General features: G+C 43.6%; 1 protein-coding gene across 1 annotated transcript; it reads right to left on the reverse strand.

The window, feature by feature from the left end:
• Window positions 1–14,347: 14,347 nt before the first annotated feature.
• On the reverse strand, window positions 14,348–59,040 carry HSD17B3 (hydroxysteroid 17-beta dehydrogenase 3). The gene is made up of 11 exons (XM_036991103.2): window positions 58,810–59,040; window positions 56,067–56,113; window positions 30,810–30,885; window positions 29,010–29,117; window positions 27,893–27,960; window positions 26,616–26,651; window positions 23,993–24,027; window positions 22,852–22,933; window positions 22,188–22,253; window positions 19,214–19,363; window positions 14,348–15,829 (listed from the first exon to the last, which is right to left on the reverse strand). The coding sequence occupies exons 1-11, from the start codon at window positions 58,961–58,963 to the stop codon at window positions 15,659–15,661; spliced, it is 993 nt and encodes a 330-aa protein (XP_036846998.1). The 5' UTR covers window positions 58,964–59,040; the 3' UTR covers window positions 14,348–15,658.
• Between the last annotated feature and the right edge of the window lie 13,049 nt (window positions 59,041–72,089).

Consider the following 72,089-nt stretch of genomic DNA (forward strand, 5'->3'; position numbering starts at 1 on the left):
ATCGAGGTGTCGGCAAGTCCGGTCTGTCCTGAGGCCTCTCTCTGTGGTTTGCGAGTGGCCGCCTTCTCTCGGTGCCCTCACATGGGCTCTTCCTCTGTGGGAGATCCTTGATGACTCTGTGTGTATTCAAATTTCCTCTTCATAGAGGACACCAGTAAGACTGGATTAGGACCCACCCTAACCACCCTATATTAATTTAATCATCTCTTTAGCGATCTTAGCTTCAAAAACGATCATGTTCTGAAGTCCTGGGGTTGGAACTTGTAGACATGAAGCGTGAGGAGACACTGCCCAGCCTGTAGCACCAGGGAGGCTCAGCAGGAGAGATGAGCATTCTCCCCACAAGGTGGGCTCTGGGGCCTGGGCTCTCCACTGGAGATGGATGGAGTGTGGGTCCACATGCCAGGGGCAAGCCTCCAGCCCCTGTTGCCCTCTGCTATATGAAAGCCCAAGAGGAACCAGACCAGCAAAGTCATGTGCAAGCCATTTGGGCACCAGTCCGGATTTGGGTGTCAGCAGTTGAAGAGAATTATCTGTTAAAGCCACCTGAGCAACACATAGGGACCTTGGGAAGTCATAGCTCTCCCAGCTGGTGTCAGGGAAGACACCGAGGATGGTGTGGGAGAGTGAGCCCCACGTAGCATCTCCTGCCAGCAGAGGTAAGAGAGGTCATCATCCAGGCAAAGCAGAGTGAAATCCCAGGATCATTTCAAACACTTCTGCAGTTTGTTCCCGGCAGAAGAGGAGGGTACAAGACCATGGGGACCCTTCACCTTTCTTTAATCTCCCCTAATCCTATCGTCTGTGCAGAACAGACTCACTGCTAGCATTGCAACTGTCCTTCTTCTTACAGAAGGATATCCTCTAGACGTAACTGAAATAAAATAAATTAGAATGAAAATAAATAAAGTGTAAATAAATCACTAAAACCTCTAACCTAATAGTCCATGCTTTAAGTAACTATCCAACAAGCAGGGAAGAATCAAATTTAAAAAATTAAAGATATGTCAATGAGTCAATAGCTAAGGAATAAGCTGACTGTATTAACTAAGAACTGTTTCAAAAAATATGATGGTCCAGATAAGCTTAGAGGCAAACTCTTCCAAATCTCCAAGGAATTGAAAATGTCTTTGTTTTTTAAACTGTTCTGTAAGATAAAAACAGATGAAAAACTTCAAAGTTCATTTTGCTAAACTAATACAATCCTGATGCCATGGCCAGTGGGAGAATAAATTCACAGATGTGTTCTGGAGCAGTCAGTGAGGTAGAAGGAAACTAAGGCATGGTGGCATGAAGCCACATAAAGAAAGTGTTCCAAGAACAGTCACTGGGTGACAATCAAAATAAGAACCAAAAAGTGGCCACTGGATGGCCACAGAGGGACCACTGCTGACTCTGAGAAGCATAGTCTCAGTGGTGAGATAAGAATAGAGGCTGGAGAGAGGATGTGAGAGCATACAGATTGGAAAACTGTCCTCATTTGCATTCTGTCTATGTAGAAAATCCCAAGGAATCTATTTTTTAAAATACTTAGTACTAATAAGAGACTTTAGCAAAGTCCCAGCGTACAGGTCAGTACACAAAAATTAATTGTATTTCTATATACCAGCAACAGACACTTGGAAACTGAGATTAAAAATAAATACACAGTCATTTGTAATTGCTGGAGGAAAAAGAGAAAGAAAAAACAAAATGTTAGGATAAATCTAACAAAATATTTAAGAGGATCTGCATGCTGAAAATTACAAGACTTTAAAGAAAGAAATCAAAGAATATTTAAATAAATGGAGAGACATACCATATTCACAGATAGTAAGATTTTGAAGATTCAACATAGTAAAGATGTTGGTTCTCCTCAAACTGATCTAAAGGTTTAACACAATTCCTGTGATAAACATAGGATTATTTGAACTGACAAGCCAAATCTAAAATTTTTATGGAAAGGTGAATTAGATCACTAATAGGATTTTTTAAAGCATTATCTGATTTTAAGCCTTATTATAACTACAGCAATAAAGACAATGTAGTGTTGACAGAGATACAGACAATAAATCATTGAAACAGAATAGAAGGTTCAGAAATATATCCACATGAGGATGGCAAACTGGTATTTGACAAAGATGCCATAGCACCTCAGTGGAAAAGGATAGGCCTCTCAACAAACATTTTTTTAAACAACTGGACAAAAGGCAAAAACATTAACTTAAGCCTAAACCTTATACATTATACAAAAATGAACTAAAAATGGGTCATAGATCTAAATGTAAAACTATAAAACTTTTAGAGAAAATGTTTGTGACCTAAGATTAGGCACAAAATTTTTAGATATAACAACAAGGGCACAATCCATCGAAGGATCGGACTTCCACAAAATTTAAAAGGTTTGCTCTGCAAAAGACCCTGCTAAGAGGATCAAAAGATGAGCCACAGACTTGGGGAGAGAGAAAAGGGGATTGCAAATCATAGCTGTAAAAATTAAATGACTCGTCTGCAGAAGATAGAGAAAAAATCTCAAGACTCTACAATAAGAAAACAGAAAAATCCAATTAGAAAATGGGTGAAAGACTAGAACAGACATTTCGCCGAGGAAGATATATGGATGGCAAAAGAGTCCATAAAATGAAGTTCAATAACATCTATTTATAATGCGTAGTAGTAACTCTATACTAGGGGGGAAAGTGCATTTTCTACAAATTCACTGGGACACTCGGTATCAAAGCCCTGGCTTTCCAGGTAAGAAGATCTCTGCACCATGAGGAAGCCCATTGAGAGGCTTCAACTGAAAGCCAGCAGAGGTCCCAGCCAAAAGCTCACCTCAAGTGCTACATATGTACATGGAGATACCTCTAGATGATTCCAGGCCCCAGCCATTGTCGCCTCTAGCCATCAAGCCTTCCCAGCTGAAGCAGATATCTTGAAACAAGTCTTTTCCACAATATCCTGCGAAATTCATAACCTGCAGAACCCATGAGCTTAATACAATAGTTGCTTTAAGCTGCTAAGTTTGGAGTATTCATTACCTGCAATAGTCACCAGAGCGAATTGGCACTCTGTCCACTCTGCGAAACATACTGATTCAAATTATGAATTATTATATGCTTATCAAACATCTACTATTAAGTATAAAGCACCTGTCTGTTATGTACCCTTTCATTTCTTCCTATCCATTGGGTTCTGTGCTTATGACGAGGCATTGTGTTATTCCCAGACCTGTTTATGTTAATCGTGTTTATTATTATAATCACACAATTGAATTTAAAGTATATAAACCAATAAAATTTTGACATGAAAAGAATGATCAGCAAGTGAGGGTTTTCATTGTGAAAACTAAAGTGAATGCCTTGGAAAGACTCAATAAGGGTGAATCAGTGAAAATTATTACAGTAGAATTAGATGTGGACAAGATAACTATGTAAGACAGATAGGGGATTTTGAAAATCCAAAAGGATTCTGCATTTAGATTGCTTTTAAATGTCTTTAAGTTCTCATTCTCCTTTAGAGAAATGAAAACTGTATCTTGTAGTCGAGGCATTATATGGGTATGATTTGTGTAAGGAAGACAGGCTGCAATTCCACCCAGTGGACCCAGACTCAAAAGAAAGGACTTGGCCCTACATCAAAAGATTGGCAAAGAAATATGCTTTAATATGTTTTAACTTAAAATAAAATGTTTAATACACTAACCCTTTGACCCAGTAAATTCGCTCCTGGGTATAAGCCTAAGAGAAATGAAAACATATGTCCACAAAAATACTTAGGCAAATATGTTCATAGCAGTGTTTGTCATGAAACCCAAACTGGAAAGACAAATGCCCATCAAGCAAAGAATGGGTAACCAAGTTGTGTGATACATCCCACACGAAGTAATTAATACTCAACAGTAAAAATGAATGAAAGCAAGTACCAAAATGAAGTATAGGTGAATCTCACAGGCGTGATACCAAGTAAAAGAAACCAGACACAAAAAACCCCAAACTGCACGATTTGATTCAAACAAAATTCTAGCAGAAGCAAAAACTAATCTATAGTGATTGCACTCAGGACACTTTCTGGGGCAATTTAAATGTTGGATATCTCAATAGGATTGTGGGTCAGACACCCGTGTCCATTTGTCAAAATTGTAGTTAGGATTTATGTATGTTTATGTCTGTAAATTTTACCTAAAGAAAATAGAATTTCAAAATAAAGTAGGGGATAAGGAGAAGAGGGAGTCATAGACCAAGCAAGAATGGCAAAATACTGATCTCTGTTGAATAGTATAATAAGGGCACATTTTACAGTTCTGATTGTTTTGTGTATGTTTGGAATGTTCCACAATTTTTTCAGTTAAAATGGTTAAGGTATGTGTTTTCCTCTAGTTTCCAGATTTAATCAACCATTTGATGAGCTGCCCCACTCCCTGCCCCAGTCAGGGCCGTCTGTCACATGATGCCTGCGTGCTGTCCCACACATGAGCTTTTAAAGCCACAGCCAGGACTGGGAAGTCTGTGCTATCTGCCACATAGTAAAACACTTTTTAAAAATCTGCCTTGTTCACAGCTACATGTAGGAGAATGAAACTGGACCATTGCCTAACCCCATATATGAAAGTAAACTCAAAATGGATCAAAGACCTGAATGTAAGTCATGAAACCATTAAACTCATAGAAAAAAACATAGGCAAAAACCTCTTAGACATAAACATGAGTGACCTCTTCTTGAACATATCTCCCTGGGCAAGGAAAACAACAGCAAAAATGAACAAGTGGGACTATATTAAGCTGAAAAGCTTCTGTACAGCAAAAGACACCATCAATAGAACAAAAAGGTACCCTACAGTATGGGAGAATATATTTGAAAATGACAGATCTGATAAAGGCTTGACATCCAGAATATATAAAGAGCTCACATGCCTCAAAAAACAAAAAACGAATAACCCAATTAAAAAATGGGCAGAGGAACTGAACAGACAGTTCTCCAAAAAAGAAATACAGATGGCCAACAGGCACATGAAAAGATGCCCCACATCGCTAATTATCAGAGAAATGCAAATTAAAACTACAATGAGGTATCACCTCACACCAGTAAGGATGGCTGCCATCCAAAAGACAAACAACAAATGTTGATGAGGCTGTGGAGAAAGGGGAACCCTCCTACACTGCTGGTGGGAATGTAAATTAGTTCAACCATTGTGGAAAGCAGTATGGAGGTACATCAAAATGCTCAAAACAGACTTACCATTTGACCCAGGAATTCCACTCTTAGGAATTTACCCTAAGAATGCAGCAACCAAGTTTGAGAAAGACAGATGCACCCCTATGTTTATCACAGCACTATTTACAATAGCCAAGAATTGGAAGCAACCTAAATGTCCATCGATAGATGAATGGATAAAGAAGATGTGGTACATATACACAATGGAATACTACCCAGCCATAAGAAAAGGGCAAATCCTACCATTTGCAGCAACATGGATGGAGCTGGAGGGTATTATACTCAGTGAAATAAGCCAAGTGGAGAAAGAGAAATACCAAATGATTTCACTCATCTGTGGAGTATAAGAACAAAGGAAAAACTGAAGGAACAAAACAGCAGCAGAATCACAGAACTCAAGAATGGACTAACAGGTACCAAAGGGAAAGGGACTGGGGAGGATGGGTGGGTAGGGAGGGACAAGGGGGGTGGGGAGAAGAAGGTGGGAATTAAGATTAGCATGCATGGGGGGCGTGGGAGAAAGGGGAGGGCTGTACAACACAGAGAAGACAAGTAGTGACTACAACATTTTGCTATGCTGATGGACAGTGACTGTAAAGGGGTTTATAGGGGGGACCTGGTATAGGGGAGAGCCTAGTAAACATAATATTCATCATGTAAGTGTAGATTAATGATAACAAAAAAAAAAAAAGCAGTTCCTGTGTGGTGACCTCCAATGAGTTCTATACAGTGGTATAAAGGACACATAAAAGGGTAGGCAAAGGATTTGTTTGTGCTTATACAGAGGATCAAAGCCTAATTTGGCTACCCCGAAAATGAACTAAGATACAATATGAAAAAGAACTTCCAACATCAGCACTCTCTGGAAGACTCATGCCAGAAGATGATCATCAAAAAACCCCAACAAAGGTCCACGCACTGCTACAGGTGTAGATGCACTCATCCCACAGGTTCCTGGACTTGCCATGGGAATGAAGAAGGAGATATCTAAGCTGGCCTGTGCATACAGTAAAACAACAAATTTGACTGGATCTACACTGTTGGAACTCAACCAAGAATTAGGAGAAGTGCAAATTGTAGCGCTCCAAAATCTTACAACTACAGACTATTTACTGTTAAAAGAACATATGGAATGTGAACAGTCCCAAGGAATGGGTTGTTTTAAATTGTCTGATTTCTCTCAGACTGTTCAAGTTCAGTTGGACAATACCCACCATATCATAGATAAGTTTTCACAAATGCCTAAGGTGCCTAACTGGTTTTCTTGGTTTCACTGGAGATGGCTGGTAATTATAGGTATGCTTTGGTTATGTAACTGTATTCCTATTATGTTAATGTGTGTGCGCAATTTAATTAGTAGTTTAAAACCTATACATGCTGAAGTTACTCTACAAGAAGATATGTCAAAGAAATAATCAATCTTCCCATGTTTTCTTCCGCCTGCAACTTCTATAGCTTTTCTTCTTCCTTCCTAATTACAACCCCTAAATAGAATTCGTGCCTCATATCGAAATTACCGTGTATCACAATTCTTCCAAGTGGTAAAGATACCTCAAGACAAATGCTGGGCATAGAAGCCACAGGGCATAAATATGCAAAGAGGTAAAAAACTAACCCTTTCAAACAATAAGGCTTCTCTCTCACTTACCAACTTTACATTTCCCTGTATGGCCCCGGAAGATGACCGGTTAGCCAGAGACGGGTAAGATTCCTCAAGGGAGGAACAACCTAAGACAGGACAGTCGCAGGGGGGCCATCAGGTGAGAAATTGGGGATCAACAGAGGTGAGACTTAGAACCTCCCCCCGCCGTTCTGAGAGAAATGTTCTGCATCCGTGGATGTTTTATTGCCCCTGTCTAGCTTGGATTAACACATAGTCTACAGGCACACATCTGATCGTCTACATTTGCTCTTTTACAACACTAAACTATGTTTTCTACCTTTATCTTGCATCTACCTACCACTTCAGCATTTTATTAAAAATAATAATAATAAAGAGAGAAATGTGGTATCCACATATAAATCAAGTATAAAAATCAAACAAATATTCATATTTGAACTGACTGTTTATAGTTTATAATGCATGATCAAAACCGAAAGTTTCTGTGATGACTGCCCTTGTACTATTCACCATGTAACTTATTCACTATGTAAGAATTTGTTCTCCATGTAAGAACTTGTTCGTTATGCTTCAGAAGATTGGAGACTGACGAAAATTAGGCCTGGGGTGGATTAATGATTATACATTGAACATTTAGTCCCCTATACAGAATTTTATTGTTGTTCACAACCATTTGATCAATAAATAGGAGAGATGCCCTCACAGAAAAAAAAAAAAAAAAAGTAAACACTTCCAATTATAAAATAAATAAGTAACCGGGATGTAATGTATAGCATAAGGAATATAGTCAAAATATTGTAACAACTTGGTATGGTGATAGCTGGTACCTAGAATTATCATGTATATAAATGTTGAATCACTGTGTTGTACACCTGAAACTAATGTAATACTGTGTGTCAACTACCCTTCAATAAAAAATAATTATCTAAAAAAAAAAATCTGCCTTGTTTGATAATTGATTCATGTCTTTGCACCTTATCAAAACTTTGAAAGGTGATGTGATACAACAGAGGAAAAAACAGGAATTTTGTTATCAGAAAGAGTAGGCTCAAATCTCAGGTCTGGCACATTTAATCTATTCAACTTATGACAGTTGAATGTCCCTGAGCTTCCAGGTCTTTATCTGTCAAAGGAGGGCAAAACCTGTGTGGACTGCTGCTGTCACCCCACATCTGTCACCTTTCTTTCCACAGTATAAGAAGGTTTGACACGTGTGTGTGATGTCACCAAACGCTGGGTTTGGCTACACTGACAGGCAGCAAAGTGTGGCTGGATGACTAAGTGCTGCCAGTGAGGAATAAAATAGTTTATGCGTCATAGTTTCTGGAATCTTCCTTAACACAAAACTGGCATACACTTTCTGCTCCTTTTTGTCATCCCTTTCTTCCATCGTGTTACTGGGATGTGGATGGGATGGCTGGGGATCCAGCCCCCAGCTTGGGCACCCTAGAAATAAGAGTAGTGGTAAGCTGGCAGCAACCTGGAGACTTCTAAACTTCACTCAGCAGAGCTGCAATTTGTGCTCCGGACTGGCTAGCAACAGTTTTATGCAAGATAGAAATAAATGTTTTCCCTTTTTAAGCCATTGTTGGAGTCTCTGTTACAAAATATAAGTTCACAAGTAAACTTAAACCTAATACAAAACCTGCCTCAGAGTGTGCTGTAATGAAAAAAAAATGTGTGTGTCTGTAACACCAATTAGGTAGCAAAAATAATAGTGAATTGTTGTGGGGGGCCCGGCCTACGGCCAAGGCTGAGCCCCACTCTAGCTGGACAATGCCCTAAAGATGGCGCCTGCTTACTAGACACCACCCTTCCTGGCCCTACAGCTCAGTGCATAAGGAAGTCTCCATGATTGGCTTGTCCCCATTTCCGTGCTCGTGCTCATTTCACATGCTTCCAATAAGACTGAACCTGGCGCGTGATCAGTCAGCTGATTGGTTGGGATATGCTATATAAGCTGCTGCCCTGGAGGAAGTGGTGGTTGTTTTTTGCTTTTGCCTTTCGCTAGATGGATGCTCGGACACCCATAATAAAGATTCCTAACGAACCAGGCCTTCGGTGATCGTTCTCCTGCCGTCGCCCTAGATAGCGGGACGCGATAAATTGTTGTTAGCTTTTGAATTAATGTCTTCTTGGTTTTCTGTAAGCTCCTCTGGGTCTAGCAATAAATAACATGCAGTAGCTCTCAACAGATACTTGTGGAAGTGAATATATCACACTTGAGTTTGTATTGAGGGAAGACATACTGATCCACAAGGGAATAATTAAAAAGTATAATAGTTAATCATTTGACCAGGCAGGATTTAAAATAATTCTAAAACCAAGAATTGGTGGATGAAATCAGTGATATATTGAGACAGACACCCTCATAAACCAAAGATCAAAGTTTCTCAGTATCAGCACTTATCAACATTTGGAGCCAGATAACTTTGTCTTGGGTGGAGAAAGGGTGGTGCTATGTATTGTAAGATGTTAGAGGCATCCCTGGCCTCTGCCCACAAGAGATGCCAGTAGCATCCTCCTTCCCTGAGTTGGGATAACCAAAAATGTCTCCAGACATTGCAGAATGTCCCCTGGAGAACAAAAATCACACCCCTGGTTAAGAACCACCACTAAAGATGGAGGTATAAATTTATAAGACTTTTCTAGAAACAACTTGGTAATAACTATTAGGAACTTAAAAATATTTGGACATTTTCCTCCAGAAATCCCACTTCAAGAAAATAATCAGTAATGTAAGATGCATATACATCAATAAAAAAGGCAACCTTATTTAAAAATGGGCATAGGATCTAAGTATACATTTCTCTGAAGAAGATATAGAAATGGCCAATAAACATGTGAAAAGAAGCTCAACATCATCAGCCAACAGGAAAGCAAAAGCAAAATCACAGTGCGATATCACTTCATATTCTCTAGAGTGGCTATAATAAAAAAGACAGACAATAACAAGTGTTGGTGAGGATGTGGAGACATTGGAACCTTCCTATGCTACTGACGGGAATATAGAAGTGGTACACGCACTTGGAAAAACAGTCTGGCAGTTCCTCAAAAGGTTACACAATGGGCTGAGGGATGAGGAGTGACTGTGGATGCATATGGGGTTCCCATGTTCTAAATGGACTATGGTGCTCATTGCACACTGTGTGAACACACTAGAAACAATTGATGTGTGCACTTTAAATGGGTGACTCATACAGCATGTGAATTAATAAAGCCGTTCTAAAAATACTCAAAACATCAACATCACCCCCAACAAAAGGATGCACATACAAAAATGTACATTGTTATAAGTTATTGATAAGATTTTTTAAATTGGAAAACACCTAAATGCAAAGCAAAAAGGGATGGCAAAATAAATTCTGTTCAGTCATATGAATAAACATTAAGTAACCACTGTAAATCGTCTTTTGACCACTTACTAACACAAGGAAACCTCATGCTGTGATCTTAAGGGAGAAGGCAGAATGTAAAATTTGCACTTAGACACACACGCACAGACACACAGAGAAAGTTTATAAAAGAAAATCCACAGTCAATAAAGAATGGTTAACATTAGGTGGTGGGATAAATGGTGATTTTTATTTTTTTCTCTTTCTTTGATAGTTTCTATATTTCCTAAACCATATATATGTCTGCAATCAGGAAAATTACTTTTTAAAGATTGAGAGAGTTTATTTCCAAAACTTACTTGAGATGTCTAGACCATAAGTGCTAAATAGAAAATCATGGATCATATAGTCAAACCTTCTAATTTTACTGAGGAGGCAACCAGAGCCCAGAGAGGCTGAGTTCCTCGGGCGCTCGTCAGCTATCCTCCCAGTATGTGAAAACAGTACAGCTCCTTCCTCTTCTCTCCTACTTTCCATTCTCTCTTGCTGACCTTCCTAAACACACACACAAAAGCAGCTCAAGAAGAAATTGAGGGATGGACCATTAATATTAATAATTGAGGGCATGATGATAAGACAAATAAGTCAGACAAAGACAAATATCGTATGATTTCACTTATATGTGGAATCTCAAAACTTTTAATTTTAATTTAAAAAATGAATTCATAGATACAGAGAACAGATTGACGGTTACCAGAGGCAAGAGATGGGCAAAAAGGGTGAAGAGGATCAAAAGGTACAGACATCCAGCTATAAAATAAAGGAGGCCTGGGACGTGCTGTACATCATGGCGATTATGGGTAGCAATACTGTATTGTGCACATGAACGTTGCTAAGGGAGTACATCTTAAAAGCTCTCATCACTAGAAAAAAAGATTGCATGTGGTGCGTGTGTGGTGGTGAATGTTCAGCAGACTTACTGTGGTGATCATTTTGTAATATATACATATATGGAATCATTCACCTGAAACTAATACAGTGTTGTATGTCAATTATACCTCAATTTTTTTTTAAGAAATGAAACATCTTTGAGAGACATCTTCCCCAAATTGGATTATGTTCTAAAATTCCTACAAGATTAGGTAGAAAGACCCAACAGCCTCTCTCGTAGACCATCAGAGGGCAGTATAGCAAGTCAAGCCAGGCTGAGGCCGAAGCACAGTGCCTAAATCACAGTGGGAATAATCGTCCTTCCTGGCTTCAGAAGCAGACAAACAGGACTAAAACCATGCTGGCCCTGAGAAGACCATCTTCAGTATTCTCTGGCAAGCAGCCAAAGGAGTCTTTTTGAAGGGGGGTATTCAGGTTCCCATCCAACAAGAGCAAGAAATAGATGACATCCCAGGGAACTGCCCCCACCAACACCTCCCAAATTTTTTTGAAGCAGCAGAATCTTAAAAGATTCACTTCATTTTCCTGCTCCAAGTGGTGTCAGAGGGATTCTCCAGCCTCTGGGAGGTGGCACCAATGGAAGGCCGGAGGCCCACAGACGGGACACTTCTCTCAAAGTGTCCAGCTGCCAGCGCTGCTCCTTGGGGTCCCCAGTCTTCCAATCAGGTAAGAAACAAGAGTCCAGTACTCCTCAGCAGAAACAAAAGTTCAGTGAGATTTGGCAAACCTCCCTGTTCTCAAATGATTCCCAGACGATGGTAAATTTGAAAGTGGTCAGTGTTGACAGTGAGACACATGGACTTGGTTGCAAAGCCTGCTTTCTCCCCTCTCTCCACAACATGTGAAAATGAAAAACACAGAGTTGGGAGAAATAGTGTTCACGTCCACTGAAGGAAGCTTCTCCATACAGGTAGGGCTTGACTGGAGGGCTTTAGCCTACTTATGCCGGAAGACAGCCCTCCATCAATACCAGCTCTACCACTCATTGGTCTGGTGAACCTGTGCACATTGCTCAGCTTCTCTGTGCCTAGTTTCTTCATCTATAAAATGAAGGTAACCGGGGTAATAGTTCTCCTTTCCTAATTTGTGAGGATTTACATAGTCCCTGACACACTATTAGTACTCAAGAAATATAAGCTATTACCTAGTGCTAGGGGTGATGGGGATAAAGATCCTGAAATAGCTTTTCTACCCTCATTGCTTAGGCGAGTCCAACATCCTGGGGCTTTTACTGTGAGGAAATTCTCTCTTAAAGACGTTCAAAAATCTTGTTTGACAATCAGTGTTCAGTCAATCAGCCAGCATTAATACTCTGGAAAAACCCTATATCACCCAACTAAAAATTATCTCTAAAATCTGCCTTGGTTGTATAAGCTGAAGTACATTCTTTTTCACCCTAAGCTGCTGGTTGTCAAAGTTCTTCCCCAAAAGTAAATTTACCATGGTTTGATGTGAAGGCTTAGAAACACAATGTCTACACTTCTATAAATTGTTTCATCAATAGTTGAAGTGTCAAGTAATTAACCATAACTGATATATGCTAGGAAAAACACAGTAAGATTAATTAATGCGGCTCATTGTATTTTCCAAGGATGGCCACAGCAGTATTTCCTAGTACACGTGATTCTTCTCTTATCGAGAGGTGGGGTTTGTGCTCCTTCCCACTGAATCTGGGAGCAAATGATGCTGTGTGTCTTCCAAGGCTGTCATACAAGACAGTTTGGCTTCCTCCTGGGGATGCTCATTCTTGGAACCCAGCCACCACACCTCAGCACTTGGAGAGGCCATGATGGGTTTCCATTCAGCAGCTGGGGCAACACCTCCCATCATGTAACTGAGCAAACCTGCAGATGATTTCGGTTCCCGAGTCTGAATCATTTCCAGCCTTTGGGTTCTGCCAGCTAAGCCCCTGGACGCTACGGGGCAAAACAAACCATCCCCCTGTACCCAATTGACCCACAAAATCTATGAGCACAAGAAAATTTGTCATCATTTTATGCCACTAAGGTATGGGAATCACTTGTTATGCAGCAACAATAATTAGAAAGCTAACAATTGTCGTTGCCTCACATTTAGACCGTTTAGACTCGACTGCCTGTAAAAATACCCCCCACTTTGCTGAAATCTTAAATTTCACAATGAGATACTTATTCTTTCTGCTTAAAATTTTATCCCTTTTGAAATATAGAGTCAGAGGTCTAGAGTCCCAATTCAGGAGCTACCAACTATTAGTAGTCACTTAATATGTGGGTCTTATGTTGCTTCCTTCCAAATCCACTCTCTACCTTTCTCCCTTCACCCCAACCTCCAAACTGGTGTCTTAGGAGATTAACTTTATGAATTAAATCAGCAAGCTTCCAATAGTATGTGACCAACGGGAGGCACCAGCAAAAGACCCAGAGGCCAGCAGGAGAAGGGAGTTTGGGTATTCACTCTGTAAAGTAAAACACCTTCCCATTTCTCCTCTCAAGTTTCTACTTCCCACAATTCTGGTGGCCAAATGTGTGGGGAGGTTTTCCCACACCAAGCAATTCTCAGACACCAGCTGGGTGTCCTCCAACTTCACTCAATGCTAACATTATGTATCTAAATATAGCATCAGATCCCACAGGATAAGGGCTCAGTCCCATAAACTGCCCCCACTGCAGATGCCAACTGCAAGTCCAGTTGTCACCTGGGCTTCTGATCAACTGGCTGAAAATCAGAGGTTCTCACAACCTTTCCTCAGGTTCCATCCTTTGCTAGATGGCTCCAAGAACTCAGGAAACCAGTTTATTCATTAGATTACAAGTTTATTATTAAGAGATACAACTCAGCACCAGCCAGATGGGAGAGATGCAGAGGACACAGTGTGTGGGAAGGGGCGGTGGAGTTTCCGGGCCCCCTCCAGGACCACCACTCTCCTGGCACATCCACACGGTCATCAGCCTGGAAGCTCCCTGAACACCAGAGCTCAGAGTTCATAGCTTGCGGGGGCTTCATCACTTAGGCATGGCTGCTTGGACCTTGGCCACTGGCGACTGAACTCAGGCTCCGTCCCCTCTCCCCTCTCTAGAGGCTGAGGAGTGGGGCTAGAAGTTCCAACCCTCTAAGCACATAGCTGGATCCCCTGGAAATCCCATCTTTAGGAGATTTCCAAAAGCCACCCCATTAATCTAAATTCAAGTGTGGTTGAAAGGGTCTTGTTATGAATAATAAATGACACATCTACCACTCTTATCACCCAGGAAATTCCAGGGAATCTGGATGAAGATGAAGTGTATATGATTTATTACAAATCACAATTATCACAATTCCCCTCTCCCTCTCTTTGGGGTTGTGACATCTCTCAGCCAAAGGTCACAGCTCCTCTGAGCCGTGCTTCTTACACATCTAGTTCACTCTTGCTCCCAAATGCACCTCCACTGGCAGACTTTATCACAAAGCCAGCTGACTGAGTGTTTCAGGAGTGGGTCTGAAGTTTCCCAGCCCAGGATCATAGATCAGAGGATAAAAGATAGGGCTCAGGACTGAAGGACAGCAGGCAAATGACCAGTGCATCTGGGTACCATTAAAATATTCTATATAACAGTTATTATTGTTACCTATAACTGAGAAAATGTAAGTATCTGTACCTTAGAATGAATAACTTTTCCCAGTCCTATCCTCAGAGCTACGATATTACAGTCCACATGTTCCGAGCTCACCAAGCTTTGAAATGTCCTAACCTGTGCCTCCCCAAAAAACACCAAAATGTCCCATAAACACATCCAGACCTCCCAGACCGCTTCTGTGAGAAGATGAGTGCCACCAAGCACTGGCAGTGCCTAGAGCATGGTGACATCTTGGAGAAGCACTCTTGACAAATGCCAGCCAAAATGGGGTTACCAGCTCTCAGGCTCCTCCTCAAAAGCCCTCAAGAGGTGAAGGTTGCTAGCTCCCCAAGACTCCACTGACTGTGTGTGGACAGCTAAAGCCCCCACCTCAACCCCAAGAGCTAGTGACCTGAAAAGACCTCATTCCTACAGTTATCAACTCCCACTCTGCAGCAATGGTTTTTAAATTATTGTTGTCAACATATCTTCTTCTGCTTTTTATTTTTATAAACATAGAACCCCAATTATAAACAAAATAGATAAAGTTGGTGGTGTATTAGTTGAAGCTGAGGCTGGTGCTGGATTAAATGGAGCAGCCTGAGGTGGCTGCTGCCCCAGACTTCCCTTGGACAGTGTCCTGGGTCTCTGAGGAAACCAGTTTGAGAACAAGCAAGTGCTCTAAGACTCCAGCAGTCTTGATAAAGTTTAGTAACTTCAGATACTCTTTAACATAGCGATAGAAGTAGCTCACTACATATAATTATCCTAGATATTTGAGGATCAGAGGCTGTCTTCTCAGCACACTTATATTACAACCCCATATAGAAATTCTTTATTTTACCTATAGACACAGTTACCCTCACACACAAAACCCTGAACAACACGTTTTTATACCACAACTTTCCCAGAGATTTCCAGACTCTAGGAAAATGGGAAAAATGTTGTATCTGAGGCACTGTGCCTGTGACAGAGCCCCACCTGCTTCAGGCGGGTGACAGGTGCTGGTCTGTCCCCTGGTCTTCTGCAGCCAGCGCATCTGCCATCTGTTTGGTGTTGGTATTCTGCCTGAGGTAGTCCGCAAAGTGAGTCAGGACTATCTTCTGGAATGTGCTGCTGTAGATGGCCCATGACGGGATCAGGTTCAGGACACTCGCCTGGACGAGACAGAAATGGGGGTGTCTTGAGAGAGAAGACCGCCAAGCCAGTTACAGCTACAACATCTCAGTTTGTGTTCATTGCCTTTAAAAAGATTTTTTCTGACTAATTAAGTTACGTCCCAAAATCTTTTAAGTAGTTGCTAAAGTTTAAAGGATTTGTGACACTTTCTCCGCAAACATGGTTTTCTCAGAACCCCAAGCCACACATGGCTCAGCCCTGAGGAAATCCTGAGTTAAAAGCACTCTGTCCGTGGTAGCAGCCCTGCCCTTCCTTCTTTCCCTTCCTGGTCCTCCATCTCCCCGTGTCTCTGTGTGCTTCCACCAAGGTTTCATTAAAACGAGATTCCAGGAAAAGATCAGAAATGCGTTCACGTTCAGCCCATCTGAGGCATAGTAGGCACTGATAGAATATGTGAACACATGAATGAGTTAGTGGAAAAAAGTCACCAGAGTGTAAATTATTCACACAAAGCATTTGCTTTGAAAAAGAGGGCAAGCCTCGGTCACAGCCAGACCACCTTTCAGGCAGTAGACACAGCCCCACATGGCTTCTTGCCCTCAAATCACACCTGCACCTTGCATGATAGGTTCAGGCCCCCAGAAGCGCTCATTTTACCACAGTATGATCCTGCTCATCCATCATTCCTCAATGCACCTACCCCCCCCCCCAAGAACAATAGAACTGCAACCAGAGGGAAATGCAAGCTCTTTACGGAGTGTTCATTCTTAAGGCAGCTCAGACCCTTGCATCCCTGCACTGGCTGAGATATCTCAAAGCAGCGGACCAGAGACATCTTCTGGGAACCAAAGCAGAACTCTTCTTCTGTTAGCCAGGTCAACGGGCCAATGCAACTTCTTCCTCAAGAGCTTCATTTTCTCACCCAGAGTTTTTCTATCTCTCAGCAAAATCAAGCCCTTTCATCAGTTTTGCCTTGAAATAAATATTTTGGCTTCGTGAAATCAGCTATGAAGAAAATAAATTAGAGCTGCAGACCCCTAGAAAATGTTCTAAAAAGTCCCCTTTCCCATCCCCAACTCTGTCTGCCTCTTCCCAATGGGAAGGGCCATGTAGAAGGAGCCAGGAGAGGCTCTGAGTGGGACGACAGCGGACGTACACCCCAGCCGCACCATCACCCCCAGACGGCCTCGGGTACCCGGTTGCAAGTCTGGTTTTCTCAACTGTAAAGCAGGAGCCAAATGACCCATCTGACAAGATGTTCAGGAGGGTTAAGCAAGGTAGCCCCAGATGCCGCAGGGACTCCACCTGGGGTCTCCATTCCGCCCCAGTGCCTGCCCAGGACTCCCTGGGGATGGAGCGCATGCTCTCCTTCCCTCAGTGTGTAATGGGAGGATTGCTTGCTTACCAGGTGATTCTACTTGATCACCCATAACTTTAGATTTAATAGTCTTTCTAAATCCTGGCACATTACAACTTCCCTTTAAAAGCTTTAATAACTTGTGTGTTTTTCTTTCTCTTTTGCTCCACCAGGCACCAAGACTCTTTGTCCTACTCTTTTCTTGGCATCTGTTTGCCGGAAGAGATTAGATTTGTTACGTAAGAAATCAAAAGAGAAAAGTCAAAAAGTAGACATCTAGAATTGGATCATATAGCAAGGCAATAGCTTTGCAAGCCAGGCTCTTATCTCAAGAAAACATTTTCTAAATGCTGATGGATTCCATTGAATACATCAGCATCCTGGAGAATGTGTGTCCTCTGAAATGTGTCCCCTGGACTTAGGCTGGGGACTGGAGAGAGGCTAGGGACATCTGATAAAGAAGCAAGAGGGGCGCTGGGGGTGAAGAAGTTGTTGCCCTTACTCCTCTGTAGTGTGAACTGTAGAACACCATCTCAGCGTGGCGACACAGGTGCCAAGGTTTGGTTTTCCCAGTGCCCCTCAGATCCACGTTGATCCTGATGCAGAATTGAGAGCCGGGGGCCCTCTGTGAACCAAAGCTGTAGGTGGACTGCAAGCCTGTGGCTACATGGGGAGGGAGCAGAGATAGCTGGGGAGGAGCCGGGGGTCCACTGGCCAAGCAAAAAGGACAAGAAGGGTCATGACTGTCACTCCCCACAGCCATCAATCAGCAAGGTGCACAGCCCCCAGGCAGAAGGGCCACCCATACTTAAGGGCCAGCAGGGACTCTTGTCTACAGTATCATCTCAGGGAGAAAGACAGGAGAAAGGGAGGCAGAAATACTGACAGTTTTTCTCTAATTACTATAGACAGAGGGCACATTTCCTAAATGGCCACTTTATATTTTCAGATCAAGTGAACTTTAAACTCATTGGACATTTCATTCGTTTGTTTTCCTGACATGCAGCAAATGCTGATCTGGAGAAAGACCAGATCAGCAATGAGTGTAATAAAGATCTTATATTCTTCCTGCCTGTCCACCTTGTAGTGTGGGTCAAACTGATTAAATTCTGCACATTGTTGAGGTTCTAAGTAAAAGTAGGAATAGTCATCTAAGGCAAATCGGTGTCTCTTTGCCAGAGTCTCCATAAGTCCCAGGAGGTGACTGAGTGTTTGGGGAGGTTAGTGCGCTGACCCATGAATTATTCTAGCATCTGAGGGGGAGAGAGAGAAAAAGCATGAGGCACAGAAACCCATTTCCTGTGGTAGAAAAGCATATGGGTCAGAGGAAGAAGGGGGCATATGCAGGGCAAGTAGACATCTTTCTACATGTGCAGTGAAAGTAGAGATCCACCTAAAATTCTACAAATAGAGCTGCAGGACATTGTTTTCAGCATCAGAGTGTGATACTCCAGTCTACCTTTGGTTCATGTTTGTCTCTCAAAGCAGCGCAGGAATGGTGAAACGTCCTCCTGCCACAAGCCCTGAGCTGTGTTAGAGGCGGCTGGGGCGTGCGGGGCCCGGCTGGGGCTCACTTGCAGCCGCCCACCATGCTCTCTGCTCCTGAACCGTGAGCAGGGGCAGCCCAGCAGCGGCCCACAACCAGCTGTGGGGGAATAGTTAAACCAAGAGACGAGCGAGGGCTGCCGATCAAGGTGTTTTGTTCCTCCTGGACAGCCAGGCAGTGAGGCATTGACCAGCAAGAGGGTCAGAGAAGATAGTGGTCCCCCCATGGAAGCTCCCTGGGTCCTGGTCTGCTCTTCCCAAGAGCTCAGGGAGCCCCGTCACCATCTGAGGGGAGAGGCAAGGCAGCCCAAGGTGAGATTGGCCAACCCTGGGGTTCTCTGTGGGATGAGCACCCCAGCCATGCACCTTTTCCCTGGCTGTATTACCACCCAGTATAACCTTCTGGCATTGCGATCCTTGCCATGAGTGTTCCAACAGCAAGAAAGGGCTAGCTCAGCCCTGCCAGGGCCTCCTGCGTGCCACCCTCACTCCCTTACAGAAAGGAGATGCTATCAGTTACCAGCAATTCGTGGGCGAGGCAGCCACAGATCTCATCTCCGGTGGTGACGTAAGTCAGTGATTCTTTAACAAATTCATCGGCAGTCTTGGTTACCACGTTGGTCGTTAGGTGCTTCGTCATCGGGGTAGAAACAGCATAGGGGGTCAGCACCTACGGTGGGAAATCAAGGCTGTGACACAGAGGCAGTTCACCCAAGCCTGAGAAATTAACACCCCTTTTACCACCCCTCTGTTTTCCAACTGTGTTCTGGCTGTAAAAAGGTTTCAGGACCCTAAATAAAAGTGGACAATTGAAAAGTTTTGGTTTAACTTCGCCACTAATTCAAGATCAGGCCTTGGCCTCACCACACAGATTCGGATGCACAGAGAACATGAACTGCACACTAAAACATGGCTGCCAGACTTTGAAAATAAGAATGCAGGACACTTAGTTAGATTTGAAGTCCAGACAAACAACTATAAAAATTTCGACATAATTATGTCCCAAGTATTGCATGGGATATACTTACACCAAAAAAAAAATTGTTTGTCATGTACCTGAAATACAAATTTAACTGGATGTCCTGTATTTTATCTGGCAACCCTACCCCAGAGGTTTATTTCTAACACATATGGCCAGAGTTGGAGCAATTTAAAGCCCTTTGGATTCCCACTTTCACACTTCAGTTAGGAGCCAGGAGTGGCCCAACCTCCTTGATCTTTCCTGTTGTGGTAGAAAAATAAATCACCCCACACTGTGCCCCACACATCCAACACGTGTTTCCAACTGAGGTCTCACTACCATGTGGCCTGGCGGGAGGTTTCACAACGGGCTTCTTCCTTTATTCCCAGACACAGAGACGTTGGCATTTTTAGAAAGGAAACAAGATCCATGGTTGTTTCTGTGGTTTCATTTATCTTCACATCCCACTTGAAATTGCATTGTTTCATAACTGAATCCAAGCATGAGTCCACCGGTCCAATCAAATTGTTCCTTGTGGAAATTTAAGCTGTCATTACTTACACAACACTTTTCTTCCAAAGATCTCAAAAATAACTACCTTAGAGAAATATGAGGAGCATACATTCTCCAACCCAGTTTTCAGATAGGGAAATGCTAACAAGTACTTTCATTCCTACAGTGAGTTTTGGTTGGCAAAACACCTTTATGTACAAAACAGGGGCTCAAGAAATATTAGTTAAACTTGCATATCTTTTAGTTTATTGGATCTTGCCAATAATGCAGGGAAGTAAGCAGGTATAATAAACCCTCTTTTACAGATGGGGAAACGGAGGTTTTCAGAGTTTAAGCAGGTTGTCCGATGATAAATAGCAGAGTTGGGATTTGAACACTAAACCCTGTCCGTAGTAATACTTGCTCATCCACTGAGCAGAGATGTACTGAGTACCAATCACATGTGTGTTTGGAGAAACCAGTCATTTCTCAAATAGTCACAGAGACCTTTCACCTTGTGTGCCTTCCTCAGGGTGGGCTGCCTCCCCTGGGCCACCTCCCCGTCCCCTGCTGTCCCGTGGAACCCCCCACCTGGGCAGCTCCAGCACTCCTGGCCCACAGTTACCAAGAGCAGGTGATACCCAGGCTGTCACATCACTAGGGTATAGCTACAGTACAACCAGTAGTGCTGTCCACAAGAATATTTCTCTCTCTTCTTTCTTCCAGACATATGACAGAGTTGCATTCCCTTGATTCTCGTGGTTGGGTGTGACCAGATCTGGCCAATGAGTACATGCAGAAATGGTGTGTGTTTTTTCCCATCCAGATCCCTTAATTACCAGAGCAAGATCACCCAGAACACCTGCCTCTTTTCCTCTGGCGGGTCAGTGACAAAATCTAAGATAGCAGCTTCCTCCACCAGCCTGGATCCTGTGTCACCGCGATGAGCTACTCCCCTCTGCCAGCTCACAGTGAGTGGGTGGCATGAACGAGAAATAAATATTTGTGGCTTCAAGCCAATGAAACTTTGGGGTTTATTTTTACTGCAACAAACTTCACCTATATGGAGAGGCACCATTGCAAAAGGATCCATTGTCAGCAGGGAGTCAGTAAATGGGTAGGAGGGAAAATCTCTGAGAGGTGAGGCTTTAGCTCAGCAGGGCAAAGAGCAGGACTGTGACCCAGTGACCTGGCTATTACAGTCACTCGCTATGGCTGGGAAGATGATGTCATTTACAAAGTTTCCACCATTAACTCATACCTGTCTACAGAGTGAGCTGTATCCTATCACCAGTTAATTTATAGGAACAGCCACCTGAGATATTCTCACCTGAACATTTTAGTTGAAAATCGATATACATACAGCAATCATTTTAAACATGCAACTGTGAGTTACATGTAACTTTTTCATTTCTAATAGTATGTCATTAAGCTTCTTCCCAAACAATAACAAAAACCTCTGTAAAGTGTTTATTCCAGGTTCCTAAAACAGCTTAACTCTGTGCTGCTGAATCAGGCACATGTGTAGCATTAGCTCCTCAAGACATCATTGCTCAGCCTGCTGATGGTGACAACCTGGTTCTGTTCAGAATTCGGACAAGGTCACCTCCATGACAGATCTGCCATTGCAGGTAAAGGGAAAGCAGAGTGCATCTCCCCATCTGATGACATCTGTCACAGATGAACCACCCCTGAGGGAAGATCCCGCTCCCCTCTTTCCAACATGGAACGAAGGGCCCAGTTTTCTTTCATGTCTCCTCCACAAGTTCTCACCTCACAGCCTGTCTCCCGTGCCTGGTCAGGGAGCAGAGGATGTTTACCCAAGACTCCAAGCACTCACTCGCCCGCCCCCTGCCCTCCTCTACACCAGGGCGTGCATGAGAACAGCAGCAGGGAGAGCCAGGACCTCCCAGTGGCCACCATGATGGTCCCAGGAACTCTCATGGTGTCATCCAGAGCCTCTCTCATGACCCCACATGCTCAGCCAGTCCTGCGGGGTGCACGGATCCAGCCCCCAAGCACCCAGAGGTGCTGAACTCACCTGGATAATGATGCCTTTCGCTTTATATTCCGCCTGCAGTGCCTTGGAAAATGTGCGCACAAATGCCTGGAGAAGAGGGAGAAACACGTAAGGACCCAGAGCTTGCCATCCCCATCAGAGCCCGCTTGCTCAGCTTTCAAGGAGCAGCCCAGAGAACCTCCCTGTTCACCTTCCAGTGCAGTCATCTGGGACTCAGGGCTGTACTTCCTAGTCTGGGAGAAGCTCCCTCAAGGAGCAGAAACACACATCTTGGGATAAATGCACACTAGCACCCCCACATTCAGACGACCTTATCCAGGGAAAGCTCTGCCTTGGCCACAGCACTCTGTCCTCCAAGGGTGGGTCTTTAGGATTAGGGTGTGGGGACACTGGCTAGGCTTCCAGGATGGAAGGAAGCTGGTGTCAGTTGCAGGCAGGAAGAAAGCAGGGCTCCCAGGCCAGAGGCTGAGTGGGGCTTGGGTCCCATGAGGACCATACAGCTGCCCAGAGGCAGTCGGCGCCTCTTTCTAACCTCCCCCAGACCCCTGATGACTAGCCCAGCCCTGTCACAGAAGGGCGCTCCAGGCGAATCTGTCCATCCCTTTACCATGGGATGCAAAGGACGATGTCAACCGGGAAGAACAAAGGAAGAGAGGGGAGGCTTGGACTACATGCTGTTACTTGCCTTGGAAGCTGAATACAACGAGTATTGAGGCCAGGGAAAGAGGGCCACTCCCGAGGAAATGTTCAAGATGAGCCCTTTCCGCCTAAAAGGCAAAAAGCAAAGGTTCATTGCTTTAGTGTCCCATCACACACACCTTGAGAAGGAAGACAGCAACAGGGCCCGTGAGCCCTGCAGAACCGCACCCTCTCCAGGCTTCCACACGCACTGCGTGTTCTGAGTAGAAGGTCCCCCATGTCGTGGATTCCGACACGGCACAGTGATGTCACTCAGCAGACAGTTGACATCAAGGGCTTGTGACTGGAAGCTGGGGCTCCCCTAAAAACTATCTCCCATAAAATGCAGAGACCAATTCATTTCAGACAAGAGCCAAGGAGGAGGGGACCCTTCTCTCAAATGTGATGTGAACCCAAGGGCCCTCCTGACTCATAAAGATGACACAAAACAGGGCAGATGTCATGTGCAATCCTGTCTTGGGTGCAACTGGACAGTTTGTCACCTGCTCACCATGCATCCCCCAAGTCCCTGGGGTCCATATGTAATATTTTTAATCCTTCACTTAGATGGGTTTGGGCCAGAAAAGCCAGGAAACTGCAAAGTAGATGGCAAGGTTAAGCCCCTTGTTGCTCTAGGTAAGACAAAACTATCGACCATTTTCTTTTAATGAAACCCCCTGAGAAGAATCAGCCCCCTAATGGGCATTGTAATAGGTAATAAAAACATGGAATAAATGGGGACACGGATGGAGTGGCGATTTTAGCACTAAATTGGAGTATTCATTCTGACCAGGGCTGAAACCCCTAATAAGAGATGGTCTTGGTCTGCAGTTGCTTTTATGCTCAATGTAAGTTAATTGTTTGAATACAACACGCACTCAAACTGCTGCTCTCTTCCTGCCCCTCATCCAGTGCTGCGTTTGACCTTCAAATATGTTTATCTGTTTGCCAGGCTGGCCTGGCCCAGGATGTTAAACTCTCTCTCATCACCTCCGTGTCCTTTCATCACAGTTTTATCATCTGTTAAAGTAGCAGTTGATGAACCCTGTTCTCCCCCACATCCACCCTCCCACCCCGAGCGCCCACATTGGCCAATGGCCAGGCCAGGGAGACTGCACTGCTCTGAGTTTTTCAGAAAATGACCTCACCTTGATTCCATGTGCTTCAGGATGAGCTGTGTCATCTGTAAGAGAAGGTCAAAGTTAAGCCCTACATAGGGACTAAGTAACCATGGGCAGGGGACTTGGGGCAGCAGGTGCTGAAGGGAGTGAGAGAGAGCGCTTGATCGCAGATTGGCCTTGAAGATCGCTCACCCTCCCTGGAGGTAATCCTGGCAACACTAGAGTCTGCAGGAACCCATGGGAGGCTATCTAGGCAGATGGCAGATTGTTCAGAGGCCACAGGTTTCTTCCCCAAAAAGCTGAAGTCTTCCTAAAACTGAGGGCAGTGAAAAATTACAGGAATTGGCTTCTGGCCACATTGAAATTCCCAAGACCTGTCTTCTGGGAGACAGGTCAAAGTAGGCTGACCATCACAAACCTTGCCCATGAGCTAGAATCGAGGGACCATCAGGAAACCTACCAGGTGTCCATGAGTGTCCCACATACCAGGCGAGAGGTAGAGGAACAGCTCCTCAGCTCAGACAGTGGCACAGAAACAGCCTACAGGCGGCCTGTGGAAGAGCCCCACAGACTGTCCACTGGAATTAAAACAGCACTGGGAAGCCCCTTTCCTGTCCAACTTGTTGCCCCTGAGGACGTCTTCCCTGCCAGTCTGGAGCTTGACTGGCTCATTAAAAGAGCCTTTTACATCACGACAACAAGGCACCCATATTACAAATTAAGGAAAAGGCAAACCTATGGGCTGAAATGTCCTCCAAAGTACAACTGAGTGAAACTGGCCCCGAGAACCCCCCCAGACTGTCCCCTGAAACGCTGGATTTTGAGGCAGGTGAGGACAAGATCGTGTCACCGCCCTTTCTTGGGCTCCCAGCCTCAGTCTGGGAATTGCTGGAGCACTTGAGAGCACCACCAGCATTTCCTCAGTCTCCCACACGAATTCACCAGCCTTTTGGGCAAATGATCCCAATTAGAGACAACATCAGAATTCATGTGTCCCTGTCTCAAAGCTCCCAATTTTTAGTCTCTTATCCCACACTGTCTTTGCCCTCAAACTCATCCTTGAATCTCTGCCCTGGATAGAGAAGCCCATGGTTTCCAGATGGCTCCTTCGGGGGTGAGTGATTGCTAGCCGCGCTGCCAAGCAGCTGGCCAGCTGGGGCATGGCACACTCAGGGGCCAGCCTGCAATTTGCTTCCTTTGTTCCCTGGGGTAGTTAGTGCCTACCAATACACAAATCGATTTTTTTTTTTTTTAGCAAAGCAAAGCATTTCTCTGCTAAAGGAGGCAGAGGGTTGTCAAACACAGTTGGGAAACCCTGTGATCAGATGGATCAAGACTGAAAGATCAATGTGTGAAGTAAAAGGAAAGATTTTAGTGGTAAGTCTGCTGACAACCATGTGACACATGAAACTGACTATTACATCAACAGGGGTTTTAAAAAGCCATTGATTACTCAGCATAAGAGGAATGTGGGTACCAATAAAAACTGGGCAGGAAACTATAAGTGCAAGTATGTTTACAGAAATACAACCAGTGGTGAAAACAGTTTTTGTCAGCCCAATTTATCCACCTGAAAACAATTTTATTTTGGCCTGCACAGCACCCATCCCCACTCCTTATGTTGATGGCAACCTATTTTCCTTTGAAGAACCAGCCCATGTCTTGTGGATAAGACTGAGCCTTCCATTGCTTCCCAACCTGGGTCACAGCACTGTGAAATCAGAGGTGATAACTGATTCACTGCTGCAGGTCCATGGACCTTCCGGAGGGGTCACAAGGGCTGCCATGCACAGCTGTGAAATTTTGTGTGCTGAGCAAGGTGCCTGGCTGGGGGATGAGCGCAGGTTGACAGCCCATGGTTCACTCACAAGCCATTTGGGGGGCTCTTGCCCCTCAGAGAAAAGGGGTACATTGTGTTCACATTGGGCTGTGTCCACTTTTAAGCAGCACCTTTTTTCCAAACTGTCTGTCCAGAGGGACACCTTTCCCCTGCCTCCACAAAGGCCCGGCATAGGGCAGCTTTGCGGTAAGGCCTGCAAACGCTGGCACTTATGCAGTTAAGTCCAATAAAGGACCTGAGCCCTGAATGGTGCCCGACACACCTCTTAGTCCAACACTCTGAACAGATAGGAATCTGAAGTTCAGGGGGTTACATAGCATGCCCAGCACTGTCCAATAACTAGTAGCTTAGCAGGGATCAGAATACATTTGAACTTGAACTTCAGTTCAACAAATATTTATTAAACATCAGAAGTCCAGAAAATCTAAGCTGTGCCCTCCATCATGTTTCCAAACAGAGTGAGCCCTGCTCTATTTACACAGGCTGAGCTGGAGGAAGGTGTGACCTCGTGTTTTTTGAAATCTGCCTTAGAATCTGAGTATGTTTCAGTATCATTATACCTATTATGTTCTGACATGTGACAAACTGAAGGGAGAAACAGAAGTCAGATATTAGGGGTAATGAATCTGTCACTGTGTTTTCTTGATGAGAACAGAGTAAGATGATTAAAAGACCACTCCATCGCCTCTCAGTCAAGTGTGGTTCAACTTCAAAGAAGCCTGCTTGTCCACGGAATGGCATTTATCCTGAGTTACAAGTTGCAACAGTGCCTTCATGTTAATGCATTTAGCACATATACTGGACACATACCTTCACTCCTGCGGTGATGTTACAATGGATGAGGCTCTGTAATAAACAATCACAACCATGAATCAGCCAGACCACTGGAAAATTCTCTTGAGAAGTAGTAAGGGCTAAAAAAAACCAAAAAGTGGGCAAAGCCAGTCTGCGTGCTGCCCCTCAGAGCCTGCAGATTCAGCTCCTAATGGACTCAGCAAGTGTGTGCAGTAGAATCAAGAAATTTCTGGCATTCGTTACGATTCTATAAGAATGTGATCTTGAACAGAAGTTAATTGTTTCCTTGAAAATTTAGGGAGGAATACAAATAATTTTTCAAAGGGAGATGTTTCATTTCCAGATTAGGGAGGAGAGGTGAGCATTCGTGGGGCTAGAAGCCAATAGCCAGAGAATGGAAAGGCAGGTGGTTGTATAATACAAGGGTGAGATTCTGGGCAACAGAGGGCAGATAAAGAAACTACTAGAGTCACCCAAGACAGGCAGATAGGAAAGAAGAGACGTGCACAGAGGAAGAGAAGCAAGAACGGAACCCACTTCATGGAAAGACACAGACTCTAGCCAGACCCAGGGACCTCGGGGGTTGGACACATGGCCAAGCAAGGGTGGGGAGTGGGGTTTGGCAAGGATCACAGCGATGTCCAGGCTCTCAGGCATTATGTGCCCATGCAGCAGACTGCATGCCTGAACAGGATCCTAGGAATGCCTATGAGACAAGGGAGCAGAAGCATGAGAGCCCGTTCAGAATCAGTATAACTCCATGACTTCAAAGGTTAGGGCCAAATAAAAGCCAACAATTAGGGCCTTCAAGGACTGCTACATGCATGACAAAGTCACTCCTAACCAGCAATGGCAGCCATGGGCCTGAGTCATGCTTGCTACACTCACAACTCAGAGTTCATATCATGGGCAACCCTCACACTAAAAGGTGAACAAATTTTATTACTGGGGAGACAAAGAAAACCAAAGAGCTGGCCTTCTCCCGTTTATACCCACAGCTATGAATTTATTAAGCAGAATTACCCCTAGTCTTAGCAAAGTAGAGTCCCAAAGGAATGGGACAGTGGGCAGGAAGTTTTGACATGCAGAGGAGGGGAAGACACCTTTATCCTGGAGATGATCATGAAAGTGGCTCCCTCGACCGTGTGTCAGACACTCAGATGAAGGGGAGTCCTCCAGACATCCACCTGGAATATGGGGTTTCGGCCAGACCTGCTCCCACTCCCCCCACCCAGGCTCCAGTGGTGAGCTGGTGAGAGGAAACCGCCCCCCAGAGAAGAGCTCAGGCCTACCTGAATTTCCTCCGATGTATTAAGGAAGCAGCTCGGCAGAAAATTTGGAAGCATTCCAACATTGTTGACTGACAAAGAGCCAAAACAAAGATGTCAGAAGAGCCAGTGGCACGTTTATTGAAATCTTTAAAAATGTTCATCCGCAACCCAGAAATTCTTCTCTTGGGAAGTTTTCCTCATGAAACACATATAAAAAGATATATATGCAAGGTTGCTCATTGCAACATGATTTGATAACAGTGAGGACACTGGAAGGGAAAACATAGTTGTCAGATGACGAGAAGCACATGAAATAAATCGTGGGGTGGCCATATGGTGGGACGCAAGGCACCATCCAAAATCATGGCTGCTTCAAAGTGTAAGGACATGGAACACATTTGTGATGTATGATTCTTAAAGAGGGTTATGAAACAGTATGCAAATTTAATCCCAGTTTTGAAAATATGCGTAAATGTGTCTGGAAGGTTTTGTACCAAAATGCTCTCTCAGGCTGTCAGGAGTTTAAGAAATCCATAGTTCTTTTATTAGTGCTCATCTATTCTTTCCACCTTTTATGCAATAATGTATTTAACATTTTATTAGTAAAAAATGTAATTTTTTAAAAATTCAGCATAAAGTTTAGAAATTAAAATCTTCCTTCTACTATGATACAAACACTGTACTATGTATGAGGTTATCAAATATTCTGTCTATAATTCATCACAGAAAAAATATTGTCTCTCTTCTCAGTAAGAAAAAGAGTCAACCTTCAGACAATCATACTGAACTGCTGTTTCATGGATCAATCACAGAAATGTTCATCTGTTAAACTAATTCCTTTAAACCAATGTTTCTGAGATTGCCTCTTCCTGCTACATAACATAATTGGTAAATGAAAATTTATTTTAATACTAGAAAATATGGCTAGAAAAATTGAAATGTCTAAATTTATTATATTCCAAAACCCTATATAAATGTATTAATCCAATGTGCCTCGTGAAGAATTAGGCTTTAATATTCAGTTTAATGCTACTGCTTAAAATACAACCATGGGCTAAATTTAAGCTACTATGGAATAATCAGGTGTCACTAAGATAACTGTTTCACTTACAAGGTGTGCATTTCACAACTTACTTACCTAAAATTCCAATTTCTAAGCCTTCAAGTTTTTCTTTAATGTGCCCATAGATGTTGCCTTTGGTAAAATCTGCTTGTATGATCTTCACACTACTCCCTGTAGAACGCTCTGCGTTACAGACAAGTTGTTTTTAATGAACAAGGGTCCAGATCACTGTTTGCCCGTGACGCACCACAGTGTTCCTGCACCACCAGAGGTGACATTAAAGGAACAAGCCCACCACCCCAGTTAGGAACAAGAAATAGCCCAGATAAATGCTGGGCTGTGCTGAAAGACCTGTGAATGACCGTTTTCCTGTGTGTTTGTAAGAGTTACTATAGTGGCAAGTATATGCACTAAAACAGATTTAATGAGGTGATTCTCAAAGTGGGGTCCACAGACCACAGCATGCATATCCCTGGGAACTTGTTGGAAACTGATTTTCAGGCTCCACCCCAAACCTCCTGAACCAGAAACCCAGGGAGGGAGCCCAGTGATTTGCTTTTACACGCACCCCAGGGCACTAGGGTGCATGTTCAAGACCGCTGGCCTTGGTCTGTAAGAGCAAAGTGGGCTGCGCTGCCCAGCCAGTGTTGGGTCCCCTCAGCAAAAACACAGCATTTCAGCCTTCGGAAAGCATCTACATACACACTATCTTGCTTTAATCCTCTCGACACCCTTGCCAAGTAGATATTATCCCCATTTTCCAGAAGCAAACGTGAAGGCTCAGGGAAGCTGAGTATCTGCCCAAAGGCAACCCACTCTGATGCCTCCACAATTCTCTGTGGATTTGTTCTCTGGCAGTTTTCAGGCAGACAGGCCCGCACCAGGTGGAGCTCACCAGCCACTGTGGCTCAGCTGAGAAGTTAGACCTGACTTCCCAGGGGCAAGTGATCTGAGGCACAGTTTGAGGGTAGGGGATGTTTTAGTCCAAAGACAATACTTGCTTCTCAAGAGGAGAATGGAAAGCACTGTTAGTATCATGAGGCAAACACTGAAGAATGTCCCAGTCCTGGCCCGAGTTACTTCTGATATCCAGACACAGAACAAAACCAGAATTCATTGGTCCAAGGGCACTGAGCCTCCACCGCGTGACTGCTCAGCCCTGTGGCTTCCACATCTGCCTGCTGCCCCAAATCTCCCTCAGGGACCCAAGGCTGTCCCCTAGACAGCCTGCCACAGTCTATTTTTCATAACCAAAGACTTGCTGCTTTGAGTTAAGGAGTTTATTAATTACTAAATTAATAATTCATTATTAAATTTAAGTACCCAGAGAGGGACACTGTGGTCATTATTAACTAAGAACACTTCAGAGTGGATCATAATAAAACGTTGTACCATAAACGCTGTCTCATGGGGTTATACAGTGTGGAACCTTCAGAACCCTACGTGGCAGCCCTGGGTCAAGTCCTTCTTATAAGTCTGACAGCCCCCTGAGGCATCGGCCCTCACCCTCCCGCAAGGGTAAGAGCACAGATGCTGGGAAGTGACATTCCAGACAGGTCCTGCTTCTGTAGGGGGAGGCAGAAGCACCACAGAGCTGGGGCCTCTAGGCGGGGGAGGGCTGATCCTGGGGCGGAAGACAGGGGACCAGAGCCAAGGGACTGCTGTGCGTGAGCCCCTCCTGTTTCACCTGCCCGGAGGCTCGTGGGCCGACTGGAACCGTTCACGCCCGCGCTTAATTGTGAACTGAGGTCCCCGCAGAGGCCCGGTGCCCCAGGCTCCAGGGAGCGACCTAGGGATGCTGACGAGGCCCCCCCCAGGCAGGACAGGGGCAGGTTTGGTGGGTGGGCTCCACAGACATCCCCTTATTTCACTCACCGATCTCCGCGGCCACGGCCTGAAGTTTTTCCAGTGTCCGGCTGATGAGCACCACGTTGAGCCCTTGCCTTGCCAGCTGGGGGTGCGGGTGGGAAAACAGAAAAAGACAGGGAAGGCCTGAGTTAAGTCCGGGGAAATGAAATTCCGGGGCAAAATACCTCTAAAAACCGAAATCAGTCAAAGGGAGAAATAAAGCTTAAAACCCGTTTATTGCTTAAAAACTGCGGTCCAGCACATCACTCTTCCCCCCCGGTGCTCCAGAAGCAGCCAGCCAGCCCCTCCCCTTAACCTCTCAGGTTTAGACACGCCCGCCCTTGCCCAGGTAATTACCCACTGACGTGGTGATGAACTTGTCTCCACCCCTGAGGATATGCAAATGAACCAAAGCCAGGAGAGAGACTCTAGAATGTTACGATTTTACCCACAGCCTGTTTTAAAGGTGAATTGGGGCATCTTTGTGTAATCGTCGTGTCAAAAGGTATATGCTCTTCAAATTTTAACATTATTGCCAAAGTGCCCTCCCTTACAACTGCACCATAAAAATACAGCTATTATATAATATAGCTATTATTTCCCCCACACACTCTGGCCAACATTTCATATGAGCAACCTTGTTCAACTTTTTCCATCCTGATGTTTAAAAAATTACATCCCTTTATTATTTTAATTTGCATTTTTTTTAGTTATCATTGGAGTTGAGTATCCTTTTGTATGTTTACGTGTGAATAACCAGAGTATTTCCTTGCCATTCTTCTACTGGGTAATTAATCTTCTTAAAAATTTCTTATAAATTTATAAGAGTTTTTTTAGCATATTCTGGATATTAATTATCTGCCTATTATATGTAGTATTTTCTCCTTGCCATACATTACATATTAATTTATTGTTATCAAGTTTGTGAATATCTTCCTTACGTTTTTTCAAAAAATGTCCTTTATGATGTTCCCTAGCTCCGAGGATATAAATACATTTTCCTATAACATTTTGTAATTTATTTCTGTTTGTTGGTTTTTGAAAACAGCATGAGCTTGAAATCATCTACCACTGTTGTTTTCAAAATGGCCAACCACTTGTGCCCACCTTTTTCCATTTTTTCATTCCTTCCTGAGGTAAAATGCTCAATCACACGCCCAACCCTCATGTGCACTGTGTCTGATTTGTTCTATTTCACTGACCTGTTTGTCAGTTGCTATGTTAGCCCCACTTCTAACTTAGTCATAATCTTAAAATAGGCTTTGATATCTGATCAGTTTGCTAGAGAAAGTCTCTATCATATATTATCTTCTTTCAAATTATTTTTATCTTCTTAGTTTAATGAGTGATAAGTAAGTGATTAAACAGGTCAAGTAATACATCAAAATTAGAGCTACTTAGGGGAAATAATATTTTACAATATAATAGTCTTTGTAGCAATCAGTTAATCTCCTCCATAAATATGATATCCATTTATTCAGATCTCATGTGTTTTCTAAAGACTTTTAGAAGTTTATTCAGATAAATCTTGGATATCTCTCCTAGTTTGCATTAGGTAAGATAACATTAGCTCCTATAATAATTCCAAAATTTCAGTATCTTAACACAATGAAGTTCATTTTTTTGTCTTGTATAATAAACTCGATTCCACAAAAACATTCAGGCCCTTGACTGAGAAAGGCTTTGCCACAGTCAACCCCGGTTTTCTAAGATTGCTTGGGTGTTGATATACAACCAGTACAAGGTTGAGAAGACATATCCCCTCCCAAAACCACTTGGCCAGGAAAGGACACCCATCATTTCTGCTTGATTTCATTGGCAAAATTAGTTACATGGCCCTATCTGGATAGAAGGGAGGCTGTGAAAAGCCCTAGCTGGGCAGTCGTGAACTGGCTGCAGCACCATACCGTGGAAGAAAAAGGAGGGATCTGGTTGGACTTGCTGCTCCTGCCACTGTTATGTTACACTTATTTGTTACCATTGTGAATTAAATTATTATGGAAAGAAGAATCTCTAGAATTAAATACCTAGGTTCAATTCCTGCTTCCACCTCTTACACCTGTGGGCACAAGTTACTCAGCTCGGCCCCTTGGTATTCTCATGGGCAAAATTTAAGGAAGTCCTTGCTCTCAGGTTGGTGGTCAGCACGCGTGCCTTGCCCTGGTCCCAGCCCTACCCTTTCCACCCAGCGGCTCCTCCCTATCAACACAAGGCCTCCCTAATTTGCCTCACACTGGGTCACTGAGCACTGAATTTGATTAAAGGATAGTAAAGGCAAATCTGTGCCTTTTGTAAAAAAATAAGTTACAAGAACAATAGCCATTTTTTCCCCAAACTAAATATAGAAAGACCAGTTCTGTATCCAGATTAGTAAAACATTTCCATAAATGAAGATACTCATAAAGCAATAAATATTTTATTAGAAAAACATACAAATAAAAAGATACACATCAAAGATACTAGAAAGTCTGTGTATGGGAGGAAGGGGAGTGTGGGACGGGAATGGAAGCAAAGAAGATGACAGAGGGAATCCCACTGTCATTCGGGCCCTTGACTGAGGGACACCTTGTGGATGGGTGACAACCCAGCTCTCTGAGGCTTTTTTTCTTTTATCTTGAGAAAACAACTATTGTACATAACCAATAGTAAATTTGATAGGATACTAACAAAAGAACAAGAGATATTTCCATTTATCAGTTTAAGTTATCATGTAACAAGATAAGAACCAACAATATACCCAGTCATAAAAAAGATGGGCAGCCTTTAAATTTCATGCATACAGTGGCAATATTAATGTATCTATATCCCACAATTCGAAGTTCACATAATCCAAGTTAGATAAATGTAACCTACAGAGCGCTCAACATTTTATGAACATTAACCCAGTTAAGTTGACAACAGCTCTATGAAGCAAATCACATTATGTTACTGATCGATGAGGAAACTAAAACTCATAGATTTTAAATGAGATATGCAAGTTGAAACAGTAACTGACATCTATGATTTGAACCTGTTTCTCACAGCTCATTCTACTACTCGACACAAAGTTTTAAAACCGGTCTGCACTACTGGTACAGTTTTTGTGTTCTGCCTGAGCTACAAATCACCAAAGAGACAGGAAAAACAGACATCAGAGAAGTTTTTTAAGAAGCTTTTATCCCTTCAGTTTTGCTTCATTGCTTTACTCCACAAATGAGGGAAATCATTTGGCACTTGTCTTTCTCCACCTGGCTTATTTCACTGAGCATAATGTCCTCCAGTTCCATCCATGCTCGTGCAAATGGTAGGATTTGTTTCTTGTTTATGCCTGAATAGTATTCCATTGTGTATATGTACCACATCTTCTTTATCTCTTCATCTGCTATTGGACACTTAGGTTGCTGCCATTTCTTGGCTATTGTAAAAAGTGCTGCGATAAACATAGGGGTGCATATGTCTTTTTGAATCTGAGAAGTTGTAGTCTTTGGGTAAATTCCAAGGAGTGGGATTCCCAGGTCAAATGGTATTTCTATCTTTAGTTTTTTGAGGAACCTTCATATTGCTTTCCACAATGGTTGAACTAGCTTACATTCCCACCAGCAGTGTAGGAGGGTTCCCCTTTCTCTGCATCCTCGCCAGCATTTGTTGTTCTTAGTCTTTTCCATGTTGGCCATCCTTACTGGTGTGAGGTGATATCTCATTGTGGTTTTAATTTGCATTTCCCTGATTATTAGTGATGTGGAGCATCTTTTCATCTGTCTGTTGGCCATCTGAATTTCTTCTTTGGAGAACTGTCTCTTCATATCCTCTGCCCATTTGTTAATCGGGTTATTTGCTTTTGGGGTGAAGCAAAACTGAAGGAACAAAACAGCAGCAGACTCAGAGACTCCAAGAATGAACTAGTGGTTACCAAAGGGGAGAGTTGTGGGAGGGCGGGTGAGGAGGGAGGGAGAAGGGGTCTGAGTGGTATTATGTTTAATACCCATGGTGTGGGGGATCACGGAGAGAACAGTGTAGCACAGAGAAGGCACATCGTGAATCTGTGGCATCTTACTGCACTGATGGACAGTGACTGCATTGGGGTATGGGTGGGGACTTGATAATATGGGTAAATGTAGTAACCACATTGTTTTTTCATATGAAACCTTCATAAGAGTGTATATCAATCATACCTTAATAAAAAAAACAGAAGCTTTTATCCCTCAAGAGATAAACACACACATACACACACACACAGTGGATAGTGTATACTTCAGTATGCTGGTGTGTTGTGTTGGCTGTTAATAGCACATGGTAGAGGAATAAGAGTTAATCAGCTGAAAAATGCCTAATGTCAGTGTGATGGGGGAGGAACACAAGCTAATATTAAATAATAATGTATAGTAAGAAGGACTTTGGTAAAATTTCATGTAAGATCTTAAAAATGCACAAAAGAGGTAAATAATGTAGCCTTGGGTTTAGGGTAAATTTTGGAAATATCCCCCAGAATGTGAAACACAGGCATATTGTACTTCGCTTTGCACAGACCCTGCATTTTTTTACAAGTTAGGAAGTATGTGGCAACCCTGTGGTAACCTATTGGTGCCATTTTTCCAACAGCATTTTGCTTACTTTGTGTCTCTGGGTCACATTTTGGAAATCCTTGTAATATTTCAAACTTTTCATTATTATTATGTTATGGTGATCTGTGATCACTGATCTTTGACATTACTATTGTAATTGTTTGGGGCCCCACCAACCATGCCCATGGAAGACAGTGAACTGAATCAATAAATGTTGTGTGTCCTGCCGGCTCCACCCACCAGCCATTCCCCCATCTCTCTCACCTCGGGCCTCCCTATTCCTTGAAACAAAACAGTTTTGCAGTCAGGCAGATCAGTGACCCTACAGTGAATGTCACTAGGGTTCAAGTGAAAGGAAGAGCAGCATAACTCTCACTTTATATCAACAGTTAACACATGATGCATCTCAGTGAGAAAAGCATGTTGAAACTAAGGCAGGCCGAGAGCCGGACCTCCTGTGCCAAACAGTTAGCCAAGCAGTGAAAGCAAAGCAGAAGTTCTAGACATAAACTGAAAGTGCTGCTCCAGTTCACACCCTAATGATAAGAAAGCAAAATAGTTTATGGTTGATATGAAGAGAGTTTTAGTGGTCTGGGTAGATGATCAAACCAGCCACAATATTCCCTTAAGCCAAAGCCTGATCCAGAGCAAGGCCCTCACTGTCTTCAAGTCTATGAAGGCTGAGAGAGATAAGGAGTCTATAGAAGATAAGCCTGAAGTTAGCGGAGGCTGGCTCATGAGGTTGAAGGTAGGAAGCCATCTCCATAACGTAAAACTGCAGGTGAAGCTGTAAGGGCTGCCGCAGAAGCTGCCGCAAGTCATCCAGCAGAGCAGCTAAGATCACAAACGTGGCCACGCTAAACCACAGATTTTCAATAGAGAAGACACGCGCTTCTGTTGGAAGAGAGTGATATGATTTCATGTCATTTTCTTCCAACAGAGAATGAGAAAGAAGTCAATGCCTGCTTTCAAAGGACAGGCTGACTCTCTTGTTAGCTAATGTAGCTGGTGACTTTCAGTAGAATCCAATGCTCATTTACCATTCCTAAAATCCTAGGGTCCTTAAGAATTTTGCTAAATCTACATTGCCTATGCTCTACAAGTGGAACAACAAAGCCTGGATGATAGCACATCTGTTCACAACATTGTTCACTGAGTATTTCAAGCTCACTCTTGAGACCTACTGCTCAGGAAAAAAAAAGATTCCTTTCAAAATTATCACTCCTGGACAATGTACCTGACACCAACAGCTCTGATGGAGATGTATGGCGAGATTAATGTTTTCATGCTGGCCCTCTGAGGCTTAGATTAACAAATAAGGAGGAAGGTATTGGGGGGGAAGGAATGGGGAAAGGAAGAACACAGAAAAACGTACAGCTTGCCTGCCAGGTAGACCCATACCTATATCCTGATGGCAGTGAATGTAGCAGGTGTGGCATTTCCCTCTCATTTGCTGTCTATTAAGTGTACCTATTCCAAGTCTTACAACACCCATGCTGCCAAATGTAATTTTCTTGTCTATAAATGCTTATTTTACAGCTGCCTCTAGCCATTCCAGTTTATTTGTTAGCTAAGGTTACCCCTAACTCTATCAATGAATAAGGCCATAATTGCACACATTCTGACAAAGAATTTTATATTTTGGCATTAACCCCTTTCCCGACTATGTAAATCCATACATTTTTCAGTCAGCTCTTGTGCCTTCCTACTAGATCTTTCCTTACTAAGCTGAATAAAACCTTACAAGTGCTAGCATGCATCTTTGTTGGAGAATTTATGTTACTACAATACTAAAGATAAAATATGGCCAATCCTTTGAATTATTTGCCTAAATGGCCACAACAGTTACACTAAAACCCTAATGTCTCTGAGATTTCAGAAATGAATATACTACCATGCTCTGTGAAAGACAGAAAATATCAGAGAAGAGTTTTAAAGTCTAGAGTTATGGTATTTTCAAGAGAAAATAAATCATTTCAAAATCACACAGTGCTTTAAAAGAGGTGACTTTTTCCTATCCAGTGTAGGAGGTTGGCATAAGCTTGACACCAAAACTTGGGAAACAAGTTGGCATCATGTAGTGATGTCAACGATGCTTTGCCTGTGAGCAGGCAATTCTACCTCAGGGCATGTTGCAAGGTTGCACAAGACTTCAGCAGAAGTACAGATGACAACAACATCTGTCAGCAGAGGAAAGGATAATAAACTGGGAAAGGATAATAAACTGGGACATAGTTTTGTCGTGGAACACTATACAGCACTGAAAATGAGTGAGCCATATTCTACACATGCCATCGTGGATGAGGACATAATATTGATCAAAGCATAATATTGATCAATAAGAAGCAGGTCACAGAAGACATATGAACCGATTTACATTAAGTTCAAAACAAGCAGTGTGGCTGGTCTCCTGTTTAGGGATTCATACATATGTGATAGAACTTGTTTCTTAAGGAAATCAGTACCACAATGTCCATAAGGCTGACGCCTGTAGGGGCAGGGAGGGGAGACTCAAAGGTGTGCGTGTGTGCCCATGTGATGTGACTCAAGGATACTGGTAATACCCAGTTTCCTAAGCTGGGTGATAAGGGACACAGTACTCATCTTACTCGTTTTTCATAATCACACCTATGCATTAGATACCTTCTTATTTAATACATTTCTCTCTTTCACACACATGCAACCATAGCACCCTGCAACAAACCCAGGATATTCAAAGCCCAGATGAGAAATTATAGGTTGAAGTCAAGCCACACAGGAATAAAGCAGTGAATCCAGAGGAGCATAAAAACAATTAAAAGCTGCTGTTTTCATTTAAGGCAAGATGAAAGAGAATAAGCTGAGTGAAGCTGGAGCAGTTCAGACTAGGGTAATTTAACCATTGCTGAAATGGCACAAGACGCCATGATACATTGCTAAGTAAATGTGTGATGTATACAAGAACAGGGCAAGAGGTTATTTTTCTTGGACTGGTCTGAGGCAGAGCTAGCCAGGTGTTTTCAGTCCAAGGGCCAGCTCTGCACCATTACCTGTAACTGCCCAGAGCACTGCCCTGAGGAGGACGTGGCCTTTGTCTGCCACACTGGAGCTGCGAGCAGTGCCCACACCCACACCCCCAGGCACCAGAGCTGCACAGATGCAGAGGACTAAAACCACACAACCTTCAGCTGTATATTTTGCTTCAAGCATTCTCTGGCCAAGTAAAATGTTCATTAAATACATATTAGATACATATTGTAAATTATATAAACATCAAGTTTTGTAATAACATGAGATGGACTAAAACTGGTTCAGTCTTACAGAGAACAGTTTGACAGTGGTACCCCTGAACCAGCAAGCTCACTGATGAGGATGTACACTCAGATGTGTATATGTTGAAAGGTGTAAGTACATCTTGAAACATAATGTATAAAAATACAAATCAACCTTAGTGCCCATCCCTAAGAGGCCAATAAAAGAGACATGTTACATCCCTGGGTGGGATAACCCTGAAACCATTAAAAAGAATGCAGGACATCTGATCTATAGCAAGATCTCCATGCTGTATTATTAAACAAGCAAAGCAAAGTTTAGAGCAGGGCTCATGGCTGTAAAGTAGGATCTCTTTTGTGCCACCTGGGCATAAGCTAAACAGACAAGTATAAATTCTGATGGAGACCACTAGTGGGCCACCAGCACCTGTCCCCTCTTCTGCCCAGGCACAGGGCCCCCAGCCTTCCTTGCACGGGGTTTGGCCACAGGATGGAGTTCGGTCAGTGGGCCCACAGGACACAGACATGTTCACGACCAGCTTCAACCTTGAGGAGCAGAGCAAAGCCCACATGGGAGAGGAAAAACAAGACTGAAGGAGCCTGGGCAGAGCTAGCGGCCAGTCAAGAAAGCTCCCAATTTCTTTGAAGTCTCTGGATTCCTGTTGGGTCCATTACTATAGCCAATCTTTACCACACTATCAACACAGAAATATGGGTATAGCTGTAGTTTTTCTTTACCTTTTCTGGGAGGAATCTCAAGATATTTTTAACCCTAGTGACCTTGTAGAGAGGGACAACATAAAGGCCAGGTGGGGACAGGCCACTGTTTCTCTCTCTGTGATTTTCTGTATTGTTTGTGCTTTCTGATTTATGCCTGTGTTACTTTCATCTTTAACAGGAATGATCTGGGAAAAGAGACAATGGCCTTTTTCCTATTTATACTTCTTTTACCTCTTTGAATTGAAAATACATACATAAACATCATTATCCATCAAGGAGATGCAAATTAGAGCCACCAGGAGACATCGGCACACAGCCATCAGAACAGCTAAAATAAAAAAGAGTGAAAACACCAAGTGCCGACAAGGATGTGGAGAAAAGGAACCACTCACACATGGCAAGTGGGATGGTACAGCCACTCTGGGAAACTGTTTGGCAGTTTCTTAAAAAACTGAATGTGTAGTTGCCATACCACCCAACAATTGCTTGCCTGAATGTTTATCCCAGGAAAATAGAAACTTACATCCCACAAAAACTTATACACACATATTTACAGCAGCTTTGTTTGTATTCCCAAAAATTGGAAACAACCTAGATGTCCTTCAGCAGATGAATGGTCACACAAACTGTGGAACAGCACATCATGGATTCTACTCAGCCAAAAAAGGAAGAATTACTGATACAACAGCCCAGATGAACTTCCATAGAATGGTGCTGAGTTGAAAAGGCCAATCCAGAAAGTCTTCAAGCGTATGATACCATTTATACAGCATTCTTGAAATGACAAATGATAGAAATGGGGGCCAGATTAGTGGCTGTGGGGGCTAAGGAGAGGTGCTGGGAGGCAGGGGGCTAGTCCCATTTGGGGCCAGGTGGGCTGCTTTCCATACAGGCCAGCACTGTGGCTCTCAGGCCCTCGGGGAGCCCTTCCCAGGGCAAGGCTGAGCCAACTGGGACCCTGACCGGCTGGGCCCATGGGAGGCAGTCAGTGTGAAGACCTTCTCTGGTCTAAGCCTACTTGGCTGTTCAGTAATTAGCCTCCCACAGATGAGGTAGAGAAGGGTTACAGCTCCCCTTCCCCCATGATCCTGCCACCAGCCGATGGCATCTTGCAAAACACAGCAAGACATTTCTTAGTATGACAGCATCCAAACAGCCCTGGCCCTGTTCCGGTAGCTCAGCAGGTCCCAGCTCTCTGCCCCTCGGATTCTGTGAGCGCCTGGAGTGAAGGTTCATCCCAGACTTTGTGGTAATGCTCTGGGCCTGGCTGCAGTCAACCTCCCAGGGCTAGGCACCAGCATCCTGCACTAAGAGGCAGGACGAGGGGCCCAACCAGTTTGAGGCCAAGGATGCTACTCCACCATACTCACAGACACCACACCTCTGTTCTACAAGGGTAAGGTGCCTATCCGGTGTTTCCAGCCAAACCGCCTATTTTGACCCGCATTTCCTCAGGAAATTATTTATAATGTCTGTTAAGCTAAGTGGTAAACCATCTAATGAAAGTCCATAGATGCTGATAAACTGTGACATAGCATCTTTAAAAACTAACTAAAAGGGGTGGAGCCAGGATGGCAGCGTGAGTAGAGCAGCGGAAATCTCCTCCCAAAACCACATATATCTATGAAAATATAACAAAGACAACCCTTCCTAAAATAGAGACCAGAGGACACAGGACAACATCCAGACCTCATCCACACCTGCGAGAACCCAGCGCCATGTGAAGGGGGTAAGATACAAGCCCCGGCCCGGCGGGACACGAGCGCTCCTCCCCCCAGCTCCAGGCGGGTGGAGAGGAGTCAGCAAGGAGAGTTAGGGAGCCCAGAACTCCTGAACACCCAGCCCCAGCATTCCGGACCAGAGCACAGACACAGTGCATGCGTGGGGTCCTGGATACTAGGGAAACAGGGGGGCAGGACTGGTGAGCGGGTGCCTGAGGCCGACGCCAGAGAACAAAGAAATGGGAGCGGTTTTTTTTTTTTGGCGAGTGCCTTTTTGAAGCCTTAAAGGGACAGGGACCCCAATACCAGGGAAACAGGGCAGCAAGACCGGTGAGCGGGTGCCTGAGACGGGTGCCTCAGGACAAAGAAAATCACGCGTTTTTCCCTTTTTTTTTTTTTTAACTATTTAATTTTTTTTTTCTCTTTCGTTGTTGCTGTTGTTGTTTTGGTTTGGAGAATGCTTTTTGAAAGTCTTAAAGGGGCAGGACAGGACACTTAACCCAGAGTCAGGGAATCTGGGGACCTCTGGGCACTCTAACCCCCTGAGCAGCAGGGAGCACAGAGGCCCCTTACGGAAGATAAATAGCCTCCCGGCCACTCCCCCTCCAATGGGGCTCCACCATTTTGGAGGAGCAGCCCCAGCCAGGCCACACCCACAGCAACAGAAGAGATAAACTCCATAGCAACTGGGCAGGAAGCAGAAGCCCTGTCTGCACACAGCTGCCAAGCACAAGCCACTAGAGGTCACTATTCTCTCAGGAGAGGAAGGCCACAAACCAATAAGAAGGAAAGCTCTTCCAGCTGTCACTCGTACCAGCTCAGCAAACTATTTCTATCACCATGAAAAGGCAAAACTACAGGCAGACAAAGATCACAGAGACAACACCTGAGAAGGAGACAGACCTAACCACTCTTCCTGAAAAAGAATTCAAAATAAAAATCATGAACATGCTGACAGAGATGCAGGGAAAAATGCAAGAGCAATGGAATGAGATACAGAGAAAAATTCAAGAGCAATGGGATGAAGTCCAGAGGGAGATCACAGATGTCAGGAAGGAGATCACAGAAGTGAAACAAACCCTGGAAGGATTTATAAGCAGAATGGATAAGATGCAAGAGGCCAATGAAGGAATAGAAACCAGAGAACAGGAACATATAGAAGCTGACATAGAGAGAGATAAAAGGATCTCCAGGAACGAAACAATACCAAGAGAAATATGTGACCAATCCAAAAGGAATAATATCCATATTATAGGGGTACGAGAAGAAGAAGAGAGAGGAAAAGGGATAGAAAGTCTCTTTGAAGAAATAATTGCTGAAAACTTCCCCAAACTGGGGAGGAAATAATTGAACAGACCACAGAAATACACAGAACCCCCAACAGAAAGGATCCAAGGAGGACAACACTAAGACACATAATAATTAAAATGGCAAGAATCAAGGACAAGGAAAGAGTTTTAAAGGTAGCTAGAGAGAAAAAGGTCACCTATAAAGGAAAACCCATCAGGCTAACATCAGACATCTCGACAGAAACCCTACAGGCCAGAAGAGAATGGCATGATAAATTTAATGCAATGAAACAGAAGGGCCTTGAACCAAGGATACTGTATCCAGCACGACTATCATTTAAATATGATGGAGGGATTAAACAATTCCCAGACAAGCAAAAGCTGAGGGAATTTGCTTCCCACAAACCACCTCTACAGGGCATCTTACAGGGACAGCTCTAGATGGGAGCACTCCTAAAAAGAGCACAGAACAAAACACACAACATATGAAGAATGGAGGAGGAGGAATAAGAAGGCAGAGAAGAAAAGAATCTCCAGACAGTATATATAAAAGCTCAATAAGCGAGCGAAGTTAGGCAGTAAGATACTAAAGAAGCTAACCTTGAACCTTTGGTAACCACGAATCTAAAGCCTGCAATGGCAATAAGTACATATCTCTCAATAGTCACCCTACATGTAAATGGACTTAATGCACCAATCAAAAGAAACAGAGTAATAGAATGGATAAAAAAGAAAGACCCATCTATATGCTGCTTACAAGAAACTCACCTCAAACCCAAAGACATGCACAGACTAAAAGTTAAGGGATGGAAAAACATATTTCAGGCAAACAACAGTGAGAAGAAAGCAGGACTTGCAGTACTAATATCAGACAAAATAGACTTCAAAACTAAGAAAGTAATAAGAGATCAAGAAGGACATTACATAATGATAAAGGGCTCAGTCCAACAAGAGGATATAACCATTCCAAATATATATGCACCCAACACAGGAGCACCAGCATATGTGAAACAAATACTTACAGAACTAAAGAGGGAAATAGACTGCAATGCATTCATTGTAGGAGACTTCAACACACCACTCACCCCAAAGGATAGATCCACCAGGCAGAAAATAAGTAAGGACACACAGGCACTGCACAACACACCAGAACAGATGGACCTAATAGACATCTATAGAACTCTACATCCAAAAGCAACAGGATATACATTCTTCTCAAGACCACATGGAACATTCTCCAGAATAGACCACGTACTAGCTCACAAAAAGAGCCTCAGTAAATTCCAAAATATTGAAATTCTACCAACCAATTTTTCAGATCAGAAAGGTATAAAAGTAGAAATAAATTCTACAAAGAAAACAAAAAGGCTCACAAACACATGGAGGCTTAACAACATGCTACTAAATAATCAATGGATCAATGAACAAATCAAAATAGAGATCAAGGAATATATAGAAACAAATGACAACAAAAACACAAAGCCCCAACTTCTGTGGGATGCAGCGAAAGCAGTCCTAAGAGGAAAGTATATAGCGATCCAGGCGCACTTGAAGAAGGAAGAACAATCCCAAATGAATAGTCTAACATCACAATTATCGAAACTGGAAAAAGAAGAACAAATGAGGCCTAAAGTTAGCAGAAGGAGGGACATATTAAAGATCAGAGAAGAAAAAAACAAAATTGAGAAGAATAAAACAATAGCAAAAATCAAAGAAACCAAGAGCTGGTTCTTTGAGAAAATAAACAAAATAGATAAGCCTCTAGCCAAACTTATTAAGAGAAAAAGAGAATCAACACAAATCAACAGAATCAGAAATGAAAATGGAAAAATCACGACACACTCCACAGAAATACAAAGAGTTATTAAAGACTACTATGAAAACCATATGCCAACAAGCTAGAAGAAATGAACAACTTCCTAGAAAAATACAACCTCCCAAGACTGACCAAGGAAGAAACACAAAAGTTAAACAAACCAATTACGAGCAAAGAAATTGAAACGGTAATCAAAAAACTACCCAAGAACAAAACCCCAGGGCTGGACGGATTTACCTAGGAATTTTATCAGACACACAAAGAAGACATAATACCCATTCTCCTTAAAGTGTTCCAAAAAATAGAAGAGGAGGGAATACTCCCAAACTCATTCTATGAAGCCAACATCACCCTAATACCAAAACCAGGCAAAGACCCCACCAAAAAAGAAAACTACAGACCAATATCCCTGATGAACGTAGATGCAAAAATACTCAACAAAATATTAGCAAACTGAATTCAAAAATACATCAAAAGGATCATACACCATGACCAAGTGGGATTCATCCCAGGGATGCAAGGATGGTATAACATTTGAAAATCCATCAACATCATCCACCACATAAACAAAAAGAAAGACAAAAACCACATGATCATCTCCATAGATGCTGAAAAAGCATTTGACAAAATTCAACATCCATTCATGATAAAAACTCTCAGCAAAATGGGAATAGAGGGCAAGTACCTCAACATAATAAAGGCCATATATGATAAACCCACAGCCAGCATTATACTGAACAGCAAGAAGCTGAAAGCATTTCCTCTGAGATCGGGAACTAGACAGGGATGCCCACTTTCCCCACTGTTATTTAACATAGTACTGGAGGTCCTAGCCACAGCAATCAGACAAAACAAAGAAATACAAGGAATCCAGATTGGTAAAGAAGAAGTTACACTGTCACTATTGGCAGATGATATGATATTGTACATAAAAAACCCTAAAGACTCCACTCCAAAACTACTAGAACTGATATCAGAATACAGCAAAGTTGCAGGATACAAAATTAACACACAGAAATCTGTAGCTTTCCTATACACTAACAATGAACCAATAGAAAGAGAAATCAGGAAAACAATTCCATTCACCATTGCATCAAAAAGAATAAAATACCTAGGAATAAACCTAACCAAAGAAGTGAAAGACCTATACTCTGAAAACTACAAGTCACTCTTAAAAGAAATTAAAGGGGACACTAACAAATGGAAACTCATTCCATGCTCATGGCTAGGAAGAATTAATATCGTCAAAATGGCCATCCTGCCCAAAGCAATATACAGATTTGATGCAATCCCTCTCAAATTACCAGCAACAGTCTTCAATGAACTGGAACAAATAATTCAAAAATTCATATGGAAACACCAAAGACCCAGAATAGCCAAAACAATCCTGAAAAAGAAGAATAAAGTAGGGGGGATCTCACTCCCCAACTTCAAGCTCTACTACAAAGCCATAGTAATCAAGACAATTTGGTACTGGCACAAGAACAGAGCCACAGACCAGTGGAACAGATTAGAGACTCCAGAAATTAACCCAAACATATATGGTCAATTAATATTTGATAAAGGAGCCATGGACATACAATGGCAAAATGACAGTCTCTTCAACAGATGCTGTTGGCAAAACTGGACAGCTACATGTAGGAGAATGAAACTGGACCATTATCTAACCCCATATACAAAGGTAAACTCAAAATGGATCAAAGATCTGAATGTAAGTCATGAAATCATTAAACTCTTGGAAAAAAACGTAGGCAAAAACCTCTTAGACATAAACATGAGTGACCTCTTCTTGAACATATCGCCCCAGGCAAGGAAAACAACAGCAAAAATGAGCAAGTGGGACTATATTAAGCTGAAAAGCTTCTGTACAGTGAAAGACACCATCAATAGAACAAAAAGGAACCCTACAGTATGGGAGAATATATTTGAAAATGACACATCCGATAAAGGCTTGACGTTCAGAATATATAAAGAGCTCACACGTCTCAACAAACAAAAATCAAATAATCCAATTAAAAAATGGGCAGAGGAACTGAACAGACAGTTCTCTAAAAAAGAAATACAGATGGCCAACAGACACATGAAAAGATGCTCCACATCGCTAATTATCAGAGAAATGCAAATTGAAACTACAATGAGGTATCACCTCACACCAGTAAGGATGGCTGCCATCCAAAAGACAAACAACAACAAATGTTGGCGAGGCTGTGGAGAAAGAGGAACCCTCCTACACTGCTGGTGGGACTGTAAATTAGTTCAACCATTGTGGAAAGCAGTATGGAGGTTCATCAAAATGCTCAAAACAGACTTACCATTTGACCCAGGAATTCCACTCCTAGGAATTTACCCTAAGAACAGAGCAATCAAGCTTGAGAAAGACAGATGCACCCCTATGTTTATCGCAGCACTATTTACAATAGCCAAGAATTGGAAGCAACCTAAATGTCCATCGGTAGATGAATGGATAAAGAAGATGTGGTACATATACACAATGGAATACTACTCAGCCATAAGAAGAGGGAAAATCCTACCATTTACAGCAACATGGATGGAACTGGAGAGTATTATGCTCAGTGAAATAAGCCAAGCGGAGAAAGAGAAATACCAAATGATTTCACTCATCTGAGCAGTATAAGAACAAAGGAAAAACTGAAGGAACAAAACAGCAGCGGAATTACAGAACCCAAAAATGGACTAACAGGTACCAAAGGGAAACGAACTGGGGAGGATGGGTGGGCAGGGAGGGATAAGTGAGGGGGGGAAGAAGAAAGGGGGTATTAAGATTAGCATGCATGGGGGGGAGGGAGAAAGGGGAGGGCTGTACAACACAGAGAGGACAAGTAGTGATTCTACAACATTTTGTTATGCTGATGGACAGTGACTGTAATGTGGTTTTTAGGGGGAACCTGGTATAGGGGAGAGCATAGTAAACATAGTATTTTTCATGTAATTGTAGATTAAAGAATTAAAAAAAAAAAAAAGAAAGAAAGAAAAGGGGGATTACTCCTTGATAGGATAAAACTATTGGTAAATCAAAGAGTAACGCATGCTTTAAATATCCTTAATTTTGATCACTTAAAGGGTGTCAGATGATTGGCTATGGAGGTACTCTTTTCAGATAATATTCCTTTCTCTTAATGAAAAAAAAAAGCAGTTCCTCTGTGCTGACCTCCAATGAGTTCTACACAGTGGTATAGAGGGCATGTCAAAGTGTGGGCAAAGGGTCTGTTTGTTTTTATGCAGAAGATCAAGGCCTAGCTTGGCTACCCAGAAAATGAACTAAGATACGATATGAGGAGGAGCTTCCAGCATCAGCACTCTCTGGAGGACTTGTGCCGCGGGATGATCATCAAAAAGCCTCCACAGGGATCCCGGCGATGCTGCGGTTGTGGCTGCGTCCATGCCACCGTTTCCTGGACTTGCCATTGGAATGAGGAGGGAGATGTCTAGGCTGGCATGTGCATACAGTGAGACAATGAATTTGACCGGATCTGTACTGTTGGAACTCAACCAGGAGTTGGGAGAGGTACAAGTTGTAGCACTCCAAAATCTTACGACTATAGACTATCTACGGTTAAAAGAACATATGGGATGTGAACAGATCCCAGAAATGGGTTGCTTTAATTTGTCTGATTTCTCTCAGACTGTTCAAGTACAGTAGGACAATATCCATCATATCATAGACAAATTTTCACAAATGCCTAGGGTGCCTAACTGGTTTTCTTGGCTTCACTGGAGATGGCGGGTAATTATAGATTTGCTTTGTTTATGTCACCGTATTCCTATTATGTTAATATGGGTATGCAATTTAGTTAGCAGTTTAAAACCTATATATGCTTAAGTTACTCTACAAGAAGATATGTCAAAGAAATAATCAATCCTCCCATGTTTCCTTCCATTTGCTACCTCTATAGCTTTTCTTCTTCCTTCCTAATTACAACCCTTAAATAGAATTCGTGCCTCATATCGAATTTACCGAGTATCATCATTCCTCCAGGTGGTAAAGATTCCTCAAGACAAGTGCTGGGCATAGAACCACAGGGCATAAATTTGCAACGAAGTAAAAAGCTAACCTTTTCAAACAATATGGCTTCTCTCTCACTTACCAACTTTACATCTCCCTGTATGGCCCCGGAAGACGACTGGTTCGCCAGAGACAGGTAAGATTCCTCAAGGGAGGAACAACCTAAGACAGGCACAGTCGCAGGGGGGCCATCAGGTGAGAAATTGGGGAACAACAGTGGTGAAGCTTAGAACCTCACCCCCCTCCCCCGTTTTGAGAGAAATCTTCTGCATCCGTGGATGTTTTATTGCCCTTGTCTAGCTCGGATTAGCACATAGTCTACAGGCACACACCTGATCATCTACAATTGCTCTCTTACAACACTAAACTATGTTTTCTACCTTTATCTTGCATCTACCTACCACTTCAGCATTTTATTAAAAATAAAAATAATAATAATAATAAAGGGAGAAATGTGGGATCCACATATAAATCAAGTATAAAAATCAAACGAATATTCATATTTGACCTGATTGTTTATAGTTCATAATGCGTGATCAAAACCGAAAGTTTCTGTAATGAATGCCCTTGTACTGTTCACCATGTAAGAACTCATTCACTATGTAAGAATTCGTTCACCATGTAAGAACTTGTTCGTTATGCTTCAGAAGATTGGAGACTGACGAGAATTAGGCTTGAGATGGATTAATGATTGTGCATTGAGCATTGACTCCCCTACACAGAATTTTATTGTTGTTAACAACCATTTGATCAATAAAAATGAGAGATGCCCTCTCAAAAAAAAAAAAACTAACTAAAAGCTATATTTAGTCAGTCCTGGCAGAAAAAGAGAGCATGTTCCAACTGCACAACTTGAGAGAATTTAATAAAAGACAACACATAAAGTATGCGTACAATGTAGAGAAACCCCAATACCCTGGGGCTGATAAGCTCTTGTCACCTGTGGGCCTGAAAGCACTAGAGAACAAGCAGGTACCAGAACCCAAAGAGGTTAGCTGCGTGGAGAGGACCGGACAGAGCCTACAGAGTGGCCTGCAGCCTGGAACACAGCCAGACCTGACCCATGGGGCGGGGCCCCCAAAGAGCTGAGCCTCGCTCTCCTCTCTCCCTATTACACTGGTGCAGTTGCCAGTGTCTCCAGCGGCCCAACCCAGCCACACCAGAGGCCTCCACCATGCAAGTCAGCCTCCTAGGCACAGAGCAAAGAAGGGCAGAGAATAAAGAAACCCAACACACGCCACCTCTGGGCCCTAGCTTCCACTGTTCAACAACTTCTAAATGTAGACTGAAGCTCACCAACCTTAGACACACATTCACCATATAACCCAGAAATTCCATTCTTAGGTAATCTGCCCAGGAGAAAAGGAAACATACATCCACCTGAAAACACATACGAATGTTCACAGCAACATTATCCCTGACTTTTGATAGTTGACCTCTGGTTTTTCAACTTTGCAATGGTGCAAAAGTGATACATATTTAGCAAAAACTATACTCAGATTTCAAATTCGGGTCTCTTCTGGAGCTAGCCACTGCAGCCCAGTCCCCTTCCCATGCAGGGCGGTAGCAGGGGACCGCATCTCCCAGGTGGCCTGGGGTCTGCAAGTGACATGCTGACAACCAGCCTGCACCCACAGATCCATTCTGTTTATCACTTTAAGCGCAGCAATGAATCCCAGGCACTATTTAACACTCCAGGAAATAGGTCTGTGTTAGATGATTTTGCCCAACAACAGACTAATATAAGTGTTCTGAGCACGTTCAGGGTAGGCTAGACTAAGCTCTGGTGTTCCTACATTAGCTGTACTAAATACATTTTTAGCTTAAGGTATTTTCAATTTAGAATAGGTTTATCGGGACATCATCCCATGGCAAGTCAAGGAAGATCAGTATAGCCAAAGCGGGAACGACCCACACGTTTGTCAACTGGTAAATGAATAAGCAAGCGGTTTACCCATTCATGCAGATGCTATTCTGCATTGAAAAATGGAAGAACCACTCACACATCTTACAATATGGATGATTCTCAAAAACACCATGCTAAGTGAAAGAATCCTGTCACAAAGGACTATGTATTCTATGGCAGTGTTCATATGAAATGTCCAAATAAGATAAGCGGCAGGCCCAAGGCTAGGAATGGGAATAGGGGACTAATGGTGACCAGGGGAGAGGGATCTTATTAGGATCATATTGGGATGATGGAAATGCCCTACAACTGGATGGTGATGGTGGTGAGCAATTTGGTTAATTTACTAAAAAACATTGAATTGTACACTTACAATTAGTGAATTTTATGGTGCATGAATTGTATCTTCAGAAGCTGTTTAAAATGGAAAACTGATGCACACATATACTATATCATCTATGCCTAAGTATTTTAAAGTAAATTCACATTGACTTGAACAGGTGATCGCCAGCCATAAAGTGTTGTCACAGGTCCCACTCTTGGCCTGGAATCTGTACGGTGAGGTTCTGCTTTATAAAAAAAAATTAATCAATATACAGACATATAAAAAAGATATTTAGGAGCAATACTCTGCATCTGCTGTTGCCTGTAAATGGTTGATTTCCTGGTATATTTAAAGATGATGCACCCAAAGTTTATCCACTGACAGTTTGGTAGGAACACAGCTATGATTTAAAAGGAAAACACCCTCAGAAGATCTCTCGCAGACTTTTGTGTCAATTTTGACTAACCCTGGATAAGCTCCAATCTGACCAGACTGAGCAGAGTCAGGGAAGGCCAGAGCAGTTTCCCTCAATGAAACACGCTTTCAGCTGCACCTGCCTCATAATGGCCTCTGAAAACAAGCTCCCCGGAAGAGCCAGGATGAGTGAGCCCTGAGGTGACTTAGGCCTCTGGATGACAGACTGTTAGTGCGGGTTGTTGGTTGAAACAAATCTCCCACTCGGGTTGGGGTGTCAATAGGACAGTAGCTGTGTGTTTACAGGGACAAGAGGTATATGGGAATCTTCTGTACCTTCCACTCCATTTGGTGGTCAACTTAAAACTGCTCTGTGGATAAAATGAGAGTTCCTGTAGCCAGGATTCTCACCTGGCCGTGGTTGACTAGCTCACTGCACACCTGTGGGCAATACATGGCTGCTGACTCTATAAAAAGAGCTCCGCCCAGTGCTCTGGGCATGACACGGTGGCAGGGCTGCAAGGCTGCAGGAGAGCAGCACCGAGGACAGAGGCCCAGAGAACAGCTGTGCGGACAGAGGGGCCCAGAGGCAGAGACTGGCTTGCTGCATACAGACTCGCTCTGAGTGAACGGGATTTTAGTGACTGACCTGCCAACTGGAAATAAAGTTGGGTATAACCCTTTCACTCCAAGAACGTTTTTTGGTCATTTTCTTTGGTCACATTGAATCCATAGTGAACTTGCCTGGGGCTGAAACCCATTAGCAAGATATGCTCTAAGAAATAAAGTTCATTCAAAATTTTCAAAATAAATAGAAAGTAAAAAGACAAACAAAATCAAAAACCAAAGCCTGTCCCATTTCAAGGGTTACCCTGCCAGTGATTTCCCAGAGTTTTCTCTCTTTCTCCCTGTGGAACATCCCCCATCATGCCCAGCTCTCAATTTGAGTCTTCGAATCTATCAAAAGGATGGCTACGGAATCAAACACCTTTGTTTCACCATCCACTTCATCAACCTGCTGAAGGACAGGCTGCCCATTAAATGGAAAACAGGTTGCATTTTGAACACAAAGAATGTGCTCTCCTGGTGGGCTCTCCTGAGTTGTGCTGTTGCTCTCAAGAGCCAACATTGTAAAGGTTCGCTGTGAAGTGGTCTGGGCAGCAGGGGGCAAGGAGAACATGGGGTTGTCCAGGCCAGGCATTGTACTTCTGTCCACCTGAGAAGCTCAGTCTTATGTCCCAAATGTCCAGGCAGACAGCCTCCATAGGTGGGTGTGCCTTCCCGTTTGCAGAGAGTTGAGCCACAGAAGTACCCCTTTCCCAGACTGTGCTCCCAGGCACTGTCCTGAAGAAGCATGGCTGCTTCTGGGATGAATGGCCCTGTTTTCCTTCTACTGCATGTGAGGGCCTGGGCCAGGGAAGGCGCTTATGCTGCTAATCTATAGCAGGTGGTAAGAAAGCCAGGGAAGACAGGGCCTCCTCTGTGCAGCAGAGAATAAAAGGGCAGGCCTGAATTCAGGGGCAAAAAGAGTGAAAATGGTGTGGGACAGAGTGAAGGAATGGCTTCAGGTTTGGAAGAGCAGCCCACTCTCTCCTTCTGTCCCTCCCCACCACACACACACACACACACACACACACACACACACACACACACACACTGAATCTTTTTCCACAATTTTTTCCCACCTGCTTCTAGTAATGCTTGAAATTTCTTTAGCAGGAGGCAAAGCCTCTCTTGCTACTCTAAATATGAATACAGATTAGGTTAAAATGCAACATAGAATAAGCTTCTGGAAAGACAGAGTGAAGTACTGTCCCCCATTCCTCCCAAGAAATGCAACTAAACTTTGCAGCCTGGACATAAGGCACCCAATAAACAAAAGAAGATGCCAAATGATAATGAGGAGATCGCTGGTGCCTCAAGCACCAAAGGATAGCCCACTGGTAAATTTCCTGGGTTTTCTTTTTGCCCATATATTCCAGGTTCATTGCTGAAGAATCTGGCAATATGGAAACACCAACATGTTCGGACATAAAAAGTCCTGACAAAAGCCTGCTCTTTTTAATCAAAAGACCAGAAAAGGGGACAGCCTAGGAAAGGAGAATACTTTGGGCAAAACTGCTTTACTCCAGGCAAACAGCTTGAAAAAAAAAATCTATGGTCCCACCTGCACTGTCACCCACAAAGCTGTCAGGAGATGAGACCTCCACTCTCATGAGGCTGCCAGGTTGGCATCAGAGAAGCCCAAGTAGGGAGCTAGGCCTTTCATCCCAGCCATGTTCCCACATCAAAGTCAGCTGAAACCTGAATTTGTATTTCCAACTGGCAGTGCCCAGGCACCTCCCCCATCTCTCTTCCCTTGGGAGGGCAGCAGAAGGGGCCTATCGGGGAGCCAACACTGTGCCCCACACACCTAGCAGTAACAAGAAGGCAGCACCCCCAGTGGAGACCCAGTGGAAAACCTGAGCTTCTACCTTACCTGCTGGGAACAAGTTGGCACTCCCAATCCCCCACCTACGGGTATAGACCCAAAACAGAAGATTTAAATAAGAGCCAGAGTCTCATAACATAAAACTGAAAATGTTCAAGATACAATAAAAAAATCACTTATCACACCAAGAACCAGGAAGATCTCAACCTGAGTGAGATAAAAACAACCAACAGATGCCAACATTAAGATGACACATATGTTATAATTATCAGTTAGGATTTTAAAGCAGCCATCACATAAATTCTTTAATAGGCAATTACAAACACAATTAAAAAACAAATGAAAAAATAGAAAGTTTCAACAAAGAAATAGAAGATAGAAAGAAGAACCAAATAGAAATTTTAAAACCAAAACTGAAAACTCAATGGATAGGCTCAATAGCAGAATGGAGGGGACCAAGAAAGAATCAGTGAACCAAAAGATGAAACAATGGAAAATACCCAATCTAAACAACAGGGTAAGATTCACCAAATAAAAAACAAACAGCATCTTAGAGACTCATTGGTCTATAAGAAATATATAACATACATGACATTGCAGTCCCAGAAGATAAGAGGGCCAGGCAGAAAAAGTATTCAAAGAAATATTAAATGAAACTTTCAGATTTGTAATTCAAGAGGCTTGGTGAAGCTGCAACAAGATAAACCCCAAGAAACCCATACCAAGAAACATAACTAAACTTCTGAAAACTAAAAACAAAGAAAAAAATCTTGAAAGCAGTGAAAGAAAAGCAACCTTTACCTATGGGGGGAAAACAATTCTGATTACATCAGACTGGTCAGAAACCACAGAGGCCAGAAGGAAGCGGTGCTGTATTTTTCAAATGCTGAAAGAAAACGATGCCAATCACAAGTCCTACATCCAGCTGAATTACCTGTCAGGAGTCAAGGGGAGATCAAGACATTCTTTGATGAAGGAAAACAAAGAGAACTTGTCACCAGAAGACCTACTCTAAAAGAGCAGCTAAAGGAAGTTCTCAAAATAGAAGAGAGATAACAAGAGAAAGAATCTTCTCAAAAAAAAAGCAATATACAGAAAAGCAAACAGTCTAAACACCTAATAATAATAATGGTTAGCTTGGAGACCTTATTTTATGCAAAGCATTCTGCCCACCTCATCCCATTGGACCTTTACAAAAGTCCAGGTGGATTATCAATACCTCCAGTTTATTGATACGAAAATTCTGCAACGAGCTTTGGAGGCAGGGTTTGAACACACAGATTCTTGATCAATTCCCAACATTGGGCTCTTAACCATTATGGTCCACAGTGTCCCAGACTGAACTGCTTTCCTTAGAGCAGCACTTGGCAGGCAGTGGGCTCTCTGGAGGGGAAAAGCCTGCATGAAGGAGAGGTACGGAGCCCGGAAAACTCCTGTTAGCCTTAGAAAAGAACAAAAAGAAAAGATTCCTACAAGAAGAGCAAAGGAAGACTTAGTCTAGAACAGAAACAGAAGTTAAGACTTAGAGGCCCTTGAGAGGTATCATTTATGCTGGTAAAGACCCAGGAGCCCAGAAAGGATGTGTAACTTGCCCAAATTGTCCAGAGTGAAGACTGGAGCCCACAGCTCCTGACCTTCAGGCCACTGCTTTGGAAAGAGTTAAGAAACAATTGGCTAAGGGGAGTTTCCACATGGGTCTCCTCTAAGTAAGAAAGTGAAGTGTCTGAGTCTTAAGACTCTGAGGGAACCACAAGCAGACCAGGTCAGCATGAATTTGAGGAAAGAATCTGGAAAATCATAAAGAGCAAGCTTGAATTTCTCAGCACTTCAGAGAATGGAGAGTTAAGGTCATGGATCTTTGGCTGCGATCTGGTTTAAGGTGGGAAACAGTAATATAAAAGGGATACAGCTTTTCTGGTTTGTTAACATGCCAGAAGTTTCTATCAAGGGCCTCCAACACACTCTGCACGCCTCACACGAGATGGTTTGGCATCTGTTGTGGTGTAGGCCTTCAGGGACACAAAGTTCTGCACAGTGTTGAATGGTGTTTTCATAATTGAAGTTGTTTTCATCATGTTTTTAAGGTATTTTGATTTTTTAGCAGTGCTCTTCTTATAAATTCCAGGACTCTATTTCTTCTATTGTATTTTACATGGGTCTAGAGGTCAGTGGAATAGGCATAAGGAAGGAATCAAGTATACAGGTATTCCAGGAAATAATACTTGATTAATGAAAATGGGAAACTTAATAATAATAGCATACAAACCTTCATGTTGTATGACTGCACTTTTTTTAAAGTAGCTATCTATCATCCATTTATCTGCAGAGAAACAATAGCCTAGAAGGAAATACCCAGACACTAATCGTTGTCCAGTGAATATTAGTCCTCTCTGATCCTCTGTAATATTTTGTAATGCCCATTAATTTTCTTGCAATGAAAGTCACAGATGATATGCCGCACCTACACAAATTATTTTTTTAAATCAATATATGCCCTCACTATAATGTAAAGGGTAAGTAAAAGGAAAGTAGGTTATCATTTTTTTAATTATGTTTAAATTGTGTTTCATTTTTCTTAATGCGATGGTACAATTACAGTAAAATAACAATGCCCCCGTAAATTTCCAGAACAACTCCTAAGGGGAGACATCTTTGAATATCACTATATTTTTTTAAAGGAGTTGAGATTATGGTTTTCAAACCTGCTATTTTAAAGAAAATATTTCTCTTCATGAATGAATGTCTTTTGCTTTTGTAATTAGAAAACTAGTGTCTGGGGTGGGGGTCCTGCAACCATGATGTATTCAACACAAGGGGAAGAGAAACCCTTCTAGAGCATAGCTTACCTCGAAGGAATAAGCTTTCCCAATCCCATCTCCAGCTCCGGTGATCACTGCAAAAAGCAGACGTAGTTTTGAGGATCAGAATCACCGTCAAGTTCTCTTGCTCACCCGCTGCGTTTGTTTTCTGGCAGGCCTGCCCTCCAGGACACAGCATTGCAGAGCAGCGTCCTGCTTCCCTCCTGCCCACCTCTGCTCAACTGGGAAGCTTCCAGCCCTTGACTCCTTAAACGTTTTGACATAATGTTCAAAATTAAGCTTGTTTTGGGAGGGGTTAGAAATGCATCTCAAAATGAAACAGAGGATCTCACCTAGGGAACATTTCATTCATTCAAGCCCCATAAGGGCATTAGGCACTCTAAGCTTCAATTCATCAAGGGAACAGCAGTGTTCGCTGTTATCTCTCCACCCACACACACAGCTGTCACTGTAGGACATTCAACGTTCCTCCTAAAAGTCAAGTTCTCTCCCACTTCCTCCTCACCCCGCCAGACAGCAGCCATCAGAGACTGTGGTAGAAAGGGAATTTAGAGAGGAAAACACAGATATGCAAAACTGCAATGAAATGATAGGACTTGAAGAACTAGTACTCAATCAAGCTATTGATGAGTATATAACAATCAGATGGCTTCCAATCCTTTTACATCCAATGTTACATACACAGCTAATGACTGAGCTCTAGGATGAACCTAGTTTGTATGAACGTCACAATTTCAGATTGCACCACAATTTTGGATATAGTATCTGCAGCTTACCCTGCACTAAAGGAAGGGGATGTCTTCCAAAAGTGTGACCATAAGCTCCACGTCCATCTTGACCTAAGTGTGACAGCAAGCCAGGTTTCCAGCTCCAAGCAACCGGCAATCAGAAGCACCTCATTTTAATAATTACTAATGATTTGATCTGTTTGTTTAGGCACTTTGAAGTGAATCCATGTATATTACCTGTTTCACTTAGGAGAGATATCATGTTCCCGCCTATCTTCCCTCCCACCTTCCCCTTCCTTAGGGGAGCTTCACAGCCACCCAATACAGGGCCCATCCTGTAGGTATGAGAACATCAGTCAATGGCTGGTGTCTGCTGAGGGCTCACCTCCCACCATGCTCTGTATCAGGTGTGTCAGAGACACCTTATCATTTAATATTCAAAACAAGCCTATAATGGAGGGACCATCATTTTCCTTAGATTATATGAGAAAGCTCTTAACTTGATCAGGATCACACTGATAAAAATAATGATGACAGAATTGGAACCCAGGCTGGCTGACTTTGGGACCACATGTCTACAAAGATACACCAGAGACATAATCAGGAGCTCAGCCACAGAGCTCTGGGGAACTTAAAAGTTTGGCCTCTGCTTAACTGTTTCTTCTTGCCCCCCAACTTGAAATACATTATCTCCCTGATAGCTGCCTACCCCCAAGATTTTATTCTCATTAGTGACAACTCTATTCAATATTGATTCAAAAAACAGGTCAAGAGGATATATTTTAATTGGGGTCAACAAGTGTTCTAGTTTCTGTGGCCCCATGTGAACTTCTTTTGCAACGGGTGTTCATAGAAGGGCTTTGCCCTACACTGGGGGGCAGCCGTGGTGCAAAGTTCCAAGCTCTCTCTGTGTACACAGGCATTTGAACCTGTGTAGAGCAGGCCACTTGGGTCCAGAAAACTCGAGCCAAGCTGTTCAGCAAGCCCATCAGAGACGGTATACTACCCCAGAGCAAGGGGGTGCTCACACATACACATGCAGATTCTTCAAATGTAACAAGCAACAGTTAAAAACAATTCTCATTCTAAACAATTTTCATACAGATGGTAACTTTTCAATTTAGCAAATAAGGATCCAGGACGTCCAGTTAAGTTAAATTTTAGGTAGACAACAAATAATTTTTTAGTACCGATATGTCCCATTTAATATTTGGGATATCATATACTAAAAAATTGTCTCCTCTTTATCTGAAATTCAAATTTAACTGAGCATCCTCTGCTTTATCTAGCAGCCCTATAAGGTTGTTTACAACCTCTCCTGTTTAACCTGGTATGGTATTCTAACTGCTTAAATTCTTTTATTTCTTTTTTTTAAGTCATTGGATTTCTTGATGCCCAACTTGGACATATAACCTTCAGTGATGCTGAAACCATATCCTCACGCCCTTTACCTTAAGCCTAGGCATGGGCTGAAATCCTGCGTGGCCATTCAAGGAGCTAAATCCCACTGGGAGACAGCCATCAATCAGCAGGGGACACAAAGCAGACCCAAATTCTATACGTAACCATCTTAGAAACATCTCTAGAGATCTTTGCTGCCTTAATTTTGTAATACACCCACTTCACGAAAGGGCCTGGAGAAAATATTTTTAGCAAAGTGAAGTAAAATTATCTTGATTTTAGAATTTTGAAACACCCTTTGACATAATGTAAGCACCCTGAGCTTTCGAAAGTCTGAAGATGATGCAGTAGCTTCCCAGCATTTATTATCTGTATCCTCACAACCTCCAAAAGAAGAAAACCCAGCGAGTGGGGACAAGAGGACAAACACGGAGGTGGGAACAGAGTGGTAATGCCCAGTGGGGCTGCCTGTACCCTAGATCTTCTTTGCCAGACAACTTCATGCCTTCCAGCCGCCCGAATTAAAATCACCCAAAGGAATTACATCTCTCCTCTCAAAGGGAGGGGATGCAATATACCTTTTGAAACATTGACAATAATAAACAGACCAACCAGAAACAAGAGATGGAGGCTTTCTTTACCTGCCCACTGTCCCATGGACTTCAAGAAAGACGTTGGCAAAACCTTCCAGAAGTGCAGGAAAACACATCTAGAGAATCTCACACACTTCACCAGGTGGACAAGACACACCAGCAGCCCTACAAAAATAAAGAACTGTTCCAGAAGGTCCCCCATGACTGCCCGGCTGCTGATGCCGTTTGTAACCCAGCAGATCCCTCCCTGGCCTCGCAGGCGTGACTGCTTCGGGCTGTGCCAGCCGCCCTCTGGAGTCCCCGGGTGCGTGCGACTGTGTCAAGGCATTAGATTAAAGTAACTTCTTACACAATCCTCTGATTCACAAGCTTTGGGAGAAAGTATTCTTTCCAGTATCTTTAGAGCACGTTTGGGCTTTGGTGACCTCGGAGGAGCCAGTGGGGAAGGAAGAGGTGGATGTGAGAAAAGATAAAGACTGGACAAAGAGGAAATGACAGCCCGGGGCTCTCTCCCTGGATTTGGAAGCTAAAAAGGATGCAAAATTTCTGAATTCCTTCATTCATTTATTCAAGAAGTATTTATTGACTGCCTACCAGGTGGCTTTGCCGGTCAAGATGTTGGGAAGATAAAAAGAGTAAACAAGACTGAGTCGCTGCCCTAGGGGCACTGAGAGACCAGCAGGGGAGACAGACAATATGCAAACAAGATACTTACTGTCAGGTATCAGTACCAGAAAACATGCTGTTGAGGGACCTGTTAAAATGGCCAGAGAGCAGATACTTCAGACAGGTTCAAGGTGTCCAGCAAGTGAAAAGGGAGCATTTTGAGCTGAAATTTCAATGAAACGGAGTCAGCCCTGCAAAGACGAGGTGCCCTCCAGGCTGAGAGGACAGGCTGCACAAATGCTCTGAAAAGAGAAGGAGCCGTACCTTTGACAAATAAACAGCCCTCATGGTAGAGGGAACCACCTCTAGAGAAGAAGGTCAGGAAAGAGTAAAGATGGTGGAGGTGTGGGGCAGAGCCAGGTGTGCAAGGTGAGGAGTTTGGACTTCTGTCTGTGGGCATGGTTAAACCATGGAGCCATGTCCCCTGAATTACGCTTTTAGAAGGTCACTCTGGATGCTGAGAAGATGACCCGCTGGGGGTGGGGATGGGGTGCGTGACCAAAGCAAGGGCAAGGAGACCATAGCAGTCACCCAGAAGGGTGTCCCAGTGTCCAGTCACCCGGCCCTTCTTTGTTCTACCCACGCTCACTCATTTGGGAGGTTGCCCACCCTCTTGACTTCAAGGACTCTGTATGCCAAGGACCCCCAAATGTGTGACTTAATGGTGACCCAAGCTGGTCTTCCAGACTTCCATCTGCAGCTGCCTACTGATGCCTCCATCTGAACGCTTAAGAGGATTTCAGACTTCATATTTCAACAGCTGATTTCTAATATTATCTCCAAGAGTCAAAACCTGCTCCTCTCAAAGACATCCCAGTCTCAGGAAATGGCAGCTCTTATCTTCCAGTTGCTCAGGTTAAAACCCTTGGAGATATCCTTGTCTCCTCTCTCTCACATCCCACAGCTAACCTGTCTCCTGTTGACAAACAATTAGATTTTATTTCAGTTTTAGATTATGCTGGACAACACTGCTATGAATATTCTTGTATCTGTACTTGGCCACATGTGTGCAAGGTCCTTTTGCTCTCTAATGGAAACCACTTTTAGACATATGAAGCTTGAGGTCCTGTTGGGCATTCAAATGGAGGGACAGATAGCAGTGGATATGTTCGGCTGGCCAGCTTGGGTTACAGTAAGTTACATGGTTGGGGGTCCCCCCCTATACACCCACAAGAGTACTGGGGCCCACCTGCTGCATAGGTATAGACATGATGACTCTGCTCAATTGCAGGGTCAGCTCTAGACCACCTCAATAAAACAAATAGCACAATAAAGTGAATCAAATGAATTTTTTGGTTTCCCAGTGCACATAAAAGTTATGTTTATGCTCTAGTCTATTAAGTATACAATAGCTTTATGTCTAAAAACATGTACATGCCTTAATTAAAAAATACTTTATTGTTAAAAATTTCTAGCCATCATGTGAGATTTAAGCAAGTTGTAATTACTGATCACAGATCACCATAACAAATAAAATAATAGTGAAAAAATTTGAAACGTTGTGAGAATTGCCAAAATGGGACACAGACACAAAGTGAGCAAACGCTGTTGAAAAACAATACAGATAGACATGCTGGACATGGGCTTGCCACAAACCTTTGATTTGTAAAGAATGCACTATCTGTGAAGCACAACAAAGACAAGCTCGATAAAAACAAGGGATGTGCATACAACTTCAATTTTACTAGCGAATCAGGCAGGTCCACTCAGGAGATACAAATCACACAGCAGTCTGAACAGGGACTACACACCAGAAAGAAAATTATTAACCATTTATAGGGAATTAGCAACTGAATAGACCTAAAAGAGAGCTCAAAAGATTATCCAAGGGTTGAAGGAGGGTATCTGAGGAACAAATAGCCTTGGAAGAGAAGCCCTGGACCCAAGGCTGGGTTCAGACGTCAGCAGAGTGCGATTGGGGTCAGGCGGGCGGTGACCAAGTTCTCTGGCTGCCCTGGGACAGAGCTGTTCCCTGGGCGTGGGGAAGGCTGCTCTCCAGAACTGTGGCCTGGACAGCAAACCCCCTGGGAGGCTGACAAAACATCCAGGTGTTGGAGAGCTGCAGTGGAGTGAGCGTGCCTGGGGCTCCATTTGGGAAGAAGTGACATTTACCTTTACAGTATGGAGTCCTTCCGTCTATAAACAGGGCATATCTCTTCTTTAAGGCCTCCATAATGTCCCTCAATAAATTCTTATAATTCCTCCAAAAAGTCTTGCATTTGTAAAAGTTTATATTAGGAAAAAATATCTAAAACATACAAAAGTGGAGAGACTAACTGAATGAACCCCATTTACCCATGTTCTAGGTGACTACAATGTCTGTTAATCATGAAATTCACTCTCATTTCATGTCTACTGGTACTGTGTATGTGCCCTCTTTCTTTACCTCCCCATAAGGCGAAGATGCTTTGAAGGAGCAACATAAGAACAATGCTGTTATTAGAACTTAACAGTTAATAGTAATCCTTTAATACCATCAAATAGTATTAAAATTTTCCTTATTGTCACATATGTATTTCAAATTGACTTATGAATCAGGGTCTTTCTTAAAGGACTACACATTGCATTCAGTTGATACACCTCGTCTCTTCCCCCACCACTCTTTTCAAATTCCCTTTTACTAGCACTTACTTGTTGAAGAAACTAAGTTGTTTATCTTATAGAAGTTTTCCATACCTTGAATTTTGCTGATTGCCTCTGCATGCTGTCTCCTACATTTCTTTTACACTATTAACTGTAAAGCAGGAGGTCCACAAACTTTTCCTTTAAGGGGCCAGATAATGTGGGATTTTGACTCAAGGAGCCATATGGCCTCTGTTGCAAAAAGACCCTGGCCATGACAGCACAAAAGCAGCCATAAGCACTTGAACAGTAACAACATGAATGAGCTGCAACTTGAGAGCATTTTGCTGAGTAAAATAAGTCGGACAAATACCGCATAACTTCTTACATGTGGAATCTACATTTATACATTTACATATACAATAAAAAGCTAAGCTCTTACACACAGAGAACAGATCAGTGGTTGCCATAAGCAAGGAGAAGCAGGGTGAGAAATGCATGAATGATTTCTGTGTTTTCTAGATTAAATAAATTGATATTTTTTTCTTTAAAGAAAGAAAGGGTTGAGGAGAGCAACGAGCAGGAGTATCAGGAATCACGTGGAATTAATAGGTTCTCATGTTCTCCTGCCTTGAGAAGTTATTAATGTCCAAGTAGCAGCAATCTAAGTCTCTACTCTATTGCTATCAAGGAGTTCAATATTTTGTTAGGTTTCCCTCCTCAAGGAGTTCTTGGGACCCGTTCAGGAACCTGCTCCCCAAATCCTCCCCGCCAGCCCGGCAGTTCTGTCACTTCAGGCTCCGGGACAGTGCCCCACTTCCGCCGGCTGCTCCCTGCCATTTTGTTGCTTCTTTTCAGGCTCTTGCCTCTCTGCTTCTTCCCAAGGGCGAATAAAAACATTTTACAAGATAGCTTAAGTTTAGATTTAGAGGGGGGGAAAGTCCAGTATTGCAAGTTAATAATTCTGCTGGTTATACTCAGTTTATAGGCCCGTATAGCATCTCAGTCTGAATCATTTGCACAACATATATGTTCACACATTAAAAACTCCAGAGACCAAGACAGCTCTGAAATAAAAGGGTTTGCTGAGCCTTTACAGATGCAGCCAGATAAGGACTGAGTCCCAGGACAGGAAGTCTCTGACCAGCAGCAGGGCCAGTTCACAGAAAAAAACTTGTCCAGGAAAGAAACGTCTTCAGATTCCCATTGGCCACAGGTAAGGAAGGTGGGCTAATGTGAAGCGGGACAGTCCTGGGAGAGGAGGTCAGTCCACAGAGAAGGCCCAGGGATCAGTTGTTGAGGATGGTGACACTGGTCCCGCACAAGGAGGACGCGCTGGTCCTGGGGACCTGCTACATGCTTGGTGGGATGACTGCATCCAGGAGGTGGAGTTTCTGGTGAGCAGCAGCCTGAGGCTATCGACTGGTGACCTTCCCTTGTCTCTGTCACCCATTCTTCAGCCCTTAGGTCACTCTTTTAGGATGTTTCAGAATTTTTCCTTATCAATATGTAATGGGGGTGGGGTGGAGGGGACCAACTTGAAAAAATCTAATGTCTTGTCTCCTATGAGGAGGCAATGTAAACATTATGAATCAGAGAGAGTTTTGTAACAAGTGGTCTATCTCTGCATGTTCCTTATCTGTACAGAAACACTAATGATCAGCTCATCCAGGCTGGGGCCAACTATGACGGAAAGAGCAGTGGGATAAGAGGATCTGTGGGACAGTCTGATGCAGACATCCTAACTTGCAGCAGCTATGAAGAAGAGAAAAGGTTATGGATAATTTCATATGTATGTAGTATTTCTATATATATATATAAATATTTGGAGGTAGGATCTAAAAAGAGAGACCAATGCATAGACAGTGTGATTGTCTTCACCTGACTTCTCCCTGATATGGGCCTTGTGAGGATAATTCTTTTAGAAAGTGATTCCAGTGAGCAGGAGCTGTGTTGGGACTGGGAAGCTGAACAGGGCAGGACAGAAAGATGTGATGTGTCCCTGGGCTGGCCACTGCTCTGGATGATTGAGGCTGTCCAGCCGGGAAGCCTCTGGGAACCTGTAGAATGCGTCTGCTGCTCTTCGGCCTGAAGTGCAGGAGTGTGTGTGTGTGTGTCCCTGTCAGCTCCTGTACCCATTGATCAAGTTTACCCCTGAGGTTTCACCTCCCTCACTTCCAAGCTTGCTCCAGATGATTAGCAAGTAACTGGGTGAAGCGGAGCCCCAGGGAGGAAAGCCAAAGGGGGCGGCTGCTGCCAAGTTCAGCCTGCACTCCTCCGCAACCCCACGTTTGCATACCATGTCCCTTTCTGCCAAGATCTCTATCTGGAGCAGCTTCTCGGTTCATGGGTCAGTTGCTCATACAGCTATGGGTGACCTTACGGACACAGAACAAGAGAGCAAACTAGAATTAGAGCAGAAAGCCTTGGCCAGTGGTGGTCTCCCGTCCTTTCCATTTGCTGGCTGCCCTTTACCCAGTATGCTGTGGGCACCAGATGGTGCATTAGCACTTCCCGAGGGTTATGTATCTGATTTAATCCTCATGAGGGGGATGCTCCTACTCTTCCTGTTTGATGGTTGGTTGTGCATCTCTGTGTGCTGTCAAAGGAGCGAGAGGCATAAAGGCTTATAAAAAAAGCCCATCACTCTGCCCTGACTGCTTTATTTTCCTTTTGAGCATATTATTTATTGGTTAATCTATTTGCTCGCTGTTTTTCTCCAGCCACTAGAATGTCAGTTCTGTTGGAATTGGGATTTGATCTGCTTTGTTAGAACAGTGCATGGGACATAGTAGGTGGTCAGTAAATATTCACTACTGAACAGGATACTACTGGGTGAATTACTACTGGGTGAGGTTTCACTGGTAAGGGCACAATGCAGTTTGCCCTGTTTAAGGACTTCCTGATGGAGATGTGACAGACACTAGTACAGGTAAGGGGCAAGTTGTAAAGTCTTAGGGAGCAGGCTTAGGTCTCAACTGGCAGCCCACTGCATATGGAGTCAGGGATGAGGAAAAGATGAGGCACAGGAAAAAATGGGAAGGGATTCACTCACAAAAACCACGTATATCAATATTCACTGGCGCGTATGTGAGTCACAGGGCACCTGGAGGACTCACAGTGGTTACATACAGTGTTATCGGATGCAGAGGAGGGAGCAAAGGCAATCAGCAACTGGAGAAATCCAGAGGAAGACACAGGCCTGCAGGGGGGGCTCTGTAAGATGTGTGGAAGGACCTGACCCTCTCTCAGAAGCATCGTTGTGAGTGATGTGTGTTCAGGAAAAGGATGACAGGAAGCCTCACACTGAAGAGACCTAGAGAGAACCTGACTTTGTGGCCAAGCTGTCAGGGCCAATGCAGGCAAAGTTCATGTTACCTGCTGATGCAGGTCAACTGTCATCCAGAAACCGAGAGCAGTTTTCATAAAGGAAAAACTATGACATGAATATTAGCTCCCTGAGGGTGAATTTCTTGAAGATGGCAAAGGTTAGAAACAAAACAAATTATCTTGGGTTTGGGGGCCATGGATTGGTGGAGTTGGGGGCCCATGTGTGCAGCTAGTAGTTGAACCAGAACTCCTTGTCCAGTGAACCACTGTTTTCCCCATCAGAGGAACTGGTCAGACAGCTCTTCAAAGGGCTGGAGGGCCCCGCAGTCCGGGAACTCACATGCTCTTGGCCTTCCGTGCAGAGCCCACCCCCCTCCTGCCGGCAGGATGCCCGCCCATATCTGTGGGGCTGTGGGGACAGGGTGCAGCCTGCTCCGGGACCCTGGCATTGAAGGAGCCATTCCTGACTCCCACACACCTTCCTCACCTTTCAGTGTTCTAGCTCCGGGGATCAAATCCCAGGTGAGCTGTTCTGACCCTTCCTGGAATTCTGACAAACACTGTTACTATTACATGAGTGATGGAAATCCAGCCAGGAAAGCGCAGCCCGAGGAAGAAGTGTGCTTTATGTTTTTATTTCTCCTTTCCTTTTCGCAAAACTTGCTAGGGCAGAAATAAAGTCCCTGTGGTGTGGAGGGGAAGGGGACCATTCTTGACCACACCAGCCAGGTATTTGTCCTGAGCACCCTGCTAGCTACAGAGAAGCCACCGTGGGAGAGCCCATTGGGTGGGCCCAGGCTTGCCCACAAGGTACGGCAGCCCCCATGCTGGCCCAAGATTCTCAGCAAAGACCACCTCTCCTTACAATGCTGAGTGACTGGTGATTGCAAATCCAGTAAGACCTCCCTGGATCATGTGGTGCTCAGGGCCCTGAGATGGGGACAAGTTTGAGTGGTGGGAAGACCGTTTGCCTAGTAGAGGTTACACATATTACTGAACAGATTGTGAAATCAGTACCATCTGCAGGATCATCCCTCTTGAGGCTACCCAGGCTGGAAAAATCATCTTTAAATTTCTCCCTGTCCTTTGTGCTCTGGACAGAAGCAGTCACCAGATCCAACATGATGACTAGTCCCCACCAGTGGGTGCTCTCCTCTTCACGCCTTGCCATCTCCACGAGACGGTGTGAAGTCTGGGGGTGGAAGGCAGAGCAAGGGCTCTGGAGAAAAATGATCTGGAGGTGCAGTTGGGCTCTGTCACCTGACATGGACACGGGAAGCTTTCTGTCCTGCAAGTTAGTCTTATAAAATGGGGTTGAAAATACTTTTCACTGTGAGGACTATTGCACAGATTAAATAAAACAACATTTTTATAAATGCATTTGACTAAACAGTGTGGCCCCAGTTGCTCCTTTAGAAGTGGTCATGAATAGAAAAAGTTTATAAGGATATGCCCCAGACATTCATGATGTTTATACATTGAGGTGGAAGGGTTTATGGGCTTGTTTTTTTTTAACTTGTGTCTTTATGCTTTTCTATATTTTTAAGATTTCCATGATGAATAGGTATTACTTTTGTAACTGAATATCATCAATGTGAATTTTAATTCCACCAAACCTTTAAGAACCAGCTGAGTTGATACTTCTTTTGTTAAAACATGCCAGGTCTTCTCACTGGCAGAGCAAGTTGCTGAATCACTCTGAGATCGAGGTTGCTCACCTGTAAAATGGGGACTAAAAACTTTCCTGGATGAAGGTCAAAGAACATCTTAAGGTGAAAAACATGAGCAGAAAATAAACTGCAGAGGAAATATAACTAGTATGCAAGTGTGTGATTAGAAATACAAATTAAACACATAAAATACCACATATACATAAAACAGTGCATAGAACTAGAAGCTGTTGCTCAGCATTCATGAGGATGCAGCGAGGCTGACAGTCCCCTTCGTGCCTTAAGTGACATCCAACCTATTAACCTGGTAAAACTTTTTTGAAATGCACTACATACAATGTGGTATGCTGGTTGCCTAGAGTGGGGTGTAGGAATGGAGACTGACTACAAACATGGGGTGAGGGTTCTTTTTGGGGTGATGGAAATGTTCTAAAACTGGGCTGAAATTATGACCACACAGATCTATACATTTACCAAGAAAATCATCAAATCATACAACACTTGGTGAATGTTATGGTATTTAAATACCTCAATAAATCTATTGCCCAAAATTGGTAAGGCTGTGATATAGATCCAGACCATCTGATTTCATTGCACGCCTGCTGCCTTCTTGTGCCAAGACAACAGGAACACAAAGATATCAGTTGGGAAATGCCAGCCATTTAGATGCCAGCAATTTCCTTAAGGTAAAATACGTAAGTACCAGGCCACCCCATCTGAAGTATACACAGGGTAACACTATCTATCCCTACTCTTCAAGCCAGTACCCCAGGTTTGAGATGAGAATGCATGAACAACTCAGTGTGAGGGATTGTCCCAAACCAAAGCTCCAAGCCCTTGGGAAGAATCTGAGAAAAGGAACGGCCACCCTCACGTAGTTTCTGTTAGGCTGAAGAAAGGAAAAACAAGGACATGCAAACAGAACAGAGAGATGCCATAGGGGGAGAACAGACCAGACCCCAAAGTCCATGCCATATATGGAAAGGGGACAGACAGCTCTCCTGAATTCCATCCTGATGTGTCAACTAAGACCCGGATATCAGCCTCCTCCCTCTTGGAAGGAAAAAAGTTTCTAGTTGTCTATATGTCACCTTTAGCCAATCATACCTCTCCACACCCCCTAGGATAGCTTGCCCACTCCTCCCCCTCCTAATCCCTTATAAGCTCCCCACCTCCCTAATGGGGTGTGACCTCTCTGGCCTCTGACAATAAGGCCACAGAACCTCACCCAGGGGTATTTAAATAAATTACCTGGCCCTTTGTTGCCTCTCTTTGCCTGCTTATTTCGGCTAGAATTTATCTTACAGTCTCCAGTATTCCCCAAAAGTCAGGTGTAAGTTTCCCATCACAAACACACCGCTAACACCGACAGAGCGCGGAGGGCAGTCTGGGGAAGTGGGCGATGCTCTCAGCCTTCTCTCCAGCAGGCAGGACACGTGGCTTTCCAGCCCCAGGTGTGATGGTGAGCAGGGAGTGCCGCTTGCTGGAGGCTCAGCCTGCACTGGGGCCCACGGCAGAGGTGCGACTGCCCACTGCATGGCTGATGAGTCCCCAGGCACCCAGCATCACGGAGAACCCCCACTCTCACACGAGTGGTCCTCCTCGAGTGGCCAGCCCAAAGTCCCCAGGCTCAGCATCCCAAGGGCATCCCCCAGAAGCCAACCGTTGAGGCCAGCTGGCTTTCTGGGTACGGGCCGACTCTCCGCGGGGCAGCCTCCCTCAGCCACCACCCTGGGTGCCGGGCAGGGTGCAGTCCTGCTCCGTCAGCTTGCCTCTCCCAGCACGGAGCCTCTGCCCTACAGTCAAGTCGGGAAGGGCAACTGGAAGATTCTTGACCTATGGCGCCTGGGAACATACCCTGGCCCACGCTGGGGGGAGGTAGAGGGAGGCTCTGTCCCTCGGTGGCACTCCCCTGGCACTGCGCCTCACTGGAGGGGGTGAGAACGCTGGCCTGCCCCTTGCTCAGGTGCGGTATCCCCTGATTGGGAGCTGAGAGGATGAATCCATCTGCGTGGCCTCGCCCACCTGGGGCAGAGCCTCCTGTGGAGCTGAGGGCGGGGGAAGGAGAGAGGGGAGGGGAGGGGAGGGGAGGGGGGAGAGGAAGGGGGACGGGAGAGGGAGAGGGACCAGTGAGTCAAAGCTCAAGTGACACAGCCGTTCATTGTTCTTACCAAGTTTTATGAGACTTTCTTGAATCAATGTTTCTTCATTTGCTACATGCCCTGAAGACAATTTCCAGAGAACTTAGATGGTTACTTTGGTGTTCTCCAGTTTTGCTTGTGGCACTGGAAAATATGTCCCCCGAGCTCCTCACTGCCATCCCACCTCTTCACAGGCTTTGAACGCTGCACTGCAGGGAAGCAGTCGCAGAAGTTGAAGAATGAGGCTCTGTATCTGAGGTCCCACGTCTCTGGTCTGACCTGAGTGAGGAGGACATGGCAGCGGAGCCTGTGTCCTGTTCCATGTCCCTCCCTCCCTCTCTGGCCCCCCAGCTGCAGACAGTGGACCACCTCTGGCTGGAGACTGACTCCCTCCCACGAGGAAGCAGCGCAAAAATTGCCCTCAGGCTACTCTGCACCCGTACAGGCAGCGGATTTCCACAGGTACTAAGGCCAAAAATGGAAAAATTTCCTGAGAAAGCATATTAATCTGGAATTTTCTTCTTCCCTCAAAGGCAGGGGTCCTTACGTTTTATAGTGCATGGGCCACAATAGCAGTCAGGAATGGTCACAGCCCAATTAATTCTCTGAGTCATGTTTTTCAACACCTAAAATAAAGTATATGAAACTATAAAGGAAACCAATTACCAAAAAAAAAAGGTCATCTCAGAATCATTTAAAGATGATGTACTAAACATATGCTTCTTTTTGAATATGTTAAATAACAAGAACTAGTGGGGAGACTAATAGGTACCAGAATTCCGGGCAAGGCATAAATGATCTGACTGCAAAAACTCTTCTAAGGTGATGTGAAAATCTCAACTTCTATTGATAACAAAGTAAAAAATACAGCTAGTAGTAGCTGTTTTGCCTACTCTAAATCTCACAGAGCAGCAGCTACTGGGCAGCTATGCTGATGACCACTGGCAAGTCCCAGCACTCAAAATGTCCACACAGGTGTACATAGCCTTTCACAGCAAACAAATGAGTCGCCAGCCCAAGGTTCTACCCTTATCTCCAGCTGATAAATTCCCAGTCATCCTTCCAATTTGCCTTCTCTGTAGAGAGAGGCCTTCTCTTAGAGCTCTTCCCCACCATAATTAATAACCAGAATGACAGCACCATTATTAACAATGGAAACTAACGTTTATTGGTCACTAGGAAACAAGCAATGACAAAACACTCTGAGGATGGTGCTGGCTTCATCTTACAGATCAGATGGCTGAAGGTTGAGGGGCAAAGGCACCTGGCCCCTCCCTCTGCTTTAAATGCCTGCTCTGTCCTCACATCTACTCTACCTGGATGGTCACTGTCCATGTGCTTCTGTCCAGCTCAAGATTTCACAAGCTGTCAAACTGATATTTTCTTTTGGAACACAGGAAAGATATGAATGTGTATAACCAGATGTATCTGAACATGGGAGGCCAGCATGCAAAGGAGATCACGTAGACCAGGACACTCAGACACTCGTGAGTACCTGCTCAGGACAAGTCAGCAACTAAGAATGTGAGCCACAAGGAGCTGGCACTCCAGCCATGTGGGGCATGGGACAGCTGCTGGGGGTGTCAATGAAGATTACTTTAAAAGGGATGTAAACTTTTCTTGGAACAAAGAGCCATCTGAGTAGACCAAGTGGTGCATAAGAAAAGGCTATCTAATCTGGAACCTGAGGAACACCCAAAGATGAGAACTCCTGTCTTCTGGGAAAGCCCCAGAGCATCCTTCCAGAGCCTGTGGAATCTGTCACCGAAAAATACCTAGAAGAGACTCAGCTGAAGCACAGCCTAAACTGGGAACCTGGGGAGACAGCAAAGGAGAATTGTCCCCAGAGGAAATACCGATATGTGTGTGCGCATGTATAATACCTAAGTGTTATAATATATATGTCTGAACAAGAAGCCCAGCACCTACCAGGTGAAAGCAATAGCCTGTTTGAGGAAATGAGGCAAATCGAAAGAGAGTGCTTGAAATTCCCAGACTCCCAGAGATAATCACAGAAGGTTTTCCAACAGAAGCCAAGACAGGCACGGATTAGTTGTAGAAACAGCTGAGAATATCAAGGAGAGCAGCGAAGACAAGGACGAGGCCTCTAAAAACTAGGCTGCTCCCGGGTGTGGTGCTTCCTTCCCGAGGGGCTCCTCTACCAGCCTTCCCTTCCCACCAGGGGGCCGTGGGGGTCTGCCCGCCGCCCTGGCAAATGTTCCAAGTCCGGAGTTTAGCCAAGAGTCACTGCAGGCCAGGGGCTGAGACAGACAGATGCACTCCCCCCAAAAGGGCCACCACACCTGTGGGCTTAAGCCCATTTAGTAGCTGAAAAAGGAAACGAACACAAAGTGGAAAGAAAAAACAAAAAGAAGTTGAAGTGATCATGGAAAAAGTTAACTGAAGATTCTGAAATTATGGACATGAACCTCCACCGTTCTCCTGAGGGCACGAAAATATACACCGATATGTGTGTGCGCACGTATAATACCTAAGTGTTATAATATATATGTCATATGTAACTCTTCTCTAAACTAGGTTCTATTCTTTAAACAAACTCAGCTGTCCAATATTCCGGTGCTTTATACGTGAGATATATTTAATATATAGAAAAAAAAACATTAAAACAGCAGGAAAAAGTCCATCTTAACAAATGGTGTCACTGTTACTTGCACTACAAGAGCCAGAAATAAGCGAACTATCAAGGTATTAAAGCAATTTTCTTTGTCTCACCCAGAGTGGTTTTTACAATTATTTTCAGAAAAAAAATGTAAGAAGAAAGAAATCTGGGGACGTGGGACACTGGGCTGCATTTCTTCTTCAGCCTCATTGGGCTTATAGATCTCTTCTGTACCACCTCTTTGCATCCAGCACCCTCAACTAACCTTTTCTTAATGGAATATCGGTGATGTACAATATTATATTGGTTTCAGACGTACAACATGGTGACTCAGTTATA

Source organism: Manis javanica, chromosome 2 (assembly GCF_040802235.1).
Source record: "Manis javanica isolate MJ-LG chromosome 2, MJ_LKY, whole genome shotgun sequence".
Classification (NCBI taxonomy): domain Eukaryota; kingdom Metazoa; phylum Chordata; class Mammalia; order Pholidota; family Manidae; genus Manis; species Manis javanica.

Bases quoted from the DNA above. Each gene is read 5' to 3' on its own strand.
- HSD17B3 (XM_036991103.2), bottom strand. From the start codon at position 58,963: ATGGGGGACCTTCTGGAACAGTTCTTTATTTTTGTAGGGCTGCTGGTG. The intron at 56,114-58,809 runs GTAAAGAAAGCC...TGCTTTTTGCAG, and splicing joins GTCCATGGGACAGTGGGCAG to TGATCACCGGAGCTGGAGAT. The intron at 22,254-22,851 runs GCAAGTAACAGC...CCTCTTCTCCAG, and splicing joins CGTTGTATTCAGCTTCCAAG to GCATTTGTGCGCACATTTTC.